The sequence below is a fragment of the Equus asinus genome, chromosome 6 (genome assembly GCF_041296235.1).
Source record: "Equus asinus isolate D_3611 breed Donkey chromosome 6, EquAss-T2T_v2, whole genome shotgun sequence".
Taxonomy (NCBI): Eukaryota; Metazoa; Chordata; class Mammalia; order Perissodactyla; family Equidae; genus Equus; species Equus asinus.
This window is the reverse complement of record NC_091795.1, coordinates 94,991,205-95,045,978: the sequence shown is the minus strand read 5'-3', so window position 1 is coordinate 95,045,978 and position 54,774 is coordinate 94,991,205. Positions and strand designations below refer to the sequence as shown.

General features: G+C 39.4%; 1 protein-coding gene across 1 annotated transcript; it reads right to left on the bottom strand.

The window, feature by feature from the left end:
* Positions 1-5,895: 5,895 nt before the first annotated feature.
* Positions 5,896-48,557, bottom strand: YWHAQ (tyrosine 3-monooxygenase/tryptophan 5-monooxygenase activation protein theta). The gene is made up of 6 exons (XM_014866759.3): positions 48,400-48,557; positions 47,643-48,002; positions 17,531-17,654; positions 9,618-9,781; positions 8,873-8,968; positions 5,896-6,976 (listed from the first exon to the last, which is right to left on the bottom strand). Exons 2-6 carry the CDS (start codon positions 47,934-47,936, stop codon positions 6,917-6,919), a joined length of 738 nt encoding a protein of 245 aa, XP_014722245.1. The 5' UTR covers positions 47,937-48,002; positions 48,400-48,557; the 3' UTR covers positions 5,896-6,916.
* Between the last annotated feature and the right edge of the window lie 6,217 nt (positions 48,558-54,774).

The window sequence follows — 54,774 nt, the reverse complement described above, 5'->3', positions numbered from 1 at the left end:
TCTTATCAAATCATGAAATCTGCTTGGCCAGGATTAGAGTAAAACTGTATTTTATTTTTACTTTAATGCAAAACAGTTAACATGGGCAATGACTAAGAGGGATGAGGCAGTTAACCAGAGAGCCTCCTCTGCTCTTCTGCATATATAACCCAATCAACCTCGTTTGCTGAGGAAAACCCCCTCATTCATTAGCTTCAGCGGGGCACAAATCTCAAGTGTGTTGCTCACCCAGAATCCTTTAACTGACTTATTTTTACTCCCCTGCTGTGAAACCCACCTCATCTTTACTTCAGCCTTCATTGTTTATTCTTCCTTAAAGCAGCAGTTCTCGAAGTACTGAGCACTGACCAGGAGCATCAGCTTCACCTGGGAACTTGTTAGAAGTGCACATTATCTACCAGGCTCCACCCAGACCTAGTGGTGTTTTAGCAATCCCTCTAGGTGATTCTGATACATGCTAAAGTGTGATAATTATGGCCTGGAGGCACTATCAATCACCAAACAGTGAACTCTTGAGAAACAAAGGCATTTCTTCTCGGCACTTCTCTGGATCTTGATTTTTCTTCATTTCAACAGAATGACCTTTCCCCATTCTATTCCATCAGATAATGCTAATTAGAAAAAACCACTGCTTAATAGTTTTTTTTTTTTTTAACTTTGCATTCCCAAGCTACACTGTCATTTTCTTTTTGTGTCCATGTCCTTGAAAATCTAGGGCAGTAGGTCTGCTTAAAGTGTGGTTGATTTTCTAATCCACAAGACGGGTTTCACTTTATTAGAACTCTCCAATTCTGAAACTGAGCTGTCCTGCACTCATTTCTTCTCACCTGATTATTCCACATACTTGTATTTCATGACTCTTTACACTTGGAAACACTTTCACACATTGGCTCACAGGCAGGGTAGCTGTCTACCATTTATAGGTAAGAAAACTGAAGCTGAGACAGATTAGGCCCACAACTATCAGGCGGTGAAGTTCCAAGTTCTTGGCTCTTAACAGGCACTCAATATATTTAACATGTGAATGAACATGTAAACTTGATTTTAACTTCTAGGCTGCTACTCTTTCCACTAGGTCACGCCGACTCGCATGTTATGCAGTTGTGGGAATAGACAAGTCTAGCTCAGAACAGTTAATAATCTCATCCCATTTATTTGCCTCGTTCCAAAGTACTGGTGCTGCCACCTGCCTCAGAACACATCAGTCTTCAGAACCCTTTCCAGTGGATCTTCCAAGGTTCTCACTAAGTTCCAGAATAGCTGAAAGAATACCACAGGGAATGGCTGAAACACAGGGCCTTGTCTAAAGACCCACAGGTCTAGAATGGAGAAAAAGTGCTCAGTACTAATGCCAGATGGGTAAAAAACCTGGTAGCGTCAGCAGAAAATGAGAAACAGGTAGTCTGATCTCCTTCAGCGGCCCAAGTTATTCAAGTCAGATGGTGTGGAGTGGAGCGCACAAGATGAGTGAATGGCAGGAAGTTCTGCAATGCCAACTTCCAGTATACACATCCACACGTCCTCAGAAATGAGGTTAACTTGAGCCTCATTAAGCAGGTTTAATTTCCCCTACATCTCTGTAAAGAAAACTAGGCTGTACCCTAACTTAAATTTCAGTTGGCCTTAAACATTTTCTAGTTTTCAACAACGTCATCTAGGAAACAACTGTAGGCTGTCACAGAAAGAAAAATGACTTTTGTATACATAGCCAAATTTCTATTAATAACCACAACAGGGCATTTCTAAAGCCCAGATGACAGTAGCACGTATCACAAGCAAAAGTCAAGCAAATGCCCGAGTGAAATAGAGAACTAAGCTTGCTACAGCCTAGCATCTCAAACAAAGCTCTAGCATAGAATTTCATTTGTCTGAATTAGCAAGGAAATTCCTAAGTCTTTAGTTCAAATCACAGCAAACAACTCTTTTGATAAGCATTTGAGTAAGAACCCTAGATATTCCTGAAAGAGGTGTATTCCAGTTCAAATAAAAGAATTTAGGAGCCTAGAGTAGTAAGGCCTATTGTACTAATCTCATTTTTATTCGGGGCTCAACTCGTTTGAAACCCACTCAGGAATTCGTATCCCATGACAGCCCGTAAGCCTCTTTGCTAAATCCCAACTCTGCCATGCTTGTGGGGCTTAAGTACTTCCTCGGTGGTCTTAGGCCAAGGCTGTGATATGTTGCAGAAGTAGTGTCTGAGAACAAAAGAAAAAAAGAGTTAATCTTTACATAATCCTTTGAGCAACTAGAATAAAACTACCACTCTCAAAACAGGGAGTTTCCTCTCTTCTACAGGGCATTAAGGGACTCATTGCTCAGCACATTCTAAAGTAGAAAGTGTTGCCATTGTCACAATGTTGTAAGTGGAAGGGACCCAACAACGTCATCATTAAAAACTGTATTATTCACAATGGTAAAATTATGAACTCACGGTCCTAGTACATGGATTGCAAAGAAACCTTTGAGACGATCCAGAAGAAATGGCTTCCAAACTCTGCTGAAATCAATTGTACATCACGACCCACTGTTCACATAAACTGAAACTGGTTTCACAAAATATTACCCTTATTAACGTGCCATATATTTTCCATTCTATTAAAAAAGCTGGCCTGCGATCCATTAAGTTTCCACTATCCACTAATTGGTCATGAACTTAAAAAAGCACTAATCTACTGTGACTGCTTTTAAGCTCCAAAAAAGGGCAACATGGCACAGCAGCTAAGAGTACCAACTTTAAAGATTTACACGGGTTCAAATCCTGGCACCATTACTTACTTACCTATGAGACCCAAGTCCTTTGACATGTTATCAGCTGCTGGGCCTCAGTTTCCTTATTCATAAATCAAGAGAAAAACCTACTTCAAAAATTTTATGAAACTGAGTTATTTGTGAAGATGATTAAAAATAGGACCTGTGAAGATGGCAAAGTCAGCTGCCAATATGCTCGCCCAAGATCACATGTAGCTACCAGTCAGTGGGAAGCTTGGACTAGAACCCTGCTCATGGCCTTTCCACTACGAAGACTGAGTATACAACTGACATTGAATATATACGGGCCATAGCATGAAGTGTGCAAAACGAACATACTAGAATCATAAATTTGACAAGTAATGCTTGTTAATGAATGCTTATTTCCTTGCTTTCTGAAGGTTATTACAGGGCTCACATCTTTAAAAAAAAATTAACTAGAGAAATACAAAGTAAAGCCTTCATCTTCTAAATGTGAGTGGCAAGAAGTAATTGTCATTGAAAATTCTTTTCAATTCTGGCACAGAATTACTGAGAATTTGGTTATTTGCATCTGGTTCTTTGGTCATCTGAGGCCAAACGTTAGCTAGTTGCTGGGACCTTGGGAAAGTCAGTTGATCTCTTTGGACTCATTCTCATAACCACTGAGTTAGGTCCAACATGTCCCAATGTTCCTTGAGCTGCTTTTGAAGTTTTTCTCAAGGGTAAAAGGCACAGATTAAGGGGGAAGTCAAGAAAGGAAAAAAAACCCCACAAAAAATCCAATCTCCAAATACGATAGGAAAAAACTGACACATAATCCTATTTATTTGCCATACTATGCAAGCTGAAGCACCCACAGCAGGCAACAGTGGCACAGAAAAGAACTTTGTGTGGCACTTAATAGACACATAACTTGGAACAAATAATCAGTTGTTTTCCTGATCAGATGTCCTATCAGTCAAGGGGAAACTCACGTGGCAGGGCAGCTGAGAGAATTAACTATGAATGTGAACAGCACATGACCGGTTCCCATAACTGAAATGAAAGGACCAGAGCATTCATGGACATGCTCAAGGTGTTCTAACTTTAAACTGCAGACGAGGAAGTCTCCAGCTGTTTCCCCTGGGTATTCATTATTACTTATTCTTTTAAAAGCACTAGCTCTGAAGGCACAGCCATGTCTAAGTGAAATGTGATTAAGCAGTAAATGGCAAGTCTGCCCCAACTTGGACTTCATGATGATCTTCCCATCTTCAGGTAGGTTAAGCATTTGTTGAATGGATCAAAAAAGTTAGGTGGCAGGTGGTTTATATTGGTACTTAATTGCAATGTCCTCAAAATTCAAGAGGAATATACATGATAAACATACATAGTAACTTACCTTTCACAAAGCTGATCAAATACAAAATATACAAGGGATGATGATAAATGGCAGAATAAAACATACAACATAACTGTCTTCATTAAAAAGTGAAAGCCTTACTAAACCATGAAGAATGACGAAGTTGTTAGTTTTACTATGTATCAGATGATACCTATAACCAATCAGAATAAAATCAGGCTTATGATTTGACAAAAATAGTCACATGTCCATGTCTATAATAGGCCTCAAATAGTTTTGAATGTTTGGCTCAACTCCCTTTTTTTACATCTTTAAATGGCCTATTCCTAGTGCTATTCAGTATTTTAAAAAACAAAAGTAAATAGTCTCTAATGATAAATATTTAAGTTATAGACCCGAGTGTATTCTACCAATCCTGTCAAAAAAAAAAGTATTGTTCTTCTTTCCCAATATAAAATCAACAAAGCATAGCTCAATGCACTATATGTTAGAATAGAAATCCCTAATACTTATATTTTGGATAGTCAGTGTTAGAATACAATCCCCCTCCCAATTATTCTAAGTTACTAAAACCTAAATGATATTTTAAAGGAAAAACTGCCAAATAAGTTCTAACTACAAAATAAGTGTAACATTTAAAATTTCTGAACTGTCTCAGAAAGTACTAAAAAAGTTAAAGAGAAAGCTCACACACGGCTTTAAACCCTCCTTCCAACCCAACACTTTCTTTCCTTATCCCATCTCCCCTGAGGAAAGGCGTCCTTTCTCCTGAGTTCTCAGCAGTGTTCTGGAAACATCTATCAACTAGTGCAAGGAGGTCCCAAAATCAGAGTCAAAGGAGATACCATGGGCTGGGCCCCCCTTTAAGGATACCCATTTCTCCCAAAGCAAGCAGACATTTAAATTTGTGACTAAATGCTGAGAATGATCTGCTCTTTAAGAAGGACGACTAGTTTTCTAACTCATAATGATCGCTTGACTCAGTACTTACCACTTTATTGTTAAGATGTGACAATTTTTTCTCCTACTTCACAATATTCTTTCCCATATTTATTGAAATAAGTAGTCTGATTTAGATTTTAGGAGACTAAAGTTCTATTATCTTATTTTTAAAACAAATCTTTTAGAGTTAAAAAAACTTTTAAAATCTTATTTAAATGGATATTTCCCCAAGTCCCATGAAAATTCTGTCTTTTTGTTTCCTCTCAGAAAACACACCAAGTGCAAAAAAACTTTTTTTCACAATCCCATTTTCGGAGATAAAGGATAATCCTACAGAGCTTAATTTTTCAGATTATCTTCTGACTTGAAGATAAATTCTCAGGACAGTACTTAAGATAGGTTAGTGTAACAGCAATTGTGATATTAAAAAGCCAAAATTATTTGGAACTCACTGATGATACAACTGAATGTTTAGAAAGAGATTTGACAACTAAACAAGTAAGGTACTCTTGAACTCTGACACTGTTTGAATATCCACTGAAGCAGGATTCTAACACCAGCAAAAGCACTCACAATTGCATAATTAACTTTTCTAGTTTTAAAATGTCCACTTTATTCCATATAACACTTAACTAGATACCATTTACATCTGAGGAAGAGATGGCCCATAAAACTGATCTATGGTAGTAAAACACTAACCCTAAGAAATGCAGTCCAATGTTATACAGTTCCAGGCATCCCTAGACAAGCGCATCACAAGGCAGAAACAGGGGTGTCACCACTACATTTTACACACGGGAAGTATCACTAAACTTCAGAAAGTAGTGAATTCACCTGTGTCTCAAAATATCAGTATGCAATTGTTACAAAGCGATAGTAAATGGTTTATAAAATGTAATTTTATTTTACGTTACTCGGCTGTTACATAGGGCATAACATTTTCACAAGGCTTTTTTGGGACTACAGTCAATGATTAGCAACACACAATAGTGGTCCAACTCTCTAAATAACAATCACTAGACAAACTGGACACCCTCTCACATGTGCACAAATCTGCATGGAAAAGTACTAAAGTTTTAGACTTGGACTTGTGTACTTTTTATTTCCCCTTTCTAGTGTATTTAAGAAATGACATGCACTTTAATTTGCCAAAAGCAATGCTTGTATTCTGGCAGCAACATGCTACTTCTATTACATAGTAAAGTGAATACCAGAACTACAAAGGCAGGAGGTGTAAGTGAATTTTTATTGGGAAGGGAAGTTGTCAACTTAAACAGCAGCAAATGAAGAGTGAATAGGAAACCCCGTTGTCACAGATACACAAGACCTCCTTCAGATATGATACAGGAGGCGTTTCAATTTGCGACCCCCAGCCCAGAAATGTCAAATACTTTTCCATTCAATCTAATACTTCTGGATTCCTACCAAAAAGGAATACATTAAGAGCATGGAAAAGTTGCTTACTGAAAGGAACCCCTGAAGAAGAGTAAGGGAGGGAATGTAGAAATTAAGAAGTTATGTAGAACACTCTTTAAATTGTAATTAACTACATTTTCATATCTTCACAGTAATACAAAACACAGTCACTTGCAGAACTGGTTCAGATTACTTAAATACCAGATACATTTTTAGTCCTCTACATAAGTGTTTGGAAGTTACTTATGGTTATATGAAATGAAGCTATTAATACTTTTCTACAGCAGTAACTGCACACCAGGAAGGCCAAGACAAACACAAATCAAGGAATGGAGTTTTCCCAAAGCTGCAGTGTGAAAAGACTATGAACAGTTGATTCCATACACATGAATGGGTTTCTTTGCTATAGGAAATCCAAATGGAATAAGGAATGGAGATGTGTAAAAAGGTTTCTTGAGGGAAATAAAGATGACACCCTGTATGCAGTTAGTTTTCTGCCCCTTCTGCCGCATCACATTCTTCTCCTGCACTGTCTGACGTCCATAACTAGGAAAAAAGAATCATATTGAGTTACTATTTCTAGATCAGATAATTACATCAAGTCCCATTGTTATATCAAAATGTAATTCTGAGAGTGGTGAATTATTCAAACAATAGAGATTAAGACTGGAAGTTATATTTCTCAAAACCCCAAATACCATTAACTCCTCCTAGTGTATTCTGTAGATCTTTCACAATGCATATACAAAATGACACACCCATATGTAATATTTGAGTATGTTTAAAACTTACGCTTTATTTTAAAAGTATTATAATTTCCAAAAAAACAAGGTAACATCCTTGGAATTTAATGCACTCTCCATTCCCAGCAGCCCAATGCTCTTCTTAAAAGCACTATTAAAAGATAATTTATTGGAGTAAGATGGCCAGCCCTGTGGCGGAGTGGTTAAGTTCAGCACACTCTGCTTCAGAGGCCCGGGTTCATGGGTTCGGATCACCACTTGTCAGCCGTGCTGTGGCAGCAACCCACACATAAAGTGGAGGAAGACTGGCACAGATGTTAGCTCAGGGCTAATCTTCCTCAAGCAAAAAAAGAGGATGATTGGCAAAAGATGTTAGCTAAGGCTGATCTTCCTCAAAAAACAACAACAAAAAAAAGTAATAAGGCAGAAAAATTTTGTCACAGTAATTGTGCCTAAGTATCTGAAGGGCTATCATATAGAAAAAGAAACAGGTTTACTTTGTGTCGCTGCAAAGAGTGAAATAGAGGAGTGGGTGGTGTCAGTTATAGGGAAGCAGCATGTGTGTATGAAGATATATAGAGAAGGTTCTTGAATTAAGTAGGGCATTAAAATAAAATTGATCTCCGAGGATCTCTCCAATTTTAGGATGGAACGATGAAGTGAAGAAGAGAATAGTCAATATTTATTGACTATAATCAATAACTCACAAAATGGATTTCTATGAGACCAGCACCAAGACACTACTTGCAACTTTAGAAAACCTAGAATCTTATACAATGTAGCTCTATGGTATATCTGCGAAGAGGTAAAATTGCTCAGTTTGCTTTTCTTCTCTAGAAGCTATTTATGCTGATTATTCTTCTGTCGTTATCTCACAACTGCAGGGATTTCTAACGGCTGGGAATGAAGTGTCTTCATAATTTCCCTGTTCAGCAAAGGTGAACAGATATGGCGCTACTATATAGATAATATATGTCATACATATAATTATTAATTACATATAATTATATATTATATATAATATATATGGCACTTTTATATATATATATATATAAAAAATTCTCTTTAGCAAAAGGTAAAGCACCAAACTGGGGGGCTTGGGAAACTACATTTATATTAAAAGGTGTATTCTCTTCTTCCACATTTTGTCTAAGACTTTGACATACGACATATCAAATTTACTTGAACCTATAAAAGAATCTCAATAAAGGTCAACCTGTATTTTTTCTCCATTACTTTTTCCCGCATCATCTGCCTATCCAAGAAGTAGGCAGGAAAAAAAGGTATAATTTTATTGGAATAAGGCACTTCAGATGATTTCAGGAAAGCTCAGATACCTACATGGTCCCTAACTTGGCACAGCTAATTTACCCAGAGGAAGAAAATACTGAAACCACATAAACTGTATTAACATAATTTATCAACATTTTCCTGTCAATGATGTTAATATTATGGCTTCCTGTGATCTTAGTACTTCTCATGAAGGTCTGAAAAAATGCCTATTCAACTTGAAAACCTGCCTACAAAACAACAGTTATCCTATACAAAATAGGAGCAAGCACCTGACACTTTTACTTATCTATTCATTTTCTAAGAGAAAGTGTAGCTCTTAAATAATTGCCCCCAAAAGATAAGGAGCCCGAAATAAAACACAAGTACTGTTGTTCCCGAAAAGGAAATAAAAGAATGAACAACTCACTGTTAGGTTGTCTCTAAGCAACTGCATGATGAGGGTGCTGTCTTTGTACGAGTCTTCATTCAGTGTATCAAGTTCTGCAATGGCTTCATCAAAAGCCTATAAATAGGAATATCCATGGTAAACAACATTTGCATTGACAGAAAACTGGTCAGTCTACAATGACAAACCATTTTCATAAAATAGGTGAACATCTACCTTATGTTCTACTGTCAACTAAAAACAAAATTCAATGGAATCATATCCTCAGATTTTCAGTTTAAGAACCTATGATTGTGACCCGAAACTTATAAAGCTATATGTACTTATCAGTAAACAAACATTTCTTATTCTTTCACAAGACACATAACACAGAAGCTATACCTAATAAACTTCTTAGCAGTAAGAACCAGTATTTATTTGTAAAAACCCCTCCATACTCACCCTTTTTGAAATACTTTGAGGAATGCAGCTACTCTAGTGACCAAACCCGACAGGCATTAGTTTCCAATCCTTTACATTTCTTTCTAACTTTTTCGATTACTCTGAACATTATGCTCTTTAGACAGATATTATTGCTTATAACCACAGTTGCGAGAGACTAAAGTGTTGAGAGGGGTAATGGTAGGTAGTCATGATGATAAAAAAAGGAGATATCCAAATAACTATAGTAGAAATCACTCCTGGGTATCCAAGTAAAATATCTAGAAATTAACATACTTATCTCAAATCCTTAGCTAAGGATGGTAATTCTGGGCACACATCTTACCGTTTTAGCCAGTGTGCAGGCAAGCTCTGGGTTATTAAGGATCTCATAGTAAAATACAGAAAAGTTAAGAGCCAGCCCCAGGCGGATTGGGTGTGTGGGTTGCATCTCTTTCTTGCTTATATCAAAAGCTTCTTGGTAAGCTCCTTGGGAATTATCTATCGTTTCTGTGAAGGGAAAAAATGAAACAGAAAAGCATGATGCTGAAAATAATCCTCTAGTATACAGCACAATAACACCTTTAACATACGATATTAGCTCTTGGTAGAACAGAGTTTTCTCTGCAGCTTTCTTTCAAAACCATAGTAGCAAACCAAAAACCATTATCTTGTAGTGGAAATTTAAAAACTAGTTTATAATGTTCCTTACTTATAATCAGCTTAATAAAAAACCATGAGATAGTATATAAGACTTTCCCATCTCTAGGACTAAAACAATTTTCTTGTTTCATGTCCTTTAATTTTATTACTCGGAAATGCAGCAATTAAAAAAAATTTGGCTGATATATGTCAATAATATCTCAATGAAGGATGGGAAAACAATTTGGCTGTAACACCCCTTCCCAAAATAATGTAGTCACTTTACAAAGATCATCACCACCAAAACCTCTATTCTTGTGACTTCTTTGTTGAAACAATACCGATCCTTGGTATTAAGACATATTAAGTGAAAAGCAACATAAAAGCGCCAATATATAGAACAAAATCTGCTGACCAGAGTTTGATTACTGGCCTAAAAAAAATGCCATTTTCCTGAAAAGAATGTTTAGGAAGTATTACCATCACTAATTTGATTATATCCATTCTTTGACATTTTCTGAATGAGGCCACTGGCCCATTACAGCTATAGAAATTCTGACCTAACAGAAATTAAGTTATCCCTGTACGACCTGAATGTGTGCATTTTCCTTTTCTGAAACGGCACGTTTATTGATCCAGACATGGCTGGTGCAGCCCTCACATACTAAGGCGCTCTGGCTGTGTGGCACATATGGAAGCACTACAGCGAGTAGTAGCAAGTGTCTCAGCTCTTAGGCTGTACTCACAGACTATCTAGACATCCCAGACTATTGAAGTATTCTAGGAATGAGACTAGAAAACGCCAGTGGGCCAGAAAGGTTAAGTCAGACCAATGGGGGAGCTACATCCCAATATCCCCAACATTCCTTTGACTTGATGGTGTTTAAATGTTCAGTTCTATGCAAGTATTTGTCATGTTCAATTTTGCTTGTTTTTATGGCAACAGAAATTACACATCAGTAATACAGTAAGTTTAGTATACAGATTTTTTACAGAAGAGCATAACAATTCTCTCTTTATATCTTCAACTACACTGCTATTTGGGATGGTAAAACTGTCTCACTTACGGTTAGCAACAATGGGGGTAGGAGACCATAGTAACTATTTATGCAAGTATGCTTTTTGGATGGGGCAAAATTAAGAACAAAATAATAAACTTACCGGAAAAAAATAAGGAGTTAAGCGATACTTCTACCTAGAACTTGCTTGATAAATTTGGTAGCAGGCACATACACAAAATTTGATAGGATCTATATTATACTCAGCTACCAAGGCTCCAGGAAATAATTCACTGCTAATAAATGTACTTTGATCTTTTAACAATCAAGTTCAGCAACTCAGCTACTCTTTTCCCTCATGTTTTCTATGACAAATTATATACTAGCAATAATATTCTCATTTCACTTCTCCTCAGAAATTTGGTGATATATAATTAGTAGTTAATGTTATGATCCTCCAAAATAGTTAAATTAATGTCAGAAAAAGTACAACATTCTGTTTCTATATTCTTTTTGAGTTTTATAAGTTTAACATTTTTATTGTAAAAATAACAGTAACAAAAACCCCAGAAAATGCAGAAAAGAAAATGATAATCTTATTATATTAATAGAATCACCATTCACTTCTTAGCGTTTCCTCACATATTTTTCCATTGCAGTCACATTGGTTTATAACATTATATAAATTTCAGGTGCACATCATTGTATTTTGATTTCTGTGTAGATCACAGCATGTTCGCCACCCAAAGACTAGTTACCATCCATCACCACACACGCGTGCCTAGTCACCCCTTTCACCTTCCTCCCTCCCCGCTTCCCCTCCAGTAACCACCAAGCTAATCTGTTGCTATGTGTTTGTTTCTTGTTCTTATCTTCTATTTATGAGTGAGATCATACGGTATTTTACTTTCTCCCTTTGACTTATTTCACTTAGCATAATACCCTCAAGGTCCATCCATGTTGTCGCAAAGGGCAACAGTTCATCTTTTTTTTTTTTTTAATGGCTGAGTAGTATTCCATTGTGTATATACACTACATCTTCTTTATCCATTGGTCCCTTGATGCACACCTAGGTTGCTTCCAAGTCTTGGCTATTGTGAATAACGCTGCAATGGACATAGGGGTGCATATACCTTTATGCATTAGTGTGTTTGTGTTCTTTGGAATAGCTTTCCATTTCTTTGTCTCCAATTTCCTTCAACAATGTTTCACAGCTCTCAGTGTACAGGTCTTTCACGTCTGGCTAAATTCATTCCTAGGTATTTTATTCTTTTTGTTGTAACTGTAAATGGGATTGCAATTTTTTTCCCCCTGCAGAGTTTTGTTTTGTTTTTTAAAGATTGGTACCTGAGCCAACAACTGTTGCCAATCTTTTTTCCTTTTTCCCTGCTTTTTTTCCTCCCCAAATTCCCCCAGTACATAGTTGTATATTTTAGTTGTGGGTCCTTCCAGTTGTAGCATGTGGGATGCCACCTCAACGTGACCTGATGAGCGGTGCCATGTCTGTGCCCAGGATCTGAACCAGAAAAACCCTGAGCTGCCAAAGCAGAGCCCACGAACTTAAAAACTCGGCCATGGGGCCAGCCCCCCTAAAGAGTTTTTAAATTTATTTTTAAAAGTTTTGCTGGGAAACATTCACCCTGAGCTAACATCTGTTGCCAATATCCCTCTCTCTCTTTTCTTTTTTTAGCTCCCCAAAGCCACAGTACATAGTTGTAAGTCCTTCTGGTTGTTCTATGTGAGCCACTGTCACAGCATGGCTACTGACAGACCAGTAGTGTGATTCCATGCCTGGGAACCAAGCCTAGGGTGCTGAAGCAGAACATGCAGAGCTTTAACCACCAGGCCATCAGGGCTGGCTCTCAGGCATTGTATTCTTAATTTCTCTTTCTGCTACTTCATTGTTAGTGTACAGAAATACAACTGGTTTTTATATGTTGATTTTGTATCCTGCAACTTCACCGTATTCATTTATTATTTCTGAAAGTTTTCTGGTGGATTCTTTCAGGTTTTCTATATATAAAATCATGTTATCTGCAAATAGTGACAGTTTCACTTCTTTCTTTCCAATGTGGATACCTTTTTTTTCCCCCTTTTTTGAGGACGATTAGCCCTGAGCTATTATCTGCTGCCAATCCTCCTCTTTTTTGCTGTGGAAGACTGGCCCTGAGCTAACATCTGTGCCCATCTTCCTCTACTTTATATGTGGGATGCCTGCCACAGCATGGCTTGATAAGCGGTGCATAGGTCTGCACCTGGGATCCAAACTAGTGAACCCTGGGCCACCGAAGTGGAATGTGCGAACCTAACTGAGGTACCACCAGGCTGGCCCCCTGGATTCCTTTTATTTCTTTATCTTGTCTGACTGCTCTGGCTAGGACTGCCAATACTATGTTAAGTAAGAGTGGCGAAAGCACACATCCTTGCCTGGTTCCTGTTCTTAGAGTGACAGCTTTTGGTTTTTCTCCAGTGAGAATGATATTAGCTGTGGGTTTGTCATATATGGCCTTTATTACGTTGAGGTACTTTCCTTCATTGTATTCAGAGTTTTTATCATAAATGGATGCTGTATCTTGTCAAATTCTTTCTCTGCATCTATTGAGAGGATCATGTGATTTTTATTCTTCATTTTGTTAATGTGGTGCATCACGTTGATTGATTTGCAGATACTGAACCATCTCTGCAATAAATCCCACATGAAAAAAAAAAATCCCACTTGACCATGGTGTATGATCTTTTTAACATATTGTATTTGATTTGCTAGTATTTTGTTTGGAATTTTGCATTGATGTTCATCAGTGATATTGGCCTGTAATTTTCTTTTTCTGTGTTGTCCTCATCTGGTTTTGGTATCAGGGTAATGTTGTCCTTGTAGAATGAGTTAGGAAGCTTCCCCTCCTCTTCAATTTTCTGGAAGAGTCTGAGAAGGACAGGTATTAAGTCTTCTTTGAATGTTTGGTAGAACTCACCAGGGAAGCCATCTGGTCCTGGACTTTTATTTTTGGGGAGGTTTTTGATTACTGTTTCAATCTCCTTACTGGTGATTGGTCTATTCAAATTCTCTACCATTTCTTGATTCAGTTTTGGAAGGTTGTATGATTCTAAGAATTTATGCATTTCTTCTAGATAGCCAATTGGTTCGTTTACAGGTTTTCATAGTATTCTCTTATAATCTTGTATTTCTGAGGTGTCTGTTGTGATTTCTCCTGTGTCATTTCTGACTTATTTGAGCCTTCTCTTTTTCATATTGGTGAGCCCAGCTAAAGGTTTGTCCATTTTGTTTATCTTCTTAAAGAACCAGCTCTCAGTTTCAGTGATTTTTTAAAATTGTTTTTAGTCTCTATTTCATTTATTTCTGCTCTGATTTTTATTATTTCCTTCCTTCTACTGATTTGGGGCTTTGTTTGTTCTTCTTTTTCCAGTTCCTTTAGGTGCACTGTTAGATTGAGATTTTTCTTGTTTATTGAGGTAGGCCTGTACTGCTATAAACTTTCCTCTTAGAACTGCTTTTGCTGTATCCCATAAATTTTGGCACGTCGTATTTTCATTTTCACTTATCTCCAGGTATATTTTGATTTCTCCTTTAATTTCTTCATTGACTTAATTGTTGTTCAGTAGCATTTTGTTTAATCTCCAAATATTTGTGGCTCTTCCAATTTTCTTCCTGTAGTTGAGTTCTAGTTTCATACTATTGTGGTCAGAAAAGATGCTTGGTATTACTTCAATCTTCTTAAATGTATTGAGTTGTTTGTGTCCTAATATGTGATCTATCCTGGAGAATGTTTCAAGGGAATTAAAAAAGAATGTGTATCCTGCAGTTTTTGAATGGAATGTTCTGTATACATCTACTAAGTTCATCTGGTCTAATGTGTAATTTAAAGCCAATGTTTCCTTATCAATCTTCATTTTGGATGATCTATCCATTGGTATAAGTGGAATGTTTAAGTCCCCTACTATTATTGTGTTGCTGTTTCTCCTTTTTATGCCTGTTAATAATTATATATTTAGGTGCTCCTATGTTGGATGCATAGATAACAAGTGTTATAGCATATCCTCTTGTTGCATTGTTTCCTTTATCATGATGTAGTGCCCTTCTTTGTCTTGTTACAGTTTCTGTTTTAAACTCTATTTTGTCCGATATAAATAAAGTCCAGCTTTCTTTTCATTGCCATTTTCATGGAGTATCTTCTTCCATCCCTTCACTTTCAATTTCTGAGTGTCTTTAGGTCTGAAGAGTGTCTCTTGTATGCAGCCTATCTATGGATCTTGTTGCTTTATTCAATCAGCCACCCTATGTCTTGATTGGAGCATTTAGTCCATTGACATTTAAAGTAGCTATTGTTAAGTATGTACTTATTGCCATTAAAAAACAATTTTTTTTCCCTCCCCAAGTCCTCAGTACATAGTTGTATATTTTAGTTGTAAGTCGTTCTAGTTCTATGTGAGCTGCCGCCACAGCATGCCTACTGACAGATGAGTAGTGTAGTTCCATGCCCGGGAACTGAACCCCAGCTGCTGAAGCACAGTGCACCAAACTTTAACCACTAAACCATCAGGGCTGGCTCTGTTACTTTTTTAATGCATGTTTTAGCAGTTGTTCTCTGTTCCTTTCCTCTTTTCTTGCTTTCTTCCCTTGTGTTTTGATGGCTTTCTTGAGCATTATACTTGGGTTCCTTTCTCTTAATTTTTTTTGTGTATTTATTATAGGTTTCTGGTTTGTGACTACCACAAGGTTCATACTCAATCACCTACATAAACAGGAATCTACATTAAGGTGATGGTCTCTTCCAGTTTGACCTCTTGCTAAAAGCTCTCCTCTTTTACTCTCCTCCTCCTACACTTTTTGTTTTTGATAATTAACCTCTTTGTTGTGCATGTGTGTCTGTTAACCTCTTATCATGGAAATAGGTGATTTTAGTACTTTTGTCTTATGCCCTTCCAATTAAGCTTCACAGGTATTTGATCTGCTACCTTTACTGTATATTTGCCATTACCAGTGATTTGTTTTTTTTGTTGTCTTTTTTGATAATTTTCTTATTCCTATTTGTGGTCGTTTCTTTTCCACTTAAATTAAAGTCCATTTAGCATTTGTAAGGCTGGTTTCTTGGTGATAAACTCCTTTAGTTTTTTGCTTGTCTGGAAAATTCTTTCTTTTTCCATTTTGTATGATAACCTTGCCAAGTAGAGTATTCCAGGCTCAGGTTTCCTTTGCATGTAACTTGTTGCCTTTCTCTTCTGGCTTTTAGAATTCTCTCTTTAATGTGTCTTGGTATGGGCCTCTTTGGGTTTATCTTGTTTGGTGCTCGCTTTGCTTCCTGTATCTGGATGTCTGTTTCCTTCCTTAGGTTAGGAAAGTTTTCAGCTATTTCTTCAAATAGATTCTCTTTATCTCTCTCATCTCCTTCTGGGACACCTATAATATGGATGTTAGTGTACTTGATGTTGTCCCAGAGCTCCTTTAGACTGTTCTCGCTCTTTTTAATTCTTTTCTCTTTTATGTGTTGAGCTTAGGTGATTTCCTCTAGTCTTTCGCCCAGCTCACTGATCCGTTCTTCTGTATCCTTTACTCTGCTACTGAGTCCCTCTAGTGAATTTTTCATTTCCATTACTGTATTCTTCATTTCTTTTTCTTTTTTTGGTGAGCAGGATTGGCCCTGAGCTAACATCTATTGCCAATCTTCCTCTATTTTGTATGTGGGAGTCCACCACAGCATGGCTTGATGAGCAGTGTATAGCTCCACACCTGGGATCCAAACCTGTGAACCCCAGGCTGCCGAAGTGCAACACGTGAACTTAACCACTATGCCACCAGGCTGGCCCCTATTCTTTTTTGGTTTTTTTTAAGAGTTTATTTTTTTTCCTTTTTCTCCCCAAAGCCCCCCAGTACATAGTTGTATATTCTTCGTTGTGGGTCCTTCTGGTTGTGGCATGTGGGATGCTGCCTCAGCGTGGTTTGATGAGCAGTGCCATATCCACGCCCAGGATTCGAATCAACAAAACACTGGGCCGCCTGCAGCAGAGCGCGTCAACTTAACCACTCGGCCACGGGGCCAGCCCCCCTATTCTTCATTTCTGATTGGTTCTTTTTTACATTTTCCAATTCTCTGTTGAAGTTCTCACTGAATTCATCCATTCTTCTCCCAAGATCAGTGAGGACCCTTACGACCATTAGTTCGTACGCTTTATCAGGTACTGCTTCTATACTCTATTTGTAATTTCCAGTTAAGTTAAATTTCAAGGTATAATGACACTACCGGCCATGTGACACAACAGAATCACTCAAAGTATATGCAAAGAACTCGGGGGCTAAAAATATGGTGAACCAGATTCTAAAGCATAAAAGATGGTTTTATGTTTTTAAATATCATCTTATCAGAATATAATCAGAGAGTTTATGAGGTTAATTTTTTTAAGGGGCACATAATATAAATTCATGACCATATTTTCAGTTTTGAGAACATAAGGTAACATTATTAGTTTTCTTTATACAGAGATTTCAAGATGTTTTTTAAAATTATAAAGGGCTTGGAAGCTACACAGAGACTACCATCATAGTGTCCCATTTATCCTCCCTTCCTGTTTTATATTTTAGTTTTACTCATAAACCAAATGTACTTACGTTTTCGATCATCACCACATGCAACTTCAGCAAGGTACCGGAAGTAATCTCCCTTCATTTTCAGATAGAAGACCTTACTTTCCGGATTAGTTGCATTGGCTATTAAATATTTATCCAACAATTCCTGAAAGAAATAAGATAAAACAGTAGGCACTAATAAACATCTATTTCATTACAGACAAGAGCTCACAATGACATACACTTGAATCATTAACTACACAGTAACTCTACACTGTACCACCCAGGATTTGAAGCATGGGCTGAGAGCAGGGTTCAGGTGTTTGCCATTAGCTGACTGCTTTGGCTCATAGCAAGTCATAGTTTCTAATGATAAAGCTAGATTACACCAAACACTAATTAGAAAGAGCCTGTCTGTTCACTCATCCATTCATTCATTCATTAAGCATTTCCTGATACTTGCCAGGTGCCAGGCACTGCATTTGACCAGCATGGATATAAGACAACATAAGATAAGGTCCTTGCCCTCAAAGAGCTCACAGTCTAACAACAAAGAGGTAAGAACACCTTAAATAGTACACCAGGCATTAAGAGATATAGGAATAAGGGGCTATGGAAGCATAGAGAGGGAGTATCTGGCTCTGCTGGAGGTGGCCGCTGGTTAGACAGGCTTCCTTGGGGAAGGGATATTTACTTGTCTAGAGGGAATAATAGACATGCAGCAGTTAGAAAACAAGGATGTGCAATCATTTTAGGGAGAGGAAACAAAATGTTTAACGTATCAAGAATGAAGAACAGTATAATCACAGAACCAGTAAATCACCATGGCCCAGAGCAGGGCTACTTGGTGTCCTCCACCGATCAGGGCCCATCCAAAACAAGGAAAGGTAGAGGGATGGAAAGTAAGAGTCTAGAAACTTATACTGATGGTCGTGTCTACTGAACACTTGTATTTAAAAAAATTAGGTTAGTGGGGCTGGCCCGGTGGCCGAGTGGTTAAGTTCGCGCACTCCGCTGCAGGCGGCCCAGTGTTTCGTTGGTTCGAATCCTGGGTGCGAACATGGCACTGCTCATCAAACCACGCTGAGGCAGCATCCCACGTGCCACAACTAGAAGGACCCACAACAAAGAATATACAACTATGTACCGGGGGGCTTTGGGGAGAAAAAGGAAAAAATAAAAAATAAAAAATAAAATAAATAAAAAAATAATTAGGTTAGTATTTAAGTATGTGTTTTACCCCCCATTTCATACAAAGAAACAGACTCTTGATCCAATGAGCTAGTGCTTCTCAAACTGAGGTATTTGTACAAGGTGTGCTCACAGTACAAAAAGTCACAAAAAACGTGCTGGCTCCGTGGCTGAGTAGTTCAAGTTCTGTGCACTCTGCTTTGGCAGCCCTGGGCTTGCGGGTTCAGGTCCCAGGCATGGACCTACTCCACTCAACAGCCGTGCTGTGGAGGCACCCCACATACAAAGTAGAGGGAGAGTGGCACAGATGTTAGCTCAGGGACAATTTTCCTCAAGCAAAACAAAAAGGTCACAAAAGACAAAATGACATCTTTTTGGACTATCCATTTTATTTAATGCTAAGTAATTTTAAAAGATTTTTGAATTAAAAAATATTACAGAGTAGGGGCCAGCCCACTGGCGCAGCGGTTAAGTGCGCACGTTCCATTTCAGCAGCCCGGGATTTGCCAGTTCAGATCCCAGGTGAAGACATGGCACCACTTGTCAAGCCATGCTGTGATAGGCGTCCCACATATAAAGTAGAGGAAGATAGGCATGGATGTTAGCTCACGGCCAGTCTTCCTCAGCAAAAAGAGGAGGATAGGCAGCAGATGTTGGCTCAGGGCTGATCTTCCTCAAAGAAAAAAAAATTAAGAGTAGAAAAAAATTCTCATAGAAATTTTAAGATACTAATACCTACACCTCATAGGTTTGATTTGGGAGTAAAAACAATAAATAGACATAAAAGCATAAAAGAGTGTCACATGTTAAGTACTGAGTAAATATTAGAGATAATTAGCCAGCCAGGTGTTCCCACTCTTCCGCCTACGTGCAAGTTTGAGAACCACCAATACAAGCAAAGTGAAACTAGTGAAAAACTTTAAGCAAGAACAGACATGATTATGTTTGCATTTTGGAAAACCAGCCACAGATATCATCAGTTAATGTTATATAAAAATGCTAACTATGATATAAAATCGGGAAGTTTGGAGAATAACCTAGTAAGACTTTTAAATTCACATCACTATATTATTGAAGAAATAAAAGGTTGCTTACAGGTAAGAAAAAGTTTAGAAAATGCAGCTCTAACTCAAGAACTTCGTTGTTCATCTGATTCAAAATGGCCTAAACAAAATGCAAGGATTATATCTAAAGTTGTTTTAAAGGAAATAACCAGAAAAACATTTAAAATGCTTTAAATCCTTAAATTTAATTTTTTTAAGTGTTTACGTTAAAAAAAAATTTTTAAGTGCCTGAAGCTCAAGGCAAGTTACACTGAATATTATAGTAAAATGAGATAACAAAGCCCCAGCAGTCCACACATTATAAAAGAGCACGTATCAAAACTGTGGCTTAAATCTGCAAAGTTGCTGGGCCAGGAATGCAGGAATAGATGTCACTAAGGGCCACACCCAAACACTAAAAGTAAATGTAAACACCAATGCTGCTTCCACATCACCATTCTCTTAGGTGGAAAAATAACTGAAGGATCAGATTGTAGTAATTTTCCTGCTTAACATGACCAATACAGTTTTAAGTTACTAAAACGAACCCGAGAAACTCTTTCCCAGAATCTTAGAAAATTGTACTATTTTAACTTTCTCCTCTTAGTACCACTTTTATATATATCATGGATGACTTTTAAGTTAAAAACTATTTTTCTATGGAACACCTGAACTTAAGGTTTTCTGGGGGGATGGGGAGGGCACAACAGTGAGACAGCCACACAAAAGTTCACTGGTTTCTAAATCTCAAACTGACTCATAGTCATCACTATCTTTTTTAAAGAAAATTCAGAGTGGATTCTGAGTAGCAGTAGTATCAAACAATGCAAACATAGTCTTTACACTGAGGGAACCACCACCTCTGCCTGCACCCATACAAAGGAACTGTAATGTAATGTCAAATGAACCACCTCTCACTTTTCTTGTCCTCCCAGTGAGTCAGTCAGTTCAGATGAGATCCCACAGAGGAACTCTGAAAAGTGCCATCTCTGTTAAAGACATTATTTACAGTCTCAAAAAAAGCTACCCGGTACATTTAAGACCTAGAACTTTGTGACTAAATGTGGTAGAAGTGTGGTAGCAGAAGCTGAGAAAAGTCTGGCTAGAAGGAGGTGGTGGGGTGAGGAGGGAAATGGGATTCTACACTAACTCCGCCTTAGTCACTCGAGCTGCAGGTGGGCGTGCTCACAAGGACTGTCTTACTGGCACGCTGGCCTTCCAAGGAGTCGGAAAGCTGCTAACTAATGCTACTGCATTAGTAACTACACAGCCACTGAGGAGCTAACTGTAAACTTTTCTTTTCCAAAATTATTAACTTTGATTACTAGTTTGCATACAGCCATTACGTACGATTTACAGTGTTGGCTTTTATAAAGTGACTTGTGCATTACTTCCATCCTGGAGTTTCAGCCAGGTATCATGGTTCTTTGTCAGATGCCACTAGCTCTCTGTGAAGGAAACAACAGGTACAGAATAATTCTGTCTTTCTACATGCTATCAGTAGTAGATGCATATTTTAGCTCAATTAAAAGACAATGGATTTAAGCTATACAGCCTAGGTGCACAATGTCTTGCAAAAAAATTTTACATTATATATATAAAAAACTCAATACAGATCAGACAGAAAAAACCAAAATGACAACTGGCTCCCTGAATAAGAAAATCTTTCCAAATAAGGTCACTGGAGAGAGGAAGGGAATTAACTGAACTATTTATATAGAGTTAAAAGCTCCCCCATTAATTTCTTCTGTACATTATTCTTGTCAATTAAGCAAGAGATCCCCTTTGTAACTCTTTAACCAGCAAATTTTACGATCCTGGGAAGCTTGGAGAGTTAAGACTGGGGCTTCCCTCCAGCACTGACAGTGTTACTTGACTGAGGGGTAGAATGCAATCAGTGCATTCTTTTTTGAGAATCTGAGAGATCTGTGAAGAAGTCAGTGTACTTACCACCTAAAATTATAAGATGAGCTAGTAATTGAGGGCATCCTAGACCAAAGAAACTCAAATATGAGCAAAATCAGAGGAGAGAATAAAGTTATTGTACAGGTCACTTTAGGAGATGCTAAAGGATCTTAGAATAAACTTAATCTCAGAAAAACAGGATGGGAATAATAAAGAGGATTATATCACAAAAGCTGTACAGAACCATGTAACAAATGAAATTGTCAAGAAATAATATTGACGTTAAGTTTAGTATAGTTTAACTATTTTTCCTCAACCACATGTCTTAGAGAAAAGGTGGGAAGAACAGAAGCCCAATGCTAATCCTATCTCTAGGAGTGAATTATTTTTGCATATAATAATTCTACTATCACTTCAACAGCTTTTCCAAAACAATTCATTTGGTTTCAGTGGTAATATTTCATGGCATTCAACAAACTAAAATAGTATTTTTATCAAATTTATTTATAAGTGACTTCTGTTTTACAGACAAAATAAGCTGCTTTTGTCCTTAATTATACAGCTTATTTTTTATATACAAAAGTGATTTATTTAAGAGAGCAGGTAACTGATGAAGAGCCTTAAAATACAAGCAAAATAACCAACAGGAAGTAAAAAATGTTCTAAGGATTTTCAATTTCCTCTCTATCAGCTTCCTGAAATTTACTAATAAAACATTATTAACATATTCAGTCTCTAGGGTACATATACTAGTCACTATCCATTTATTTTTATCAGTTTAATCGGTACATATTACCAAGAAAGATTACACTATTCAAATGTTCAATATGTGCCAAGTCCCATTCTAAGGATTTTATTTGTATTATTTACACATAAAAAAATCCATTTTGACAATTTTACAACGGAATAAAATCACAATGGAGTCAAAAACTTGTCCAAACTCATACAGTTAATTAAACGGAGCCAGAATTTTAAACCAGAGCTAGCATTTCTAAGTATTATCTTATATATACGTAAAAAAAAAAGATTAATATATATCCTAAAATGGAGCATACCTAAGAGAGATAATGGGCTTAAGTTAGACATTTACTTCAATTAGTTAAAAAAAAAAACCCAAAGAATTAATATTATAAAGGGCAATATTATTATCTAACAACTGGAACATTTATCTAATGGTAAGAGCTAACATACCAACTTAAAGTATTATACATAGTACAAAGAACCACTGACATTATATGTAAGAAGAATAAAGCCTCTAGACAATACCTGTCTCTTCATTATATTGGTTACTCAAAGAGACTGAAATCAAAGTAAAACTCAAGACTCAAGAAGGAAGTAATATTTTATCCAGAAAGAAATTATATGCACATAACCACCCCAACTGACGTGGGCTGAGAGGACCTTTCAGCGCCTGTATGTGACAGATTGGAATTACAGGATGAGTCCAAGAGAGAGGAGGATAAGGGACAGAGTAACTTTGGGTTATTTCAGAATGTGTGACTTCAGATTCTTATTTGTCAAACTGACTTTTGTGATTAGCTCTACATCTTGTGGCGAGTCACAGCTTCTCCAATCTGTTTCTGTAACTATACAATAAGAGTATTATGATCTAATGGCCTTTTACTCTCAGAAATTACCAATCTGAGTATACCGGCTGGGGTTAAATCTCATAAAGGATTTGCTGCCTTAACCAAGGGGGGAATGAATCACCTATGATGTGATCTGAGTTGATCATACATCGCACATCATCAATTCATCTATGGAAATATTTTCTACCATTGATAAAATGAATACTTTGAATAGTTAATTGTCCTTTCATTATTTTAAAATATTACTGATTTAGAATGTTAGGACAGAATCCAAGAATGGTAAATCCTGAACCCCTACTCTGGTGCCCAATTTAAAAACTGAACTAAGGAATAAAATAAAAATTTTCAGAGAGATGGAGGCCAATGACCAGTGTGACTGATCCCACAGGCTGTGTGATTTAGCTGACATCACATGACAGACGAGATCAGTCAGAGCTCAGATTAAAGTCTCAAAGCCCATTCAGATCTGACTTCCTTTTTTATGCTCAAGGTTAAAACTCTGCACTTAAACCTATACCAAATTTCAAACCCCTACAAACTTCTAACAATGAAGTGTACCGGAGGAGTAGAGTGACCATATGTCCCAGTTTGCGAGGATAGTTCCAGTTTAAGCCTGCTGTCCCAGTATAATTATTAATGCTATCTCTTTCATTCTTAGAAGTCTCTCACTTTGGAAGATATATAATCATCCTGCAGAGAAGGCTTTAATCATAATTCAGAGTATTATTTCAATACTTAAAAGATAAGGAATTAAACTTCTTGCCCTATCATTTAATGTTCATATAAAAGGTATTAAAACTTTTAGGCACACTCTGAGAACTAAAGGTGATGCAATATATTACTGAGAGAATTCTTTCTTTACGCAAAAGTCACCTATGTGTCAAATGAACACATATTAATTCAGACAACCGGTTGTAAATATTAACCTCGTCAATGCCAAAAAAAGAAATCAAGGCAACTTTACTAATAATACTGAACTTTTACTTTTTTAATACCTGTGCTGCCCCTCCTCTCCTACTCAACTGTCCTTTAAGATAAATTACCCCTTTTATAACTAATATTTTATGCCTCCTTAACTATCCTAAAATGAAATTAGCAGGTAATAATACAGCTACACACAATTTAAAAATATGTATTAATGTCCTAATTAAGATATAATAATAATAGTCTCCCCATTCTGTTCTCTCACAATAATAGTCTCCCCATTCTGTTCTCTCACTGTTTCACTCCTTCAAGCAAATTTTTTTTTTTTTTTTTGGAAAAGTCATTACCTCCTACTGATAGCTCCAATTCAAATTCAAGAGCACAGGAATCTTCCTTCCTTAATTACATCTTCTCTTCACAAACAATAAGACTCTCATTTCCATTAAAATAATAGGCAATACAGGTACATCATATAAAATTAGAAAGTGAAAACAGTTTCTCCCCCTTCCCTGGGTCCTCAGGCATCCAGTTCTTCCCGTCCCTCAAGGCAACCATCATTACTAGTTTCTTGTACATCCTTCCAGATCCTTTCTACACACATTGTTCTACACCTTGCTTTTTCCATGTAACAATCCCTGAGATCATTCCACACCCATATACGTGTAACTGCCTTGTTCTATATCCAACACTGCACAGTACTCCACTGCAGAGGCGTGCTTACTTCAAGTTTCCTCTGAGGAACATTTAGTTGCTTCAAATCTTTGGATATTTCCAATAACGTACCAAATGTACACATGATCCTTAGGATAAATTGTTAAACTGTCCTCCCTGGGGGCAATTTCACTTTACATTCTTGTTAGTAATGTAGGAGCATTCCTGTTTCTCAACATCTTTCTGAACCCAGGGTTATCATCAAAATTGTTTTTATTTCTTTCAATCTAATAAGTGAAAAATATCTTACTATAATTTTGTTTGCAGTTTTCTAACTTGCATATAATAAATGAAGTTGAACATCTGCATGTCCTTTTTTTTTGTTTCTTCTTCTTCTCCTCCCCAAACCCTCCCAGTACAGAGTTGTATATTCTAGTTGTGAATGCCTCTGATTGTGCTATGTGGGATGCCACCTCAGCATGGCAGGACAAGCGGTGCCATATCTGTGCCTGGGATCTGGACTGGTGAAACCCCAGGCCGCCAAAGCAGAGTGCGTGAACTTAACCACTTGGCCATGGGGCCAGCCCTGTCTATGTCCTTTTCTATTAACAGTGTTGGTATCCTTTGCCATTTTCCTAATAAGTTTTTTCCTCACTGATTTGTAGAAACTCTTTATTGTGAATGATATTAGTTCATTTTCCAGATGTATCTCATACCAACTTCATGTACTTAAAGATTCTGTCTGGCAATAAAATTGTATTAATTAATATTTCTCTATTAAATCAGATGTAATATTACCACCACTTCTGACCAATGAGAAACATGAATTCCATTTTAACACAAACAAAATACATGAACAGAAGACTTGTAATTGAAGTACAAGTCTGAATGTGTGTTTAGCGTATTGTTTACCTGGCCATATGAAATACTAACGCATTCTAAATGTTACCTGAATAGCAGTAAATTAGATTAAAATATACACGTGCGCGTGCACACATACCCCTCACTCACTCTTAGGATGGAGTACTTAAGAAATTTATGACTCATCATCTTAAAGTAGATGGGTAGAAACATGACTTTCTGGTTCTGACAATACAGTGAGACTCAGAAGACTTTTCCTTCTTCTAAAAATAATCAAAACGTTAAACAGAATTAGGTAAAATAGAAGAAAAAAATACAGCAGAGCTCCAAAGGAAGGAAGGGAGATATAGAAAGGAAGATGAAACAAAGGCAAAAAGTGAAAGTTTACAACACACAATGACAGTGGTGTTCAGCAGGTAGGGGCCCTAGAAAAACCTTGGTCTACTATTGCTGCAAGTATCAAGAAAGCTATTTTCTAGAGGAAGATGGGCCCAGATGTTAGCTCAGGGCTAATCTTCAAAAAAAAAAAAAAAAAGAAAGAAAGAAAGAAAGAGTGTCTTTCTTTGGGGGCTGGCCCCGTGGCTGAGTGGTTAATTTCGCACGCTCCACTTCAGCAGCCCAGGGTTTCCCTGGTTCGGATCCTGGGAGTGGACATGGCACCGCTCATCAAGCCATGCTGAAGCAGCATCCCACATGACACAACTAGAAAGACCCACAACTAAAAAGATACAACTATGTACTGGGGGGCTTTGGGGAGAAAAAGGAAAAATAAAATCTTTTTTAAAAAAAAAGAAAGCTATTTTCTGGGCTTTTGCGGGGGCCGAGGGGGGAGGCGCGGGATGGGTAGGGGTGAGTGTAGTCTCCCATGAAAAACTAAAACCCAAATCTATGCTCTGTGCAGGCGCTATTCAACTTTTATTTCATACATGATATGTGAATCCACAAGCTAAAAATGTGTGTAAAAATGGGCCAAAGCTTATATGCCCAGCAGAAACAAATCATCAAAACTACTGTGTAAAGACATTTCTACAATCCAAGGGACACACAAGTTCCCTAGAAAAAGCTACATTTTTGTTAAAAATAACAAAACTAATTCAAGGGACAGATCCATCACAATGAGGGATCAGCAAACCAACAGGATGGTTAGCATCCAAGAACTTAAAAAATAAAACTGTGTAACAAAACATAAAATATGTTGAAAATGATTAGAGAATCTTTTCAAGATATATATTTTAATATTTATGGATTAAATAGATGATGCCCAGGACTGGCTTCAAATTAATGGTGTGTGTGTCTGGTAGGGATATAAATAAAACAAAATTCATAATTGCTGAGGCTGGGTGATGAGTACATAGGGGATTTTATTGTAACATTCTCTTTATTTTTGTGTAAGTTTGAAATTTTTCTTGATTAAAATAACCAGAGATTTTTTTAAAAAAAGGGAGGAGGCAGACAGAAGCCAGGGGAAAGAATAGGACACAAAGAATTAAGAAAAGACAGCTTGAAGTTGGAAAGAGAGGGGGAAGACTTCAAAAAAAAAAAAAAAAAAAAGAAAAAAAAAGAGAGAGAAAAATATGCAACAGGAATTCCCAGAGGAAGAGAATAAAAAGAATGAGGAAGAGATGTTATCAAGAGATAACAGCTGAGACTCTCCCAGTAATATCATAAAGATAATAATCTTCAGAGTGGAGAGGCACACTAAATCTCAAGCTAGATAAAATAAAAATAAATTCATACCTAGACCATCATGGTAAAATTGGAGAATGCCAAAGACAACAAAATTCTTAAAAGCAACCAGAGAAATGACATGTTACCTATAAAGGAAGAAACAACAATATGACTGACAGTTAATTTTTCATCAGAAAACAACCAAGTATCTTCGAAATACTGAGAAAAACAACTGTCAGCTAGAATTTCATAACCAATTAAAAGTACTATACAAAAGCAGGTGCAAAATAAAGACATGGAAAGACAAAGACAGAAGGTCCTAATCAGATCTTTACTGAAAGAACCTTTTTGGAGTGGTCAGGAAGAAGTAATGGAATAAAAGAGAAGTCATTAATTAGAATAATTACAGAAACTAAAACACTGAGTAACTGAAAAATTCCTGGTCATGACTGTGAAGAGTTTCCACTCTCCCAAAACTGTAAAAATGCAGAATTTTTACAAGATGCCGAGTAACAATACATGTTTGCAGAGGATAGTATTTCAGATTATTTAGAACAAAAGTTCCTTCATATTAAGTATGTGCAAAGGATTGAGTTGGCTATTAAAGGAAATGTGTTTCCCAAACTCTTTTAGAAGACTGTTTAAATTTTTAAAGATAGTTACATTTTTTTTTTAATCCAACAAATGTTTTCCTTTAAGAGTACACTTTCTAAAATCTGACAATGATGATAATCTGTTACCAGGAAGAAATGTTTAATTAAAATAATCTAGGATCTCAAATATTTCAATAGCCCACTATCCATTTTAAGGTAACTGACAAGATGTGGGTTCATTTGAGATATTTACTTACAGGCATGACTTTAACCAAGAACTACATGCTAATGACTCACAAATCTGCCCCTTAGCTAGTTGGGCAAACAACTTTTACAGCTTTGTACCTTAGTTTCATCTTTAGAATGGAATTAATGACAATCCCTACTTCACAACGTTGTTGTGAAGATTAAATGAATTAATATAGGGGCTGGCCCAGTGGCGCAGCAGTCAAGTTTGCATGTTCCGCTTTGGTGGCCCAGGGTTCGCCGGTTCAGATCCTGGGTGTGGACATGGCACCACTTGGCAAGCCATGCTGCAGCAGGCGTCCCACATATAAAGTAGAGGAAGATGGGTACGGATGTTAGTTCAGGGCCAGTCTTCCTCAGCAAAAAGAGGAGGATTGGCAGCAGATGTTAGCTCAGGGCTAATCGTCCTCAGAGAAAAAAAAAAAAAGAGTTAACATAGCTTACTTAAGAATATGTTAAGAATACGGCTTGGTATATAAACCTCAACCACCATGTACCACCACACAAATCCTTCCCTTAACCATAAGATCAAGTGCTCCCATATGTATGTGTAGGTGTGAGTGTGTGTACACGTGTATATATAGACATTTGGATGGGCCGTTGTGACTTTAAGCTTTACTCACTTAAAAAATACTAAATTTGCCTTCCTAACACAATCTACTGTTGATTCTCCTCCCCTACACAATTATCTGTCTTAAGAAAAGCAATCAGTTGCCCTAGTTAGAAACCTGGGTGTCATCCTAATGCTTCTTTGGCCTCTCTCCCCTGTTGTCTCACATTTAGTCCCCCAAGCCTCTGGACTGAACATCTCCCTGCTCTTAACTATAAACCACTGAAGGAGAAGACTTTATCTTGTCTAAATTTGATATACATTCATTTGTATAGCAAATTAGTAAGAATGCAAAACTTGACTACAATCTGACAGTATACAACAAATATACCTTAAAAATAAGGATGAGTCAATCATAAAAAAACAGCGAGAGGCATGGAAACAGAAAAGAGACAGACACCAAAGGAAAAGAATTCAATATTTAGTCTAGGGGAGTGTGAATCACAATCAACCCTCTGAGAAATCTTTGCCCTACTGTGGAGATTATGGCCGGTAAACATTTCAGCAGCCATTCAATTTCTCTTGTCAGGACGCCACATTTACTAAGCAACTTCCTGATTATGACTTGATTCCTATGTGAGTCTGTCTGTCTGCTGAATGAGAACACACTGGTCACGCCAACACAAGTATTTCAATCTTTGTGCTAATTATTCCTCACTATAAACGAATAAACTAATCTGCCTGGTTTTATATACCAGTCACATGAACTTGATGATGACAGATCTAGCCCTGAAAGATGGCTCCACCCTGGAGTGTTTGAGTCCACGAGACCTAAGGCCATACTATAAACTATAGTAAACTCACAGAGGTAATGCAACCCCTCCTACCACCTACCCCTACTCCCGACTTCTCTGTAGCATTACATGGCTGAGTATACTTAGACATTTTGAAATATGACTGCTAGACCTTAACATGCCCTAAACAGAAATAAATTTATTTCCAAGCCTGTTTCTATATTTATATTCCTTACTTCTACTTATTATTCCACAATCCTCCCACCTCCTAGCCACCCAGCCCCATCAGCACTACCTTTGACTTTTCACTCTCCACTTCCCATCCTACCCTCAGCTGTCAAGCCCTATTGATTTCACCTCTGTAACAGTATTTTGAGCCATCTTCTCAGTCTCATTCCTATTTCTATTACCCTAGTTAATCATATCATATCATTTCACCTCAACTAATCCAATTACCTAACAATCTACCAGGTTTTAGGATTCTTCTTTCTCTAATCCATTTTATATCCTGCTGCCAGATTAACCTTAAATTCCATTCTGGACATGTTAATCCCCTGCTCAAAAATCCCAATGGCCTGTTAAATAAACTTAAAACCGAACACTCACAGTCCTCCAGGATCAGGTGCTAACCTAAAGCTTCCAACTAATGTAAATGGTAAACAGATACGGATCCCCTGGCCATAACAGCCACAGGGGGAAGCTGGGGGAGAAATCCTTTTTCTGCAGTGTGCCATTCAAATACAGTTATTCTCTGTGTGCCATAACACAAAAGGAGTTGGAAAGCACTGTCCTTTAACTGACTGACATTCAACCTTATTTCTATTATTACCATTCCTGCACTAGCAGGAGCGCATGGAACAACAATGAGGTGCCTCCCAAATACTTGAAAGTGGCACTCTGAGAAGCAAAACATACAGCCATTCATCACGTGAGATGCTGGGAACTGGGGGTAAAGTGAAAAAGCAACCCTGATAGTATCTCCAGCACTATTAAGAGAAGAGGCTTGTACTTGAGTCCACGAATGCTGTCTTCCAACAGTGAGGTACCAATACTGAGGCTGGACACAGTAGTACTGGAGTAACCAGTCATTAAGATCATTCAACTAGGGGGCCAGCCCGGTGGCACAGTGGTTAAGTTTGCATGTTCCGCTTCTTGGCGGCCCGGGGTTTGCCGGTTCAGATCCCGGGCGCAGACATGGCACTACTTGGTGAAAGCCATGCTGTGGTAGGCGTCCCACGTATGAAGCAGAGGAAGATGGGCACGGATGTTAGCTCAGGGCCAGTTTTCCTCAGCAAAAAGAGGAGGACCGGCAGTGGTTAGCTCAGGGTTAAACTTCCTCAAAAAAAAAAAAAAAAAAAAAAATCACCCAACTACTGTCTCTTGTTAATTTCTTTTCTCAAAGATTAGTCCTGAGCTAACATTGCCAATCCTCCTTTTCGCTGAGGAAGACTAGCCCTGAGCTAACATCCGTGCCCATCTTCCTCTACTTTATATGTGGGACGCCTGCCACAGCATAGCTTGCCACGCAGTGCCATGTCCGCACCCGGGAACCTAACCAGCAAACCCCGCACCACCGAAGCAAAATGCGCACACTTAACCACTGTGCCACCAGGCCAGCCCCTATCTCTTGTTAATTTCTGTGCTCACCAAGGAATCTTCTAATGCTAATTTGGTTCCTCATGTAAATTTGCCTGCAAGCAACAAACATGGTTAGACCATGCCTCTCTGACAAATTTCTAATTCTTGCAGTTTCCAAGTATGCCAACAAATTAGATTCGGAGCCCATAAGGCCAAGGAGACAAACCCTGGACCATGAGAGTACACTATTGCTTTACTCATCTGGCACCTCTGCCAAACAAATAATTCTTCTTTACCTTGATTTGGGGTGTGGGGAGAGAATCCCTGAAAGTATTAATGGGCCTTCATATCTCCAACTTCTATTTATTAAAATTCATACAATTCTGGAGCATTCATGAATGCAAATATACCTTCCTGGGTGAAAGGGTTAATATCAGTATTTCTGTACACTAAATATCACTTTGCATAAAAAGTTTTCAAACTTTTGAGATACAATTCTAAAAGGAACAAAAGACCTAAAAACCTAACCCTGGCTGGAATATTTCTCAAATTAATAAATCAAAATTAATATGAATTAATGTGTCATGATGAATTGTCATCACGGTCAGACAATATGGATTCCTCAGACCCAAAGGGGTATGTGCCACTGTAGTTATACTGAAATTAAAAATAAGCCTGAGTAGTACACGCAAACAAGTGGCTAAAACCCAGAAGATAAACAAGTAGAGGGAAGGGGAGGAAAGACATGAAGGAAGAGAATCCAAAGCTCTCAATAAAAAGAGAAAAAGTTTTATCTATGTGAACCCTGGTGGTCTAGCGGTTAACATCTGGCGCTCTCACCACCTCAGTCTGGGTTCCTTTCTAGGTCAGGTAACCACACCACCCGCCTATTGGTTGTCATACTGTGGCACTGCATGTTGCTGTGATGCCGAAAGCTATGCCAGCAGTTATTTCCAATTCTAGTAAGGTCACCCATGGTGGACACTTTTCAGCAGAGCTTCCAGACTAAGGCAGACTAGGAAGAAAGACCTGGCCACCGACTTCCCAAAAAAACTGGCCATGAAAACCCTGTGAAAAGCAATGTAGCATTGTTTAATACAGGGCAGGAAAGTGAGAGGATGATGCAAAAAGACTGGCAAGGCCTCTGCTCTGATGTACACAGGGTCACTAGGAGTCGGAATCAACTTGACAGCACTAACATCCTAAATGCTTTCTCCTGGTCCATAAGATCTCTAGCCACCACCAATCCATGACCCAGAAAAAATGATCACCAATGACAGTAGTATTGCTATCAATATCTGCTATAGCACAATGGTGTTTTTTTAGGGGCTGGGATGGCCCTTTTTTGAGCATAGTGCAACTCCTCTCCTCCCTAAACAGCACTAAAACCCAAAAACGATAAAAATGCTCTTGTATAGGAATGTTCATCTTGTCTTCCAACTCAGCTACAGAGGTGTTATGACTGCAGTGGCTGAAGACACATAGACAGAGTTTTAGACTCTGACAAATAATGCGGAGCGTGTGACTGTAACAGACCAATATTACAGAAAATCATGGTCTTTGTCCCCTCACTTCACTCACAGCAGCTGAGCCAATTCCAGATATTACGAAAAACAAATGTAATGCCAGTCCTTCATCTTGACCTGTCTGCTACATCCTCACATTTTAAGCAGCTGAATACTGAGTGGCCATAACGTCACAGCAGTATCAGAATGCTATTCCTTCTGCTCAAAGATTTCCAACTCTCTGGTCAAGAGATACAACTTTGGAAGGACAGTTTTAACACATCCACTGGTTAACACTAATATTACTTTCCAAATCTGTCAATCTGCATCAAAAACAATTACACATACACAACCACAACTTACCAACATTTACAGATCAGCATTACCAAAAGAACCAAGGCAAATACCACCAATGCCTATACTTGCTTCCCCTTAGAGAACTGCAATTTACCAGTATCCAGAAACTACTTTAGCCACTAATTTGTGAAGGAAAAGACAAATGAGAATGAGAAAATAAGATTTTCCTTAAAAGGAAAAAACCCGAAACAAACAGAACAGTAAGTCAAATCTTAGTTTGGTTATAAGTAATCCAACTAGAGAGACATCCTGATAACCTAATAGAAAAGATGTTCCAGTAATTAAAAATAGATCAAAACTGTCTTGCTGGCTTAGTATATAGGTCAAGTTTTGCTATATCCTAGGAAAACTACTAAAAACAGATAATAGCTTATACTAGCAAAGACACCAGTGTACCTTCATATGAGCTTTCTCTTTTCTAAGTCTATGACAAAATGAATCAAGCCATTTCTACATTATAGAAATTATGTAATTACTTGCAAACTAATTTTTCCATCTATGGCTAACCTATGGCACATATATTTACCTCTGCAGATATTTTATACACAACCATCTAGTCTACCGGCTCTGTTACGGGGCACAAAGAGAAGAAGAGGGTCAACAGCAACTTAAGAGGCTACAAGAAGAAAATTATCCTGCATTTGCAACTAAACTTATAAGGGTTACTGATTATACTCAGCTGAACTACTGGTTACAGCACAAAAAATAACCTTGAAAAATAAAGTAGTGCTTAATAGTATATAAAACAAAAAATAAAGATGAAGTCCTTATTCTTACATGTTCTCACAGGTCACCAATACTGATCTGAATTGGGTGCAACTTATTTTGGGGACAGTCACAAGAGGAACTCAGAACACTGGTAAACTCCAGACAATACAGAATTGAGTTCCATTACTAGAATTAGTGACAAAGAAAATACTACATTAATAAAATGGCATATTCTTACACAGAGAAAAGAATTACAGCAAAGGTAAGAAAGCACACAATATAGGAGAGAACCACCGGTAGTTCCAAACGGCTGGAGTACAGACAGAAGGAAGAGAGAGAAAGGAGGCTCAAGAGAAAGGCTGGAAGGTCTCAATCAAGTCTTGTTAAGGAACTTGGACTCCATCTAATATAATGGGTGCAAAATTTTAAAAAGCTATAGGGTAGTTATTTCCTCCCCCAAGTCTTTTTAAGCAATACTAGTACATAGTAAAAGAGATAAAGAGAGCCACTCTAGTTGAAGAGCATGGATGTATAAAGTCCTGATTCTCCCCTACCTCCACACAAGAGAGAATCCAGAGAAGAGAGAAAATCTCCTAAGAATGAGGTCTGTAAAGGAAGGCTTCACAATGAAAGGCAGAAGGAACAGAAGGAGCACTATTCTAGAAAAGTCAAATTTGAGTTCACAGCTAACTGGCTGTGTAACTAAGTAAATCAATATGCCCCGGTTTTCTCAGAGGTAAATACCTGTCTCATTCACTCATAATTACACATAGTGCAAGGAAAACAGACCTGAAAGTACTAATAAGCTATAATTTGTAATTAACCATGGAATGAGTGCAGTGGCACCTAAACTGCATCTTGCAGGATAGGTGTGATTTCAACATATAGAAATGGGAGAGGGAAGGCTTTACAAGCAAGAATAGCAGTGAGTAGACGGATGGAAACAAAATATGGAGTGCTTTGGAGAAACAATGTGGCTGGAGCACAAAGAATGGAGTAATCACCAGTTTTCCTTAAGCGAACTTTTACACCAAACCACTTCTCTCTCATTTTTTCCATAAGTTGAGAATTTCAGATCAAAGATATATGAAGTAATATTTCAACAAACGGGGCCAGGACAACTGTATAGTCACATATAAAGAATGAAGGTTGGACCCCTTCCTCACACCATATGCAAAAATTAACTCGAAATGGGCCAAAAACTTAAATCTACGAGCTAAGATGCTAAAACTCTTAGATGAAAGCATAGGCGTAAATCTTCATGATCTTGGATTAGGTAATGGTTTCTTTTTTTCTTTGTGAGGAAGACTTGCCCTGAGCTAACATTCGATGCCAATCTTCCTCTTTTCTTTTTGGCTTGAGGAAGATTAGCCCTGAGCTAACATCTGGGCCAATCTTCCTCTACTTTGTATGTGGGATGCCTCCAAAACATGGCTGATGAGTGATGTGGGTCTGCACCCGGGACCTGAACCCACGAACCAAGGCTGCTGAAGCAGAGGGTGTGAACTTTAACTACTCATTGGGGTGGCCCTGGCAATAGTTTCTTAAATATTACAACCAAAGCACAAGCAACCTAAGAAAAAAATAATTGACTTCATCAAAATTAACAACTTTGTGTTTCAAAGGACACTGTCAAGAAAGTAAAAGACAACCTACAGAATGGGATAAAATATTTGTAAATCATACATCTGACTAAAGGTTTAGTATCCAGAATATATAACCATTATAATTTAATAATAAAAAGATAACCTGACTAAAAAATGAGCAACGGATTTGATTCAACAATTCTCCAGATATACAAATGACCAATAAGCACATGAAAATACATTCAACATCCATTAATCTGAGAAATGCAAATCAAAAGCACCGTGAGATACCACTTCATACCCAGTAGGATTGCTGGTGAGGATGTAGAGACATGAAAACTTTAATATTCTGCTGGTGGAAATTTAAAATGGTGCAGCCACTGTGGAACAGCCTGGTGGTTTGGTGGCTCCTCAAATGGTAAAACAGAGTTACTGTATGACCCAAGTACACACTCAAGAGAAAGGAAAACATGTCCATACAAAACCATGTACACGAATGCTCATAGCAGTATTATTTGTAACAGCCAAAAGGTGGAAACAACTCAACTGTCCACTGATGAATAACTGGATAAAAAAAAAATCTGGTATACCCATACAATGGAATCTTATTCAGGCATAAATGGACATGAAATCTGATACAACGTACAATGTGAATAAACCTTGAAAACGTTATGCTAGTGAAATAAGCCAGACAGAAAAGGACAACTATTGTATGATTCCACTTACATGAGGTACCTAGAGTAGTTAAATTCAGAGACAGAAAGCAGAATGGTGGTTGCAGGGGTTGGGGGTAAGGGGAAACTGGGATTTACTATTTAACGGGTACAGAGTTTCAGTTTTACATGATGATTCTAGATGGATGGTGGTGATGGTTACACAACAATATGAATGTACTTAATAGCACTTAACTACACAATTACAAATGGTAAATTTTATGTTGTGTTTATTTCACCACAATACAAAAATTGTTTTATTAAAAAAAAAGAAGAAAAAAGAAATGAAGTACTGATACATGGTAGAACATGGATGAACTTTGAAAATATTATGCTAAATGCAAGAAGCCAGAAAAAAAAGGGCCATATATTGTATGATTCCATTTATATGAAATGTCCAGAATAGGCAAATCTATAGATATAGAAAAGTAGATTAGTAGTTGTCAGGGGTGGGGGGTAAGGGAAGATGAGGAATGACTGTTAAAGTGTACAATGTTTCTTTTTGTGGTGAGGAAAACGTTCCTGGATTAGATGGCAGTGGTGCTGCCCAACTTTGTGACTATACTGAAAACCAGTGAATCGTGTACTTTAAAAAGGTGAATTTTATGGTATTTGAATTATGTTTAATTCAAAAATAGGGGCCAGCCCCACGGCCGAGTAGTTAAGTTCGTGTGCTCTGCTTCAGCGGCCCAGGGTTTCGCCAGTTTGGATCCTGGGCGCGGACATGGCACCACTCATCGGGCCATGCTGAGGCGGCGTCCCACATGCCATAACCAGAGGCACTCACAACTAGAATATACAACCATGTACTAGGGGGCTTTGGGGAGAAGAAGAAGAAGGAAAAAAAATAAAGACAACCTATAAAAAATAAACATGAACTAACAATCCTAGTCATTAAATAAAGACAATGAAAAACAAGATAGAAAGCTCCTCTAATATGGATAGTACATGCAACTAAGTCAAACTATTTTATAAGCATTTCTTGGAAACTTTAGCAGTATGAGACCATTAAGTTTCTTTAGAGGAAGAAGAGAAAATAAGAAATTATCTGTATAGCCCTCATTATTATGACTTTAAAATATATGTAAAACATTAACTAAAAGTTGTAGTGTGTCATCTTTATTTTAGAAAATGTTTTCAAACAGAACAAAAATAGCACATGAGACATGATGATCAGAGAATATTTGTTAAATGAAAACCAGTTCAGGACTTTCATAGATTAATTTGTGACCTCCATCGATCCCTTTAATCCCATTTTCCCCATAAACTCTAATCGTAAATTTTACTACTACAGGAAAGACTACCTCATGGAAAACTATTTGAGAATCTATACTAAGTCTTAATAGGTCCTTCTAAGGTTCAACAGATTTGGGGGCTGGATATGCTGCTTTGATACTCTGATAGAAAATTAAAAGGAAACTAGTTCTATCAACAGCTGAAGTAAGCTTTATTAACATCTGTCAGGCCATTTAGATTAAAAGCAGAAATTTTCAGAAATCCGTGTTGGACAAAGATGAATCACAAAGCATTTTTTGATCTGTATAAAGATGATCACCTATATCTTTTTCTTCGCAAAGATGTACAGCTGGTCATAAACAGTAAAATAGAGGTATAGCCTTCACTTCCACCTGCTGAGTTATCAAACTGCACCAGGTTACTCTGTACTCTGTTTAATAGGGTAGTAATTAAAGACTGAAGAGCCTAACAAGAAATAAAATAATACAAAAATGCTGTTTTCCTGATACAGGCTTGTCTCTGTGCAAAACAAATCAACTGCAAAGTTGGATGAACAATAAAAGAAATTTGCTGAACAAACACACGTTGCCATTTATATATTTTCTTTAATCTTAAACTTAGCCATTGAGTCTGCCCAATGCATCCTCCTCTACCTCCTTCCCTAATCTACTAGTTGTTACTCTCTTAATCCTTTCTCTAATCAGATGGTTCTTAAGCTTTTCCCTACCCTCAATATTTTGGCAGGTGTAGGAAAGGGGAGGAGGAAATAAAAATTTCCAGGGGACCATCAGTTTAATAAAGACTTCTATTTCAATTTGTTCAAGAACATAAAGTCACTTCAATATATACCATTTCACATTTCAAAAGTTAGTCCTCGGATATTTAAACATTATATAAAAATTTAAAAACTATATTAATGGGACAGTCAGTCTTTCCAAATTCCTTTAAGTTACTGACATCACCAAGAACCAAACACCTGGTCTCTGCAACCAGTCCCCAAATAATCTATTTTCAGATCAAAGGATGCGTAAACCCTTACTGTAATCTTTCTAACCTCTTCATTAGTTCATCAGAATTCTGAGAGCAACAAAAGCATTGAAGGTACCTGGAAATAGTACCAGGCAGAAAGATCAGAACACCTAATAAATATGTTTAACTGCATGACTCTAATACTACAGTTTTTAAAAGAGCAAAACTTTTCTGAGCCATGTTCACGTAATGTCTGTTTGGTAAAATAAGTAAAACAAGGGGGAAAATGAGAGTACTGACTCTAGATGAGTAACATCAGTACGAGTTACTTGGGCAGCAAAAAGTCTGATCTGAAAATCAGTATTATGATTTTAAAGCATTTTTACGTATTTTCCCACAGTCACCCTGACATTTACAAACAGCAATCTAAGACTGTCCTTTAAGAAAGCATTTACATTAAATTAACAGAAGTCTTTATAGGCATGGTCTGGCCACCTGTACCATCGTCTCTCCATTTCTCTAAGTAAAGCCTGCAGCAAACATACAGGAGAAAGAATGGTCAAAGTCAAAGTTAATAAACTACGGATATTTATACAATACATATTTAGTACCATACTATGCCAAATCCAACAGGAGCAAAAGGTCCAGATGACAGAGATCATGGAACACTGCTCATGTGGACAGAAAAAACATAACTGGATAGTCAAGATCTGTGTGAAAGACAAGTTTCATTGAAATGCTTCAACTAATGCTGGCTAACAGCTCACCTGACCTCCTGTCTCCAAAAGCTGTAGAACTTCCAGCCCTAAATGCAACCAGCTTCATAAGACCATTATTTACATATTCCATTCATGCCCACTCTGCTTTTGGGTTGGGTATTGGGGAATGAAGAGAGAGATTATATTAACCTTACATTACTCTTCTCAATACAAGGAAGCAGAAGCCATTCCAACAAACCAGTTCTTTAGTTACTCAGGAATTAACAGGGACTCTCTATTACCCAATATCTAAAATCAACTCTTTTCTTTTCTTTATTATCAAGTCTGTGATTTTTCTGGTCTCCACACTTACATTCCTAGAATAATTTGTAGGGTAAAGGGGCAGGGCAATGAGAAGGGAGGGGAAGGCTTTACAAATTTCATTATCACCACACAATGACAACTACTCAGAAAACTGCTCAATCACTCACCACAGTGATGAATATTAGCAAGTCTCAAAGCAGAATTCCCCTAGAGCAGCAGTTTTCAAAGTGTGGTCTGGGGACCTCTAGGGGCTCCCCACACACTTTTTCAGGTGGGTAGGTGGCATAAGTCAAACCATTTTCATAATACTAAGATGCTATTTGCTTGTTCATTGTCATTCTCTCATGAGTGGAGTTTTTCAGAAGCTCCAGGAGATGTAACACTGCAACAGACTGAATGTAAAGCAATGCCACTATTCTCAGGCAATTTTCTTTCAAGTTATTTATTTATTTTATTTTATTGTTTTGAAGATGATTAGCCCTGAGCTAACTGCTGCCAATCCTCCTTTTTGCTGAGGAAGACTGGCCCTGAGCTAACATCCATGCCCATCTTCCCCTACTTTACACGTGGGACACCTACCACAGCATGGCTTGCCAAGCAGAGCCATGTCCGCACCCGGCATCTGAACCAGCGAACCCCGGGCCGCCGAGAAGCTGAACATGTGCACTTAACTGCTGCGCCACTAGGCCGGCCCCAAAAGTTATTTATTTTTTTAAAAAATCTTATTATTCCATTTATATGAGGTATCTAGAATAGTCAAATTCAGCGACAGAAAGTAGAATGATGGTTGCCGGGAGGGGAGAATGGGGAGTTAAGTGTTTAATGCGTACAGAGTTTCAGTTGGGGAAGATGAAAAACTTCTGGAGATGCCTGGTGATGGCTGCACAACAATGTGAATGTACTTAATGTGGCAGTACTATACACTTAAAATGGTAAATTTTACATTATGTATACTTTACCACAATAAAAAAAAATCACATTATGTTAACTTCTAATGGGTTTATTATTCTAAGCGAATTAGTAATTATTCTAAATGAATTACAGAATTCTCAGTTTTAATTCCTAATAATGTAATTATCTACAGGTATAATCTACACAAACAAAAGTATGGGTTCCATGATACTTTTAAGTGTGCAAAGGGGTCCTGAGACCAAGAAGTTTGAGATCGGCTACACTAGAGTATGGTCAATATATAATGCCTCCACTGCACCCTGTAACTCCATCACTCTAATTAGTACTCAACCAAATAAAAACAAAAGCTATGGTGCAAAGTCTATCAGTCCTATGTCCTAGATGGATATCAATACCTTTCTGTACATTTTCATGTCTTGAGGTCAATAAGACACAGTTTCACTATTTTTCTTGCTATAGGTATTAAAGGCATCCAACCACAGCAATGAAGACTATCATACCCCTATCCACGGCAATCAACAATTACAGTGACCACCCAGATCCTACCATTAACCTTTTGCCATACTTGCTTTATCACATATCCATCCATTACTATCAGGTTTTATGTAAACTAAAGACATCAGTACATGCGAATCACTAACTAGAATTTTCTTTCTTTAGAATCAAAATTTACATACAATGAAATGCACCAATGTTAGGTGCACATTTGCTGAGTTTTGACAAATGCATATTAACTGTGTAACTCAAACCCATCAACACAAAGAACATTATAATCACCTCGGAAAGTTCCCTCCTGTCTCTTCCCAATCTCTGCCTCCATTCCCACAGAGGCCACTATTCCTCTGATTTTTCACCCCTCGACTACTTGTGCTTGTTCTAGAATTTCATATAAATGGAATCACACTATGTACTTTCTCGTGCCAAGTTTCCTTCACTTAGCATGTTTCTGAAATTCATTTGTATTGCAATGTGTATGAGCAGCTCATTCACTCATTGCCAAGCAGTATTCCATTATGAATACACCAGTTTACCCGCTGTCCTATTAAGAGACCATCTCCAGTTTTCAGCTCTTAGAATAAAGCTGCCATGTGCATTCTTGTACAGGTCTTTTTCTAGACCTATATTTTCATTCCTCTTGTGTAAGTATCTAGGAGTGGAATTTCTGGAGGAAAAAACAACCTTTTAATTATGGAAAATTTCAAGCATACATAAGAGGAGAGAACAGTATAATGAATTCCCATTAAAGCCAGCTCCAACTATAGTAATTCATAGATGCTCTCCTTTCATCTGTAAACCCACCCATTATTTTAAAGTCCTAAATATTATTATCATCATTTTGTCTTTAAATACTTCAATACACAAACATTTCCAGATCTGGTCAAATTACTTATCATGAAATATTCAAGAAAACACCAACACTGATTTAACCTATGAATTAAGAGTAATTAAAGTAGCAATGGAAAAAGTATAATTTTTCTTCTCTTCACATATTTTAAATGCTGCCTCTCTACCACCTCTCCTTGATATCTAGAAAGTCAATGGTACAAAGATACTTTCCATTGTTACTCTGAAAGAATTGGTGCCAAATACAAAAACTGGTAATGATAAATATCATAAAGGAATATCAATATGATCAATCAGATTTCTCAACTGTCAAGCACCCTGAATTAACTATGCTACGCTATTATTTTATAAGTCAAACTGTATATGAGACCAAAAGAAAAAAAAAGTTTGGTCACTAGCCCTTTGTGAGAACAAAGGTAGTCTTCATTATATCCAATACTGAATAAAGAGGTAAAATTCCAACCCTGCCAGTCACTAGATTTTCGTTATCCTCAAAAACCTGGCTGTGCCAGAGAGGGTAAGGGAAATGGCCATTCTCAACCACCGCAGATGACAGCACTAAAGCATAAGATCTTTTCAGAGGGCTATCTGGAAAAAAAAGAAAAAAAGCTTTTCCTTTGATTTGGAAATTTTACTTCCAAGAACTTAACCTAAACAATTCTAGCATAAAGCCTGCAACAAAGATGTTCTTCCCAGTGTTGTTTATAATGGAGACAAACAGTTTACAACCTAAATGTTCAATGGGGCATTAGTATAATTTTGCAACATCCAAATTAATACACACTACAGGGTTACAAGTCTGGAACCACATATGCCAAAGCATTAATGGCAGTGATGAAGGAGAGGGGAATATTTGCTGTTCATCGATTTGAACTGCCTCTTCCAAACAGATTTCACTATAATTTCAGTTGGATCTTTATTCTCTGTGTGAAGTTTTTGAAAGAGCAAACCTCAGGCTTTGGAGGCAACCATGAGGTACAACTTGGAGTAAGTTCCAGAAACATGAACTGTAGAGGTAAACAGCATACACTAGATGACAAAGAAAACAGTGACAAGGAAAAAAAATGACTAAAGTCTAGAAAAAGGGTTCAGACAAGATGTCAACATATTAATAAGAACCCAAAGAACAGGCATGATACAATTCAGTGCAACTTAATACTGTGTTTTATTTATGATCTAACCCAGAGTTTCTCAACCTTGGCATTACTGACATTTCGGGCTGGATAATTCTTTGTTGTACGGGATTATCTATGCATTATATGACGCTTAGCAGCATTCAGGCCTCTACTTCCCACATTAGTAGCATCCCCCTCCACCCCATGTCTTGACAAACAAAACTATCTCCAGAAGTGGCCAAATGTCCAGGGGGTAAATTCACCCTGGTTGAGAACCACAGATCTGACCTTACACTTATATGCCTGTATGTATAATATTCCATTCCATTTCACTCTTCAAGAAAACAACTCTTGGCTTCAAGGAGCTCACAATCTAAAGGCGAAAAATCCAAAAGCCAGAGTTTTTAAATTTTATTGCAATATCCTATATAAGGAGGGCTTCAGAATTATAGACTTTGGGAGTTTTGTCCACCACAAGCTATCTTCCTTCCCTCCTAGCTTACAAACATAATGTCTCATATTTATTAAACCGTACAAATTCCTCATAACAGAGATTCACACTGTGATCTTCAGTCAGCTACCATGTATTTAAAGATGACTGTGTTTCACTTAATTTCATCAGGAGCCAGATCACTCAGGTTCAAATCCTTGCTCTACTACTCACTAGCTTTGTGATACTGACCAAGTTACTTAACTTCCTTATGTCTCAGTTCTCTCCACTTTAAAACAGAAATAATACTATCGAGATAACTTATGGGAACAAGGTGAGTATATAAAATGCTTAAAATGCTTAGTACATAGTAAATGCCCAATAAATGTAGGTTATCAGCTATTATTTTAACTACAAGCCTATAAAGGTAGGCATCATCATCACCAACTTATAAATAAACAGATGCTGAGAGATTAAGAAACTTGCCTGTGGTCACAAAACTATAAGATTATGGAGTAATGATTCAAAAACAGTCTGTCTTGATTCCAGAGCCCGTAATTTTTCTGTTTTGTCAATAAAATTACATTAAGATTCATTAACTATCAAGAACAACATATCAGTCTTACTTCAAAATAATAACCAGCACCAGACACATTTTCATTTAGAGATTAATTTAGAACACTTAACTAAATTGAAGTGTATTACTGAATTAAGGTTACAGAGCTTTAGCACACCAACACAGACAACTTTAAGTTTCTATATACTACTTTAAACGATTCTTATTTGAAAAATCAGAACGTAGACCTTAGCTCCTAAAACTGTTTATACATTGTATGGAAGCAGCCTGTTGATATTAGTCTACTAGAAGACCATCAACACCAAAGGATGACATGGGGTTGTTTGAGACAGAGGTTATCAGGTATACATTCTCTAATCGTCTGGCTCTTACTCCAAGGTCATTGACTTTGTTCATAGATTTTGCTCCCAAGGCCCGGAATGGCTTCATGAACCCCTCTGAATTCTTCCATTTGCCATTACCACACATCCAAGTTCTTAATGACTCCCAAACACCTTCACATGCTATCTGACCACTGCCTAGCTATCATACAACGTGTTAATCTTTTTCACTTAAACTTTGCTACTCCCAACACTCCTTACTAGGATCACCAATGACTTCTGCATTACCTCTTCCTGAAGCCATTTCACTAAAGTTGTTAGTCCTTCAACATTTCATATACTGTTAACAACACGTTCTTCAACTTGGTCTGTAAAAATCACTCATTTTAGAGTTCAGAAGTCAGAGTGGAGGCAGAATGGCTAAGACCATATAACCTGATAGTTCCAAACAATTAGAACTGGAAGAGACCTAGAAATCTTAGCTCAACCCTCTGGTTTCACAAATCACACTGAGGGACAGAGATGACCTGGTGAAATCTTCTCTAACTTTTCTTAGATCCTCTGCAGAGTTGGGTCTTGGCCATTTGGGCGCTCAATCTCTTTTGCTCTTTAGAGCACTCATTTGGATTCTAACATTCTTTCCTGCCTCACAGTTTAGTAACTTCTTTCAATAAAGTGATTATCAAAAAGGTTGAAAGTTGTCCACTATGTTCATTTTGAGTAAAGAGTAAATAATTCCACCCCCAACCTACTCTATGAAAAGGAAAAGCTGAGAATCTGCTATTTAGGACAAAAATTGTGCCTGTTCTCCGTTACTCTTTTACTGATCTTCTGTAACACGTCAGTTCTACCTACGTCCTCCACACCAGATTCTCCTTTCTGTGCTCCAAAGGAACAAAAGAAGAGAAAACTTCATGTTGGCACTCATCGTTCAGAAACTTTAGGTTTCACTCTTCTTTCCTCATTATTTTGATAGACTCCTTATTAAACTACTAATTTATCAATTTTGAGACTTGTTCACAAGTCTATCACTTCCTCGGCTATCAGTTCAGTTTACAAACTGGTAATTATCAGCACTCAAACCACGAGCTTTAGATGCTGTCACATGCATACCATTCAAAATCTTCAATGTCTCCGCACTGTCAACCAAATGAGGAAAATTCCCTCTGACATTCTCTTATAAATTACAGCTCCCACCTTCTTTTCCAAGCTTTTCTCTAGCAAGAGCTCTACACATACTCTGCTCCAGTCACAGAAATTTTCTTTCCTGAAAAAGGCCCATCCTGCATATTCCTTCTGCCTGGAATATTGATCACACCCCCCCGCCCCATAAGCCATTCTTTGTAAAGCCTTTCCCTGGGATTCTGTTTCCTTTGAACTGCATAGCATTTTGCTCATAACCATCCTTTGAGAATTATATATTACTCACATTTGTGTATTTCTAATATGCACTCACAAATTATTGGATGACAAAATCTATGGTTCTCAGCTTTGTTCTTCCCCATACTGCTTAGCACAGCACCTTGCACATACTAAGCTCTCAAACAGTTGCCAACTTGAAGATGGGTGTGCCCAGCTTTTTTTTAATAGGTTGGCCATTAAGTCACAATTAGTTTCTCAAAGCATTTTAATAATTTTTTTTTTTGAGGAAGATTAGCCCTGAGCTAACTGCTGCCAATCCTCCTCTCCTCTTTTTGCTGAGGAGGACTGGCCCTGAGCTAACATCTGTGCCCATCTTCCTCTACTTTATACGTGGGACACCCACCACAGCATGGCTCTGACAAGCGGTGCCATGTCTGCACCTGAGATCTGAACCAGTGAACCCCGGGCTGCCAAAGTAGAACGTGTGCACTTAACTGCTGCGCCACCAGGACGGCCCCTTATAAATACATTTTTATGCCTTGGCGTCTCAGATTAATCAAGTTAAACTCTTCTATTTCACTTGGTATAAAAAAATTAACCTAATTTCAGGCGTTCTCTCCTATTGAAATGATCTGTATATGAAAGGTCTACCCCAACATACCTGCTCTCTCTTTCAGGTCATTTATTAACTAAGCAAAACAAACTCTCCTCCACTTACGCCATCATAAAAACTAAAATTTATAAGAGCTACAAAATAAAACAAATATTCCTTTGGCTCAGAGTTCACTTGCTAGAAAACAGGAGCAATTTTATGATAATTCTGAATTGCTGCAGGGTAACTAATAAACTGTAAAATAACTGAACATAAAGAGACTGAAACATGCTGTGAGAGCCCCCAAAATTAATACATACATAGAAAAGCTTCTTGTTAACATATGGAATTCTCATCAGTCTTTCCCTGATGTTGTCAATAACCATTACCATATGCTACTGAAGGCTACTATTACTTTCCAGTTGGCAAATTTCTTGAATACAAGCAATTCAGTTCAAAAAGCTTTGGTAAGTGCCTCCTCTAAGCCAGGCAGGGAGCGGAAGCTAAAAAGATGTAGATGAATATAACACAAAGTCCCGCCTTCATAAGGCAAACAATCTCAACAGGGTTTTCTCCACTTAGGACACATACTCTGCGCTGCTTTCTTTGCCCCTTTACCAGCTGTCTCCAGCAGCCATGATTTTGTTCAGGTCACCTGTTATTTGTCTTGGAAAAATAGGTTAAAGAAGTTTTTAAAAAATTTCCCGCCCCATGAATCTGACGGGGCAAGGAAGAGGCTGCTGGGAGGAAAAGCAGCATTTCCCCCACTATTCCCACTTGAAAAAAAATCACCAATCCAGTATGCTTGTCTTTCAAAGCCCCCCTAAATTACGACAAGGAACATGTTAAAAATCAGCAGGCCTCTTGTAAAAGTGGCACTTAAAAAAGGCGACTGCATCAGATAGCTCATATTTTACTGGAAGAAACCACTCTTTGTAGTATTAGAACACTTAGAAACACTCCAGGAGATAATGCTGGTGCTTAAATTTTAAAAACTTCTCTTACTGACCAAAGGATCCACGCAATGACAAAGCTAAAAATGTTCTGTCTCACTAACGAGGGTGAATCACAGCCACCACCTACTCCACCCAACAGCCGCCCTCGTAACACTGGACAGTTCAAAACCTGGAGAGGCTCTCCTCGCCTGCTACACGTTAGAAACGAATTCAACTCAGCGCACGAGCGGCCGAGCACAGCACAGCTGTGCGAGAGCAAGCAAACGTTACTAAATGCTGAAATTTACCAGGACATGTTGTTCTTTAGACTCAGCTGCGCCTTTTTCACCTTTACCGAACTCTCCCCCCGTTACTACTGGGGAAAAAGCTCAACAGATAACTCTTACTTGCAAAACGAAGTCTCTGTTCTGATTTTCGCGGTAAATTTCCATTACTAAGTTCTGGAGGAAAACCTACTCCATGTATTGTCTCCGGGGAAAAGGTGCCTGCCTGCACGTTCTTCAACCGAAGCCTATGAACTGATCACAGAACATTTCAAGGGTTCCCAGATCTCCTCGGTGAGCCCAAACACGATTTTCAGTCTTGCACAAACCTACGAGGATGTTTCAAAGTTCTCTCGTGCGGTAGCAACCCAGCATCTGGGAAAAGATCCACTCACCCCTGGACAAGCGGCTTCTTACGTCTCAAGAACTGAACTAACACCTCAAAGAAGCCAAGGCGGACCTCCCTGGACCCTCGACGTCGGCAGACCATCAGGCCAGCCCCGGCGCCCGGGAAATTCTGCACGACAGCCTCACACAAAAGGGCCTCGGCGCCGCCGCCGCCCGCTCTCCCACCGCCCGGCCCCGCGGACTCACCAGGACCGTGGTGCAGATGGACCTCAGCTCGGACTCCACTTTCTCCCGATAGTCCTTAATCAGCTGCAACTTCTTGTCCGAGGTGTCGGTCTTCTGCTCGATGCTCGAGATGACCCTCCAGGCGGACCGGCGGCCCCCGACCACGTTCTTGTAGGCCACCGAGAGCAGGTTGCGCTCCTCGTTAGACAGCTCGGCGCCCTGCTCCGTCACGGCCTTCATGCAGGTGGCCATGTCGTCGTAGCGCTCGGCCTGCTCGGCCAGCTTCGCCTTCTGGATCAGCTCCGTCTTCTCCATGGGGACGGACGCGAGAGGACAGCGAGGGCGAGCACCGACCCGGATCGGAGGAGGCGTGAGGAGGGCCTGCGGGCGGCGCGCGGGGGCGCGGACACAGGGGCGGGGGCGGCGCCGTCAGACAATGCCCGCCGCCCGCCCGCCCGCCCGCCGCCTCTTTTGTCTGTCCCCGCACGAGCGGCCCAGTTGAATTTCCCTCCCCCGCCCACGCTCCCGCCCGGCGCCCAGGAGGCCGAGGGGCACCCGCGGAGGCGGCCGCGGAGGGCGCGAGAGCGCGGGGAGGAGGAAGAGCCGCTCCCGCGCCCGCCCGGCCCAAGATGGAAGCGGCCGTTGGCCCGCACCTTCCCGCCGGAGCCGTCCCTGAGGAGAGAGGCGTGGAGGCCGGCCACTCCCGCGGGCTGGCCCCCAGCCCAGCCCTCAGGCCTGGCCAGGCCCTCAGAGGGCCGGAGGCGACCCTGGCGCTCACCTTCACGTCTCCGCGGCCGCGGCGCGAATCCCACCACTTTGATCCGCTTTTGGCTTTAGCGGAGGACCCTCCCGTCTCAGCCTACCCCGGAGCCAAGGGGCGGGCCGCCGAGCGGCTGCCCTCACTCCCACGGCCCAATGGTGCGCCGAGCTGCCTCCGAGAGTCCCGCCTCCCGCCACGATGCTGGCCAATGGGAGCTGAGCGCGCGGAAGGGGGCGAAGAGGGCGGGGCGGGAGGGGAAGCGGAGGCTAGGAGGGTGGGTCGGCTCGGACAAGTTCGGTAGGCCGGCAGGCTGCGGCTTCGGCCACGGGGTTTCCTCCAATTAGATCCAGGGTAAAAGGACGTCACTGTTGCCATGGCGATGCTGTTACCAACTCCCCTCATCCTCCCGCCACCCCCGGCACTTGTGGGTGCGGCACGGGAGCGGGAGGCTCGCACCACCACTCCCGCGGTGGCCGCGTCTCCTGCTGCAGCACCGCTGCAGATGGTGCATTGCATCTTATGGGCCAATGCAGCTCCGGCTCTAGTCGGCCTAGTGAGGCCGGGCCTGGGACACAATCGGCTGTTTTGTTGCTCAAGCGCCTTTCTTTCCTCCACTTTCCTGTTCGTGACAAAGGTTTGGAGCTCAGTACCTTGAATCCAGCCTGTAATGACGTTCCGACTGTGGCTGCGAATTAGAAATAATGTCATCCCCATTAAGGAGGAATTAGTTCCTGGAGAAAGTGGCTTAAGTATGGCTTTTACATGGCAAATTCGGGTTTTCAGAAGGGCACCTAAAACCTGAAATTCCCTTGTAAAATTCCCAAGAAAGTCCGGGCATGGCTCTCTGGCAATGCCAGGTATTAAGATTTTCTTTAAAATGAGAAACGACGTTAGGGACAATTTGGTGATAAAACGCCTGTTAACCCCCACCCCTTACCCCGGCAACTGTTTTTATATTTCTTTCCAGCCTTTCCAGGTTACATCCATGCATCTAAATACATATTTTTTCATATCATTGTCGTATGTGTAAACGCTTTTTATTTTCTGGTATTATTTTTGAGAGGACACTTGAAAAGCTAAACTTCTTTCCCTAGATGTTGACTTCTAACTTTCTCCTCCTCGTGAATAAACACCCCTCTGAGGTTAGGAAGATGGTCCCAGATATCTTTTGTTCAGGTCATCTATAGACTTTCCTTTCTCCTTAAACTAGGCACTCCCCTCCTGCCACTCCCTCCTCTCCTGGCACTTCCCCAGTGCCCCACGCCAAATAAGGTGGCTGTCCTGGGTGTCTGGAAAGTGGCCTTTGTGCCATCTTAAGATGAAAATTGCCATCTGGGCTCACGCTGCCGTGATTCCAGGTTTAGCACGTCCAAGGGGGAATGGATCATTGAAAGCCAAAGAATGTCACAGCAGAGAAAGAATTTCAGATTCTAAGTGGAGACTGGAGCAGATCTGGAGAATCTCTAGAATGGAAGAGTGCAGACAGATGGCAGGAGAAGGTGTGGGCTTTCCAGAAATCTCAATTCCCTCCCTGCTGCCCCTCCCTGTCCTGACTTGTAAAGGTTGTTCTGTGCTTTGACAGACAGGAGAGGCCTGGGTTGGGAAGGGCCTGTCTCTTGATGCAGAAATGCCTTACTATGTTCCAGCGTTCTAATGGAGGGCCCTGCTGTTATTTCTGGAATCCCTGGGGCCGGGCTGCAGACACACGAGTGTTTATGGCCATGTGGGCTGGGGTGGGGCCGGACACCAAGAAATCCCAATGGAAAGAATTTGCGTGTGGAAGGTCAGATAAAATGCTTTCTGTATGACAAAACTTCAAGCTTACTGAAATTAGATACAGCCCAGGCAAGGGGAGAAACCAGTGGAGGTGTCTGGGGACTGGGTACCCTTGAGGGGAGTTGTCCGGGGACCTGACCTCTGTGGTAAGGAGAGAGGGAAGGGGCAAGCACACTAACTCTTTGTCCGAAAGTCTGGGTTGTATTGCCATCTCCCCGGGTGACCTTGGGCAAGTTTTTGCTGCTGTCTGTAACTCAGTCTCTAAAATTTCTGCTTTCATTAAATCATCAAATATTTATTGAGCACCAACTCATATAGTTAGGATCATCTGGAATCGTGGGTAAGAACTGCTTCGAAACCATGGCACACTATGAAATCGTAAAGTATTTTATGAGGGACCAGAGGGATACGTGCATATCTAAAGACCTCTGCACCTGAAAGAACTCAGGCTGGAGAAAATTAAAGCTCTGAGATCTTGAAGTCCCTGGACACGTAAAGAACTGACATTTATTGAGTGATTACATGTGTCAAACACTATTTTAAGTCTTGCAAGTATTAACTCAATCTGCTTAATGCTATGAGGTAAGTACTGTTATGATCAGTATTTCCATTTCACAGATAAGAACACTGAGGAACAGAAAGGTTAGGTATCATGCGTAGGGTCACAGAGCTCATGAGTGGCAGAGCCTGGATATGGACGCATGCACGGCCTCTGGGTGCTGAAGCCCATCCTTGTTAGCGCTATGCCAGATCTTTGCTCTGTGCTGTAAGGCCTCTAGGAAAGATGAGCCTGGTCCCTGGCCTCGGAGTTCCTTCCTAGTAAACACGAAACATGTTAAACATCCACATCCGGCGAGCTGAGAAGAACTCTAGGGAACAGACAGCTGACAAAGAAAGTATTGAGAACTTATTACTTTATTTGTTTGATGTTCTTGTTATTTTTTCTAAATTACTTGGTGCGAAGAAGCTGTTGGAGCAAGAGGGAGCGCACTGAACTTGCAGCCAGAAGATCCTAAATCCCAGCCCTGCTATTTATTTGTGGTTTGACCTTGGACACTGTGATCTCTCTGGATCTCAGTTTCCTAACCTGTAAAAATAATCCCTGCCTCAAAGGGTTGTTGTGGAGCTGTCACATAGGAAAATGCTAGGCTTATAGCGAGTGTTCAGTAAATGTTGGTTTTTTTCCTTATTTCCCTCTGCTTAGGAGCAGGGTGCAGGGGGAGGGAGGGAGATGCTGGAACTGCTGCAAGGAGCCTCAGAGCCTTGTAAAACCTTAGTGAAGGCTTATCTCTTGAATCACTCTTGTAATTAGTGGAGTTAATGGTCTGGAGAACGGCTACATTCAGTGTACATTTCAGAACAGATGAGTCCTCCTGGTTGAGTTTACCCTCATAAATTGTTTCAGTGGTTTATTTGCCCAGAGCAGTGGGTCTTTGGAGAGGAACTTCTTCCTCTCCTGCCATATGGCAAATATTGACTGACTTGTAAACATTTGAATGGGACTTTTCACCACAAATATCCATATAATCATTATCAATACTTGGGTTTAGTAGGTAGTTGAAGAGTTGCCCCCACTATCCACTCCCCTGGGAGGTGCTAAGTGAGATACGTTGGAGAGCCAGGACAGGAGGGGGAAATCAAGGGAGCCTGGTCAGGGTAGTCCTCCTACACATCCCCTGGCTCAGGGCCAGGGGCAGGCCTATAGCCTTCAGCCTCTCTTCAGGCCGCAGCGGGCAACGTTGATTCATGCCATCAGCAGGCATCCCTCTGTCCCCTTAGGGTGCCCATTTCTGGCATCTCTGGGACACCCCTTGGCCACACATAATTTTCCAGTTCTCACTGTGTGCGCTCAGGAAAAAATATAATCAAATCATTCTATCATGAAAAAAAACTAGAACGTTTCTAAGCAATATTTCTTCTGCCATGATTTGCATTTTAAGAGGAAAGAAAGCTCTTGCATCTGAAGAATAAAACTTCCTTGGTAAATCTTAGGCAATCTGAACCATCTTTTGGTCAGCGAGCCTCTTGGGGAAGGGCTCCAGCATTCTGGCATTTCTCCAGCATTTCCTATATGCCAGGCAACAGAGTATTTTTTAGAATGCTTGATTGCTTTTGTAATGATGATAGAGATGATGATAATGTTAATAAAAAATGTAATGGCAGTCATTATACAGAAAAATGAAAGAATATGTAAATATACAGGGAGCATTAAAAGAACCTGAAAGCCTGCCTCTGAGAGGTGACCACTGTTAGCATTTTAGTGGTCCTTCTGGATATATCTCTTTCCATTTGGACATATGTATGTGGTTTTACATGCATGAGATTGCATTCTTTGTTCAGAGTGATGGTTGATTTCGTGTGTCAGCTTAGCTGGGCCACAGGATGCCCAGGTATTTGATCAAACATTATTCTGGGCGTTTCTGTGAGGGTGTTTTGGGGAGAGATTAATATTTAAATAGGTGGACTTTGAGTAAGCAGATTGCCCTCCATAATGTGGGTGGGCCACAGCCAATCAGTTGAAGGACTGAAAGAACGAAAAGACTGGTGTCCGCAGGGCAAGAGAGAGTTCCCCAACAGATGGACTTTGGACTTCACCTGCAACAGCAGCTGTTCCTGCATCTATGACAGACAAACCTTCAGACTCGAAAGGAAGCATTGGTTCTCCTGGCTCTCCAGCCTGTAGGCACCCCCTGCAAATTTTGGACTTGCTAATTCCATTATAATAAATCTCTTTATATATACACACATGCACACACACACACACATATATACCTCCTATTCGGTTTCTCTGGAGAACCTTGACTAATGTTTTCATTCAACAAATGATATGATATCTTTTAATAGCTTTAAGTGGGTGTCCATGACATATCAGTCTCTTCTCTCTCCCCTGCCAGACCGTGAACTTCCTGAGGGTCAGGGTTTCTCTTTTTTGATCTTGTATCCCTAGTGCCCTCTCAACAAAGTTTAGGTATGATGATCCCCACTGTACAGTTGAATAAACTGAAGCTCAGGGAGGTTAAAGTACTTATCTAAACTGTTAAGCTATAGAATTAAGATGCAAACACAGGTCTGTCTGATTTCAATCTTCTTCTACTACAATAAACAGGACTCTGCTGCCTGCAATGGAAGATGGAAGCTCCAGTGTTTCCTGGCCTGGGAGCAGTGTTCAGTTATTTGAGGTTGGTGGGTGGCTAAGTATACATCTGCTGGTGAATCAGCCGCTGATTTTATTTTCATATGGACGTCTCTGTTCTTACTCTCAATGTATCTGCAGGGAGAGAGTACCTCCTCATCCCTTGTCTGTTCCCTTTAATTAATTATGTCTCTCCTCCTCTCCCAGCTCCCCTATTAGGCTGTGACCTTTCAGTGGGCAGAGTTTCATCTGCTGTCCGTGCCCCTGGTGACTCTGACTGGCTAATAGAAGGCATTCAGTGAGGGTTTGTTTTGAGAGCAAATCCAGGCCATCAAGAGGGACATTTCCAATACCAGCAATTGTTTACATTGCATGCTTAGTTTGTGCTCAACCACACACGAAATCACTAGAATTGTAGTAAATTCACAAAGCAAAGAAGGCAAAGCCGAGCTATATGATCCAGACGTGTTCCATAACCGCGGGACAGCATCTGCTCTGAAGAGCACACTGAGAACCTTGAGGTCAGCACAGAAGGTCCCTGAGCACTCAGAAACACGCCCTAAAGTTCCCGCACTGCTGTTCATACACAGTATGCTCAAAGGAGCGCTCCCAACCCCTAACTCAGGCTCAATTTCCCGTTAGCTCATTCAACAAGCTATTTGAGGGTCTACAGAGTGCCAGACACTGACCTAGCGGCTGGGATTACAAAAATGACTAAGACACAGTCTGTGCCTACAAGGAGCCTGATGGAAAGTGGGGCACCAAACCCAGAGTTCAGGGAAGAGCTGGAAACTTCTCCCTTTCTTTTCAATTCTCAGATGCTCAGCTCACTGATTTCCAAAGCCACAGCAGTCTAGGAGCAGCTGTTAGGAGGAAGGAGTAGAATTGTTCGTGGGAGTCTCTCTGAAATCCACTCCACCTTCTCAGCAGGTGATTCAGAGTGGAAGAAGAGCTGTGATTTGGGGTCAGCCCAGGCATGTCCCCATGGGCTGACCTTGGATCTGGCCTATTTCTAACGTCTATGCAAGGCAATCAGTTGACAGGTAGAGACAACAAACCTACAAAAAGCTAATGAAGAAGCCCAAGAGGTTACCATCATTTAGTGGCTCTGTCTCAGGCAAGGCTTAGGCACATAGTGATGAGCCTTAATCATCTCAAAATGCATTCATTATCGTTCATTATGTTGTTGAAGAAGTCAGTCATACACTATACACAGATATATATACACACTGCATATATATACATATATGTATTTTTTAATGGTCAGAGTGCTGGGATTTTTTTTTTTAAGTTTTGGTACATAAAGCAAGAAATCTTCAACCATCTCCCAAATTATGACTCATCAGCAGACAATTCAGGATGGTTGAATGGATGAATGAACACAGAGCAGTCAGAGAACAATGCACACAGGAATTGATTGTGTGGCCCTCACAATAGGTGCTATGGGAGTTGAGCCAAAGGAGACATGAGTGTGGGCTGGAGCA

Excerpts from the sequence above, each read along its gene's own strand:
- YWHAQ (XM_014866759.3), bottom strand. The coding sequence starts at position 47,936 with ATGGAGAAGACGGAGCTGATCCAGAAGGCGAAGCTGGCCGAGCAGGCC. Across the intron at positions 8,969-9,617 it reads CCTGCACACTGGCTAAAACG|GCTTTTGATGAAGCCATTGC; the intron begins GTAAGATGTGTG and ends TCCTATTTATAG. Across the intron at positions 6,977-8,872 it reads TGCTTAGAGACAACCTAACA|TTATGGACGTCAGACAGTGC; the intron begins GTGAGTTGTTCA and ends CTTTTTTCCTAG.